General features: G+C 46.2%; 1 long non-coding RNA gene across 1 annotated transcript; it reads right to left on the bottom strand.

The window, feature by feature from the left end:
• Window positions 1-40,142: 40,142 nt before the first annotated feature.
• On the bottom strand, window positions 40,143-68,033 carry LOC139257386 (uncharacterized). The gene is made up of 3 exons (XR_011592284.1): window positions 67,942-68,033; window positions 40,674-40,745; window positions 40,143-40,370 (listed from the first exon to the last, which is right to left on the bottom strand). It is a non-coding gene; the product is annotated as an uncharacterized lncRNA (long non-coding RNA).
• Window positions 68,034-72,089: the final 4,056 nt, after the last annotated feature.

Genomic DNA, 72,089 nt, shown 5'->3' with positions numbered 1-72,089 from the left:
GCAGATGAGCTAAGTCAGGTTTGAGACAGATGATATTACAGAGCTGGAAATAGGTGGTCTTTATAATGTCGACAATAACCCTGAAATTCCGATGTTCCTGGACCCGTACGAAGTTTCTACGGACCCGGGAAGGCAACGGAAAAGCCGATTTTCAGCGCGCAATGCACATGCGCTGAAAACCGGCTTTTCCGATCTGGCAAGTTTCTGGCTTGACAGATCTCGCACATATCGGGAGCAAGGACATTTTCAGGTCAAGATTTGTGATATTTATGCATATCTTGCTCAGCAAATGTCCTCAAAAATCTTGTGCCTGAAAAAGGAGGTGTTTAAAAATACACAAAAACATTTTAAAATAAAGTTATAAAAACACATTTTATTGTTAAAAACCCTCCCCACTACGGTAAGTTTATTTTAAGGCATAATTAAAAAAACTTTTTTAAAAATTGGGAAAAAAATTTTTTATAAGACATTAATAAATTTAATTTAAATGAATCTTAAATATGTAGTGTCTGTTTTTCTATTTTTTATTGGTGTTTTGTGTGTTTGGGGGGGGGTTCTCATTCATAGTAATAGGAGTTTCGGACTTATGAAACTCGTATTACTATGAATGAATGATTGGCTGTCCAGAGCCATGTGACTCCAACTCCAGGCCTGCACAGCAAGAGGAGGCCTGTGCATCGGAAAGTCGAGCAGGCACAGCACCTTCAGGTAGGTGCGTATTTTTTCTCTTAAAAGGAGAAAGCGGAATTTCTGGGCCAATATGCGACAAGTTCAGTTCAGAGTTGAACAAGACAGTGATCTTGTGAACAGCCTAGTTCAACCTGAGACATTGGCCAGGGAGATGGATGGAGTCAATGGTGAGGTTACGTAGAGTTTGTGCCGGGGGCCAAAGACAATAGCTTGGGTCTTCCCAGTGTTTAGCTGCAGGAAATTATGGCTCAGCCAAGACCGAATATCAGACAAGCTGTCTAATAGCATAGAGGACATGGCAGGGTTGAGAGAGGTGGAGAAGTAGAGTTGGCCATCATCATTATACATATGGAAGCTGACCCAAGCTTGCAGATGATATCACCAAGGGGCAACAGGTAGATGAGAAGGGATCAAGATTGGAACATTGGGATCTCCTGAGGTGACAGTGCTGGTGGGAAGAGAAGCCATTTTTTTAGTTGCACTGGCCATGATTAGATCGGCAAAAATGGAACCAAGTGAGGACAATCACACTAAGCTGGACATTGAAGGAGAGGCATTAGAGAGGGTAGTTGACCATGTCAAAGGCTGCAAAGAGGTGGAGGAGTTATAATACAGCATAGTCACAGAGAATATTGTTCATAACTTAGGTTAGGACCATTTGAGGGCTGTGGGAGGGGCAGGAACTGTATTGATGGGATTCAAACAGGAAGTTGCGGGAAAGATGGATACGGATTTGCGAAGTGACAACATATTCAAGGACTTTGAAGAGGAGAGGAAGGTTGGAGATGGGGCAGCATTTAGCCAGGACAGAAGGTTTGGGGTGTTTTTTTTCACTACAGTGCTTTTGAAACGGAGTGGGACACTGCCCGATGACAGGAAACTATTTAGAATGTCAGCCAGCATGGAGACCACAAGGGAAGTTAGGTGGTCAGGAGTTTAGTGGGAATCCATTGAGGGAGCAGAAGGTTCATCACATGATAAGATAAGCTTGGAAAGGGCATGGGGGAGAAACTAGAGAGAGGGAGAGAGATGAAGATTCAGAGCAACAGAGGCAGCTAAATGGATGGTCTCTATTTTGGTGATGAAAAGATTCATCAGCTCCTCACACGTTATTAAAGATGAGGGGGTAAGGGAGGGGTTTAATGAGATGGTTGTCAGAGAAAAGATGCGTAGGGTTATCTTTACACCCCCATACATACACTCTCTATATCTTTCTTATAAAGTCCTTGTGCAAAATAGCAGTTTATGAGGTGTCAATGGTACTAATCCATACAATGCAGCAATGCTTTCCATCTGTGTTTCCGCACTGTCAAGTACATTTTAATGTTTCATATGTTTTTGTAATTGTTTTCTATATTTAGATATGTACTTTTCAATCCAATATAACCAAGTTCAAAGACCAACCATTTGAGTTCATCTAATATCTATTCAGTGCTTCATTGTCAGAGGTGCCGTCTTTCAGATAAGACAATAAACCAAGCCCATCTACCTATTTCGGAGGATGTAAAAGATCCCATTGTTGGAAATAACCTCTTTGTGGCTATCTCTGGTCTCTTTAAATAATCAGGGTTTGAGTCCAAAACAATATGGTGGGTATATTGTGTTTAATCAGAGCTTAAGATGGAATATAACACATTAGTTATACAGCAAAAACATCTGACCGTGACAAGTAGCTGATACCAATCCGATTGGACAGACGGTTGACATACATGAGTAATTCTCTTCCTTTCGTCCAGAACTTCTCCTTCTCTCTCTCTCTTCCTCTCTTCCACTCTTCCACTCTTCCGCTCTTCCATCTGTGAGCTCTTCTCTCTCTCTCTTCTGCCTGTGAACTCTCTCTGTTCCTATTCTCTCGGGTACAATCAATGTCAAGCCTAGTCCTCTATCCTTTGAACTATGAGGCCCAAAGCAGAGCTTTCGTGCTCCAACCGTCCTCTACTGCACCAAAGTGACAGTATTTAGTTTCCTACACCAGTCATCCTGTGAATTCTCTCATGACATTGCTATTTTAATTCCAATAAGTGCCAAATATAGGGCATTTTATATTGTGGACCCATTGGAATGGCCAAGACTGTCACAACGCACTTCACATAGAACCTTTACCACCAACAGGCAAAGAGCCTTTTATTCTATCAATCCAGCTTAGATTTAAATCTAGACCCTACAGGTGAAAGGACTGTGGACCTTTCTCTATCTCACTAAGCCACACTCACAAATTTCTTCCAGCCTCTCACTATATCCAATAGTAGCTAATAGAAGTATGAAAGCTAGTTTCATAGGGAGTGCCCTGTTAGTCTTCCTTTCCTGAGACAAACACCTAGCCTCTGCTTGGCACGTTTACCCAACAGTCTAGACAATTTTGTTTTTAAAGCTGTCAATGTGAGAATTAACAGTTGGAACTTGCATCCTACCACTCTGTAGCACAGATGCATTGGTAGACCAAAGTGTTGCACCACCTGCTTCGGTGGTTAGAAGATATTTTAATAAGTCTGGAAACTCAGATTAATACTTAAGATAGATGAAAGAGTTTGCAGGTGAGATGAACATCCACAAGACACTACAAGAACAGACTCTGGGCTAGAATTTTCTATGGCTTACCGCCCGGTTTCTGACCATTATTGGCCATTGTGGGCGCTAATCAGGTAAGCGGAAAAATCCCTACCCGAGTTATGCCAGCGGTTTCGAGTTACCATTGAGAAACTGACCGCTGACGTGTACCGTCCTGAGATCACCCTGGTGCGATATTTGCGTCAGCAGTGACCCGTAGGTGATTATGAAAAAAAACACCCATGAGGATCTGCGGAGCGGGGAGGTAGGTGAGTAGCTCTACAAGAAAAAAGGTTAGTAATTGCTTTTTTACTAATTATTAAGAAGGGGCAAAATTCGTGGGAAACCCAGTGTTAGGACTCATTGGAAAGGAAATTTAATTTGGAACTATCTACCAGAAAGTTTGAAATCCTAAAGTGCTCATGGAAGAAACTACGAACTTTGAACGAATTTGGGATTTTATAAGACAAATTCAGTCTGTGGGCAGGACTAGAGAATTAAAGAAGCCAGTTTGATTATTGAAACTGCCTGGGGCATTGATACTAAAGTAAATTGTCTGGAAAATGGATACTCAAAAACCCTTCTCCACAAGAGACATTAACATTACAACAATTAACTCAGAGATGGCCAGCCATCAACCTGAACCTGGAGAGCCATTTTCAGCCTATGCATAAAAACAAAAAGCCCACTCCAGCCTGCATGCAAAAACCAAGCACAAAGAACATTGCGATTACCAAGCTAATATTTCCATCAAGAAACAGATTTAGAAAATCAACCCACCCAAGACATATTAACTTTTAACGAGCCTGCCAAAATATTACAAAGAAATTCGAGCCTGCCAAAGTTAAACAAAGAATTCTGGACTGATATGGCATGAAGATTAGGTCGGCTCAAAACGTATAACTGGGCCCTGCGTTAACAAAGGGTATTGCTTTGCTGCTGCTTATGCTACTGCCTCGAGAGACACTGCTTGTGCTAGTGCTAATGCCACACTACGCCTATGCCGTCAAGAAGGGAGAGAAACCAACGCGACAGTTGTAAACTAACTTCTCCAGCCTCGACGTCCTGAAATCGAAAAGGCAGGAAGAACATCACCATCGCAGCAACAACCGACCACAGCAAATGTGGTACCAATAAAACCATCGCGATCCACCAACCTCGAAACAAAACTTCACAAGGAAGAAACCGAAGAATCGAAAGTTTCCACTCTACAATCCAGGCCTGACTCCAACAGGTGAAAACGTTACCTAAAAGGTCTTTGAAATCTAGTTCTAACAAAAGAAAACGGGTACTAACCCCACAAATCCAAAACACGCCCTACCGCATCAGCGGACTCAATCCAACTGAATATTGTGCAGTAAGAAGTCCTCTCCGACATTCGGGATACAGCAAGTAGAACCTACAGAATCCAACGAACCCTGAAATCATGAACTACCGCTAACTGACCAGAAAGGATTGGTAAGCATAGGGGTCTAACCTAGCCAGTATTGGGTATTTGGAAGGTGGGAGGTGTAATTTTCACTGCAACCCCTTTGAATGTGTGATGTGCTATTCTTTATTAGTGTAATTATAAGTGTGACATTGTATTTTCTTATTCTTAATAAAATCAAAGTTCTTTTGCACCAAACCAGTGGTCTTTTGCACTTTATCACATCCCACAAATAAATCTAGAGTCTAGAACCCAAGGGAGTGGGAACAATTCGAACTGCTCAAGTAGGTCAGAGGTGAACCTGATCCCCGGGGCAACCCCTTACAAAATGGTGACTGTGGCAGGACTCTGGTATAAGGGGTGTGATGCAGAGTGCTGGCTTGGGAAAAAGAACCAAGATGGAAGAGAGAATTTCCTGCTATGTGTATAAGAAGGTCAATGTCATTAAAAAATGAGTGCTTGGTCTATTGCACGCTGAGCATCCAGTTTACGCTGCAGCCCAGTGGACAGCAAGCAAGGACCATAAAGAGTCAGTATAGAAGGCAATTTGGTTGGTCTATCTACAGCGACAGGTCCAACTCCCAGACAACACCGTTGAGTCACTACAGGCAGAATTATGGGAATGAGCAGAGACATCACAGGAAAGGGCTATGGCAGAAGAAAGGTTATGGGGAGAACTCCGTAAACTAAAACAGGGAAAGACCCAGCTAATGGGAAAGATTTAAAAACAGTCAGGACTATTTTCAATGTCAGGTTACCGAGGCTAAAAATAATGAAAAGATACTGCGGGAGGAAAGCGCTCGCCTCAGCCTACAAGTAAAAGAGTTGGAGGAAAAATTAAGAGACATGCAGGCAGCATATAAAGTGGCTAGCTCGAATGGGTTTGAGTCAGGAGACCATGGTCACTGCCAGCAACAAATCAAAAGTTTACCCCATGCTCTGTCCAAGGCAAAAGGCATAGTATGCCTCATAAACCCGGGTACGGACCAGGTAAGCCTGGAAGAGAAGGAAGAAACTGTTCAGCCACCACCTGTGGCACCGGTGACTACACTGGTGCAGCAGCAGGAGGGGTGAATGAGCTGTGAGGCAGACAGGGATAGTGAACCACCACCACCTGCGGCGCCGAGTTTCAGCTCGGCTTAGCAGCAGGGAGGAGAGGGAGGCGAGCCAGGACAGGAAGAGCCAGAACCAGGGCCAATGTGCCCGGTCCGGCAACAGAAGTTTGGCCCGCCCACCAGTGCCGGGGGTCAAGGGCCCCTGGAAAGTCAGTTTGTGGTCCCCCACACTCCCCAACAGCTTAGGGCTACGGTAAGCCACCTGGAAAAGCTAACTCTAAAGGGAGACCCCTCGGTTCATTTTATGGAAGTGGAACAGGCAGGGGATATTAATGGGTGCAATGATGCCAAGATAGCAAAGATGCTCCTCCTATCCCTGGACGGCAAGCTGTACCAGTCCCTCTCTACCGAGAGCAAAAGGGGACGGAGAACATTTGCCGTCATCCAGGAAGACATTTTAGAAATAATGGGCTGTAATGACGGGAGTTCCTTCTCCAGAGTAGAGAAAACAGTGCAGCTCACAGGGGAAACCCCACAGATCTTCGCAGACAGACTGTGGCCTGTGTACCAGAGCGCCTGTGCAGGGGACCTCAACCGAAATCACTTAAGCCGGGACGAGAGCGCCCACTGGCTCCGAAGCCTGGTAGCAAACAGCTTACCCTGAATAAGAACCAAGGCTGAGGCCTGGTTTGACCCAAGAGATCCCCAGGCCACCGAACAGTGAGTGGCAACTGACCCTAGCCTACCGGAATGGCCGGGGGACAGAAGAGCACCCACCCAAGGGAAGGGTCCATGAGGTTAGGCCTAGTCAGGATAAGAGGGAATGGCGCCATGAGGGGGGAAACCCCGCCGATACAAAACGTACCTGCTTTGGGTGTGGAATGAGTGGGCACTGGAGAAAGGATTGTAGAAATCCATGGAAAAGTAGCGCAGGGAAGTGTTCTCCAGCCCCTACCCAAAAGACCGAGACCGAGAAGCCAGTCCTGCCCCACTCGTTTGATGCCTTCCTAACTGCGCTCCGTACAATGCTAAATGGCCCTGGGAGGGTAGCCACTGGTATCGAAACTCCATCTGCCCCATCCCAACCAAAACCGTGACTACGGCAGGCACAGCTTGTCCAACTGTGTTCCCTCGAGTATGATGCGTGGGGGAACCGACCATTCAGGTGGAAGTGGAAAAGGTGAACGGGACTTACCTGTTGGACACCGGTGCCTCAAGCACCCTTGTCTATGCAGCTAACCCCGCCGCCTCACCTCTGTCTAGCGGGGTCCCATACAGCCGGGTGGGTTTCACAGGCGCGGAGCAGACTGGCTCATTCTCCTTTCCACTCTCTATTCATTTAGGTACACTCCACACTAAGCGGACTTGTGTCCTGATGAAGTGGTAACAGGGAGAGGGATCCTGGGGACTGACTTCATCCTAGGCCACGGGATCCTAGTGGATTTAAGAAACCACTGTCTTTGGGGGTCAGTCTGCACAGGACAAGAGAGTGAGGCGATGGTTATCCCAGAAAAACGGGTTAAAGGGACGGTGTGCACCATGAAACCAAAGGATGGTTACGACCTTGAATCACTGGTCAGTAAGACTCCGATAGAGTACCAAGAGTATGTGAGGGCAAACCTTGCAGCTTTTGCCACTCACGAACACAACTGTGGAAGAATAAACGTGGTCGAGGTTAGCATAGATGGGGACCCGATGACCTGACCGCAGAAACAGTATAACTTCCCCAGGAATGCGGAGGCAGACATGGAAACAGTCTTGGGTCCTTTGGTTAAACAGGGGGTATTGAGACCAATAGCTACCCATGTGAACTCTCCATTGTGGCCGGTTAAGAAACCGGATAACTCCTGGAGAGCTATGGTGGACTATCGAATATTCAACCGTAACATCCCTGCCTGTGCACCCGCGGTTGCTGCCGTCGCCGACCTCGTTAGAAGTATCCCAGCCTCCGCGACCACCTTCACGGTGCTGGTTATTTCCAACTGGTTCTGGTCCATACCTTTAAGAAGGGAAGATCAGTACAAGTTTGCGTTTACCTTTAAGGGACAGCAATACACTTGAAACTGTCTCTCTCAGGGTTTCCACAACAGCCCCAGTATTTTCCACCAGTGTATGGCCAACTGTTTAAAGAGCTTCAGCAGACCCCAGCAGCTTGTACAGTATGTGGATGACCTGCTCCTGTTCGCTGATGAGGGGGAGGAGCATGGCCAACTGCTGGCTGAGCTGCTGAAAGAAGAAGGGTTAGAAGTAAACCCCAAGAAGGCACAGATCGCCTGAAAATTCCTGGGACTGGCTGTGCACACTGGGGAAAGGGCCATTGACAAAGCTAGAAGGGAAGCAGTGCAGAAGTTGCCAGCCCCCAACACAGTAACAGGAGTAAGAACTTTTCTAGGGGCTAACCGGGTTCTGTAGAGATTTCATTGAAGATTATGCAGCCACCGCAGTCCCTCTGCTCCGATTCTTACACAAGGGAGTGGAGTGGGAATGGACAAAGGTTGCAAGGCAGCATTTATCCAACTCAAGAAAGACCTGCAAACTGCGCCTGTCATGTATGTAACCACAATGTAACACCACTGTATTACTGTTACACTCAACCTAGATGCACACCTTGATCACAAGGGGTGAACTTGTGGGAGACACTCCTTATCTGATTACACAGGTATAAAAAGGGAGGTCCCACGCAGGGACATGGCTTTTGGAGTCCTGTGAATAAAGAGTTCAGGTCACAGAATGACCTTGTTCCCAGAATGTGCCTCGTGTGGTTTCATACCATAGAGTAAGGACTTTACAGCGCCAGCTCTAGGAGCCATCGATGGGGGTAAAGAGTTTTTCCTGGTGGTAGCAGCCAGTGGGGACAGCCTGAGTGCAGTACTGCTCCAAGAGCAGCTCGGCCGGCTGAGACCAGTGTTCTACTCCTCCAGGATACTCATGGTTGTGGAGAAGGGATACTCCAATTGTGAGCGGCACCTCCTAGCCACTCACTGGGCTATGAAAAGATCACTGATCTTCACAGGGGGGTCCTCTATCACATTCCTTACCCACCATACGCCCACCCAAATGCTCGTGGATGAGAAAATCAAGGATGGAATAGTGAGCAGTGTCTGCATTGTTCGTTGAGCCCTGCTCCTCTCTCAAATGGACCTAAGGGTAAAGGGTCTCTGCGAGCCAAGACTCGCAGCCAACATGATCTATCCAGGGACAGCCTACTGCTGTTCCGTAGAAGGGGTATGGGAAATTAACATAGGTTTTCGGGCTGGGTTACACCCCACAGGCCGAGAGATCTATGTGGACGGTTCAAGCACGGTATCTGCGGGTGAACGACTCAGATTGCGGAGTTCATGACCCAGAGGTAGGCATTGCTACAACACCGCAGACAGTACTATGAGCGCCCAGCACGCTGAACTGTCTATGGTGGTGTAGTAGTCACACCCCGAAGAATTCCCTACCCCATACACGATTTGCTTGGACAGTATGTTCACATGCAATTCGTGTACGGAGTACCTGACTATCTGGTCCCGTCGCGGATACACATCCGCAGACGGGAGACCCCTGGCAATTAAGCCCTTACTGGAAAAGATCATGACAGCTGTAGGGGAGGAAGGGAATATTTACATACATAAAGTGAAGGCACATTCCACCATAGAACCCCGTAGCGAGAGAAACCAGCAGGCTGACATGTTGGCCAAGCAAGGTGCTCGCACGGGCAAGCCCTGGGACTGTACAACACGGGCCACATTGCAGCAGTCAGTGGCAGGATTGGGACGACAAGGAGAGCAGGGGTAGCTTTGCCCCCGGACCTAAAAACGGTTCAGACCCAAGACCCCGTCCTCAAAACTGTCCTGAACACGCTAGCTAAAGGGGAAATGGTAGAGGACCCGTACGGCACCGCAGCAATTGCCATTAAAGAAGGCATGCTGTTCAGCGGGGAGCAATGGGTGGTACCGCAACAACACCGGAGAGAATTCCTCCAGCTGGCCCACGAGGGTCCAGAAGTGGACACCTTGGAACTGAGACCACTTGGCAACAGGTGGTACAGGCAGGGTGGTGGCCGGGATTCAGGGAAGATGTCCGCGAGTTCTGCGCTAGCTGCGTGGTGTGCGCTGCCAACAACCACGACCCCCAGAAAAGAAAGGTGTCTATGGGACATATCAGGATGGTAGAGGGACCCTAGCAGTCGATCTAGATCTATTACATTGGGCCCCGACCCACTGCCCAGGGAGGCTACAAGCACTGCCTAGTATTGGTGCACGTATTCACCAAATGGGTGAAAGCCTTCCCATGCTGAACAGCCACTGCCCTGGGAACAGCTAGGATCCTGGTCAGAGAAGTATTCTCTCGATGGGGACTATCACAATATGTGGAGTCCGACCAAGGGAGTCACTTCACCGGGCAGGTGATGCAGGAGACCCTTAAGGTACTCGGCATCAAAGGGAAATGGCATATCGCCCACAACCCGCAATCATCCGGGCCTGTGGAGCGTTTAAACTGCACTATCAAAGAAAGACTGCGCAAAGAGACAGGGGACTCACCCAAGGGATGGGTAGAGGTCCTACCACTGGTCCTCGTGGGGATCAGGGCCAGCCAGTCAAAGAGCACGGGGTACTTCCCGTACGAGCTCATGACCAGCAGATCCATGCAAACCCCCACCCATGTGTTAGCCCCAGTACTCACGGAAGGTCAGCTTAGGGAAGCGAGCCGGGACAGCTTTGTCAGGAATCTGTTTGAAAACCTTAAACAGATTCACTGGCAAGCCGCTAACAAATTGGGAAAACAGCATCGGAGCAACCGACTGCTGCTAGAGACCCGCAAGCACCATGAGTGGGAGATAGGGGACCAGGTCATGGTGAGGAACTATGCTAGAGTAGGGGTCTTTGAGGCACTGTACATGGGGCCATACCACATTGTCAACAAGGCAAGCCCCATGGTCTATGCCATAAAAATACCCCGCCATACAAAGTGGTTCCACATAAACCAGTGCAAACTTTTCAACCCAGGGGCAGCAGCTGAAACGTAAGGGACAGCCAAAAACAGTAAACCATACTAAAGACAAGGACCTCCAGTCCCAATTTAAATGGTTCAGCCCCGGGAAAGGGACCAGCCGCGAAAGGGTACCTAAGGTCGGGGACCAGCCTGCAAGCAGACACCCCCAGCTGGTAGCCTCGGGCAACGAGGGAACCCCAGAAAAGATGGTGGTGGACCAGTCACCAATTGGGAGGCCCCTGCCCACAGCCCTCGACCAGACAGAACCCCCAGGGGACAAGATGAACCTGGCAGCCACCCGCAAAGGAGCGGTGTGTTGCAGCACCGGAGGAAGCGTTCCCCCGATAGTGTGGGACTCCGATCCACGTCCGGTCAGGAAACTCCGGGTCCTGCGGTACAGGCCGACTTACTGCCGGCCCCGCTGGAAATTCAGAGGCCAGAGGAGAAAGGAAAAGGACAGGAATTAACCTGGCCACCCGGAGACGGGTGGCAGATGGACATATATATGTGCTTTTATGAATTTAAGTATGTTTAGTAAGAATCTAGCCTAGTGTAGGATTATCTGTGTAATGATAGGAACATATGTAATAGTTATTGGGGTAAACGTTTAAAAGCCCATCCAAGGGTAAGAGAAAGAATCCACCTGTGCAGCTATTAAAAGAGGCACAGGCCGGGTAACACCCGGGAGTAGGAAGAATATACCGGTATAGCTTTTAAGGAAGCACCAGTAAGATAAGAGTAAAATAGCTGTGAGACAAAAGTTAAAGGCAGACACCAGTTCCATAGGGAAGTGAATAAGACAGCCAGTCAATTAAAGACTGTATTTTGTGTCTGAGAAGAAGTGAGCCCAATTTGGAACTCGGTCACCTTTGTCAAGCCAGAGAGCTTTTCTCAGGGCTGGACAATCTGTTTTTGTGCCCCTACAGGAAAGAGAACATGATGAGAAGGGTCTTGTTCCTGCTCACCCTGATAAGGATGAGCAGCGGCGGCCAATGAGACGTGGAAGAATCCCTCATTTATGGGGGCTCAGGAGAGGGAGCTCCGACCGTGAATGCAGGGGGCGGCACATCGGGTGTGGAAGAACTCGCCGTTTACGCCCACGAGGGAAGGTGGGCAGGGTGGATGGGATCTAATTCTACTCGCTACTCCAGCCAGGAAGGGTTTACCTATGGGGAGGCCTCAGTTCCATGCCCCCGGGTATGGATCGTCGCTACCCGAGTCAGTGTTATGAAGGGAAAACGTGTATGTTTGACTTGCAACAAGACCGGGGTGTCATGATACATCAGTCATTGAAGGGGGGCATGCAGTTACAGCAGGCGGTTAAGATAGCAAATGGCATGTTGGCCTTCATAGCGAGGGGATTTGAGTACAGGGGCAGGGAGGTGTTACGACAGTTGTACAGGGCCTTGGTGAGGCCACACCTGGAGTATTGTGTACAGTTTTAGTCTCCTAACTTGAGGAAGGACATTCTTGCTATTGAGGGAGTGCAGCGAAGGTTCATAAGAGCATAAGAACATAAGCATTAGGAACAGGAGTAGGCCACCTAGCCCCTCGAGCCTGCTCCGCCATTCAAAAAGATCATGGTTGATCTGGCCGTGGACTCAGCTCCACTTACCCGCCCGCTCCCCATAACCCTTAATTCCCTTATTGGTTAAAAATCTATCTATCTGTGATTTGAATACATTCAATGAGCTAGCCTCAACTGCTTCCTTGGGCAGAGAATTCCACAGATTCACAACCCTCTGGGAGAAGAAATTCCTTCTCAACTCGGTTTTAAATTGGCTCCCCCGTATTTTGAGGTTGTGCCCCCTAGTTTTAGTCTTCCCGACCAGTGGAAACAATCTCTCTGCCTCTATCTTGTCTATCCCTTTCATTATTTTAAATGTTTCTATAAGATCAACCCTCATCCTTCTGAACTCCAACGAGTAAAGACCCAATCTACTCAATCTATCATCATAAGGTAACCCCCTCATCTCCGGAATCAGCCTAGTGAATTGTCTCTGTACCCCCTCCAAAGCTAGTATATCCTTCCTTAAGTAAGGTGACCAAAACTGCACGCAGTACTCCAGGTGCGGCCTCACCAATACCCTATACTGTTGCAGCAGGATCTCCCTGCTTTTGTACTCCATCCCTCTCACAATGAAGGCCAACATTCCATTCGCCTTCCTGATTACCTGCTGCACCTGCAAACTAACTTTTTGGGACTGATTCCCGGGATGGCGGGACTGACATATCAAGAAAGACTGGATCAACTGGGCTTGTATTCACTGGAGTTCAGAAGAATGAGAGGGGATCTCATAGAAACGTTTAAAATTCTGACGGCTTTAGACAGGTTAGATGCAGGAAGAATGTTCCCAATGTTGGGGAAGTCCAGAAATAGGGGTCACAGTCTAAGGATAAGGGGTAAGCCATTTAGGACCGAGATGAGGAGAAACTTCTTCACCCAGAGAGTGGTGAACCTGTGGAATCCTCTACCACAGAAAGTTGTTGAGGCCAATTCACTAAATATATTCAAAAAGGAGTTAGATGTAGTCCTTACTACTAGGGGGATCAAGGGGTATGACGAGAAAGCAGGAATGGGGTACTGAAATTGCATGTTCAGCCATGAACTCATTGAATGGCGGTGCAGGCTTGAAGAGCCGAATGGCCTACTCCTGCACCTATTTTCTATGTGTCTATGTGTCTATTCCCCTGAGAAGATGGTGGTGGCTCAGAAAGCTCAGCAAGGACGCGTAGGACCAGGAATCAGACTGGGAAAGACTCGGTAATGATACGTACCACACCATCACGGGGACATGGGGAAGAGTAAAAGTGTGTTGGGACAAGTGATGGGAATCTGAACAGGGAATTTACGCTTGCATGTGGGGATCAGAGAACATTTGCCCTGCAGGCATATCAATCACCTTCGCTAGGCAATGGCAAGATAAAGGGGAAGGGATGGGGTGGGACTCTAGCCTACACGGGTGTGCGGTCCCACACTCCCCACTCCCAATTAACACCACCGAACTAAGAGCACACATTAAGAAACCCCTTCCCACGACCCCGCCAGCACGCTCAATAATAGAAAGGTGTCTTACCACCACCAAGGGACCAGGGAATCGATTAGTATTGGTATCGACCGAAAAGGTGTTATACCAGGGGGTACACTATGCAGTAGCTTCAGTCATTTTAAATCTTACCGAGGTACACTTACCTGCAGGGTGCCCAAAGGAAACAGAGCTGCTATACCAGGCTCTACTTCGAGAAATGTTCAAGAAATTTTACGAGTTAGCCTTTGGGAATGTAGACAAAGCAGACTTATACACCCTAGACGCTAGGGACACCATGGGCATGGGGAGACCTAGAAGGGGCATCATAAACTACATTTTTACTGCCTACAATACAGGATCCTCTGTAATAAATAGCCAGGATGATATAGAACTGCAAACACAGATAAACGGTCTGAAGAACCAATTGAGAAAAATCCTGAAACAAGAAAACACAGGAGTAGGCTCAGAGCTACACAAGGACCAGGCTATGACTGTCCATTTAAAAGAAATTGTGGCTGAGCTGGAAAAACATGCACAGACAGTGAATGCATTCATACGGGAGGATAGAAACACTTTGGACCAGGCTGCACAGAATGAGGTGTGCGTGCTGTATGGGGCATGGTTGTTGGGCGAGGGCCGCAATAACCTGGAGGATTTAAAACAAGGTTCAGTCCCCTCCTGGATCAGTAACAAGCACCTCGCAGCCCTCCACCCGTACAGTAATTCACTAAGCCTGTGCCACCTCCTCTGAAGCCTACCCTGTCCCAGCAGACTGTGGGAAATCTAACCACACCATTATGGGAATAGTACTAAGGATGCCGGTCATGGGTGGGACAGCTCAACCCGCACTGGTATACCGGGTGGAGAACATTGGAGTTATTCAAGGTGGTGTCCACATTCATTTCGCAGCGGTCCCACTCTATCTCATAAAGTGGGTGCATGCTGTAACGGGTACTGACCTCTCCGGGTGCCGGAGCCGGGGTGCACACGTAATACTGTGTCCCCAGTACTTGAGTGCCCATTCTAAGTCACAGTGTGGGTTTAAAGCTGCTGGCACACAACCTATTAACTGTACCATGGAGGGAGTGGCACAAAACCATGTCCCTCCGCAGGTAGCATACATAGGGGATGGGACATATTGTGTCATCACCAATGTGCCCCACTACCAACATGGACACTTCTGGTGTCCGTTGAGTGACAGCAGTTTTTGCTTTAAACCTGAGGCATCAGTTCAAGTGGCCCAGGAACAGATTGTCCCCATTCCTGAACCCTTCACTGTCCACCTCACTGTGAAGGAAAACATTATAAACCTGCAGGATTATGTTGTACATTTTGGCTATGCAATTCCCCCTCTACCCGAACATCTTACCGCTCTGCTAAAAGCTGTAATTATCTCGCAAAAACATTTCTATACTATAGAACAGAAAACAATTGAGATAGGGAGAAAGATTCTCAAGATTACAATTCTGTCTTGGTGGGACATTTTCAGAAATAAAGAAGTCCCAGTCTGGATCAGAATCGCTTCCTACACTTTAGTTATCTGTCAACCCTCGGTTATTCTTTACTTATGGTGTCTCACTTGCCGAGGGAAACACAGAGGCCATCAGGTCAGGCATCAAAGGGTGTTGCACGATCCCTGGCCGAACTTGGGAATCGCGCAGGGAGGGGTGACACCATACTACCATGTTTAATTTGTGTTTAATTTTACCTGCTATGGAATGCAAATATTGAGTGCTGTAAGAGCGTTACTTAAGATTGAGTTTGACGATATATCTTTTATTTTTACAGTACTAAAAGTTGTGTTTGACGATATATCATTAATTTACTGTGAAAACAGAGTAAAGGAGGGGTGTTGGACCCCTCTATGCTGTGGCCGAATTGTAATGACTGTATTCACCTGTAAACTGCATTGCATTTCAAAGGGGGATGCACGTTAATCTTTAGTTAGGTAAATACGGGGAAGGTTGGCCCTCGGGGTCAGGAATTTTGCTCACCTTGCTTGACACTCAAGTATGTAGAGTGTCACAGGGGGGACTGTAAGAAGAGGCAAAATTCATGGGAACCCACCTTCCCCCCGCCCCCCCAGTGTTTGGATTCATTGGAAAGGAAATTTATTTTGGAACTATCTACCAGAAAGTTTGAAATCCTAAAGTGATCATGGAAGAAACTAGGAACTTTAATCGAATTTGGGATTTTACAAGACAAATTCAGTCTGTGGGCAGGACTGGAGAACTAAAGAAACCAGTTTGATTATTGAAACTGCCTGGGGCATTGAGACTAAAGTAAATTGTCTGGAAAATGGATACTCAAAAACCCTTCTCCACAAGAGACTTTAACATTACAACAATTAACTCAGAGATGGCCAGCCATCAACTTGAACCGGGAAAGCTATTTTCAGCCTATGCATAAAAACAAAAGGCCCACTCCAGCCTGCATGTAAAAACCAAGCACAAAGAACATTGCGATTACCAAGCTAATATTTCGATCACGAAACAGATTTAGAAGATCAACCCACCCGAGACATATTAACTTTTAACGAGCCCGCCAAAATATTACAAAGAAATTCGAGCCTGCCAAAGTTAAACAAAGAATTCTGGACTGATTTGGCGTGAAGATTAGGTCGGCTCAAACATATAACAAAGGTTAACAAAGCTTTGCTGCTGCTTATGCTACCGCCTCGAGAGACACTGTTTGTGCTAGTGCTAATGCCATACTACACTTATGCCATCAAGAAGGGAGAGAAACCAAGGCGACAGTTGTAAACTAACTTCTCCAGCCTCGATGTCCTGAATTCAAAAAGGAAGAACATCACGATCGCGGCAACAACCGACCACAGCAAATGTGGTACCAATAAAACCATCGCGATCGACCAACCTCGAAACAAAACTTCACAAGGAAGAAACCGAAGAATCAAAAGTTTCCACTCTACAATCTAGGCCTGATTACCAACAGGTGAAAACATTACCGAAAAGGACTTTGAAACCTAGTTCTAATGAGAGAAAATGGGTACTTACCCGACAAATCCAAAACGCGCCCTACCGCATCAGCGGACTCAACCCAACTGAAGATTGCGCAGTAAGAACATAAGAACAACATAACAATTAGGAACAGGAGTAGGCCATCTAGCCCCTCGAGCCTGCTCCGCTATTCAACAAGATCATGGCTGATCTGGCCGTGGACTTAGCTCCACTTACCCGTCCGCTCCCCGTAACCCTTAATTCCCTTATTGGTTAAAAATCTATCTATCTATGATTTGAATACATTCAATGAGCTAGCCTCAACTGCTTCCTTGGGCAGAGAATGCCACAGATTCACAACCCTCTGGGAGAAGAAATTCCTTCTCAACTCGGTTTTAAATTGGCTCCCCCGTATTTTGAGGCTGTGCCCCCTAGTTCTAGTCTCCCCGACCAGTGGAAACAACCTCTCTGCCTCTATCTTGTCTATGCCTTTCATTATTTTAAATGTTTCTATAAAATCACCCCTCATCCTTCTGAACTCCAACGAGTAAAGACCCAGTCTACTTAATCTATCATCATAAGGTAACCCCCTCATCTCCGGAATCAGCCTCATGAATCGTCTCTGTACCCCCTAATATATCCTTCCTTAAGTAAGGTGACCAAAACTGCACGCAGTACTCCAGGTGCGGCTTCACCAATACCCTATACAGTTGCTTTTGTACTCCATTCCTCTCGCAATGAAGGCCAACATTCCATTCGCCTTCCTGATTACCTGCTGCACCTGCAAACTAACTTTTTGGGATTCATGCACAAGGACCCCCAGGTCCCTCTGCACCGCAGCATGTTGTAATTTCTCCCCATTCAAATAATATTCCCTTTTACTGTTTTTTTTTCAAAGGTGGATGACCTCACATTTTCTGACATTGTATTCCATCTGCCAAACCTTAGCCCATTCGCTTAACCTATCTAAATCTCTTTGCAGCCTCTCTGTGTCCTCTACACAACCTGCTTTCCCACTAATCTTTGTGTCATCTGCAAATTTTGTTACACTACACTCTGTCCCCTCTTCCAGGTCATTTATCTATATTGTAAACAGTTATGGTTCCAGCACCGATCCCTGTGGCACACCACTAACCACCGATTTCTAACCCTAAAAGGACCGATTTATCCCGACTCTCTGCTTTCTGTTCACCAGCCAATTCTCTATCCATGGTAATACATTTCCTCTGACTCCGCGTACCTTTATCTTCTGCAGTAACCTTTTTGTGTGGCACCTTATCGAATGCCTTTTGAAAATCTAAAAACACCTCTATCCACCATGCTCATTATATCCTCAAAGAATTCTAGTAAATTAGTTAAACATGATTTCCCCTTCATGAATCCATGTTGCATCTGCTTGATTGCACTATTCCTATCTAGATGTCCCGCTATTTCTTCCTTAATGATAGCTTCAAGCATTTTCCCCACTACAGATGTTAAACTAACCAGCCTATAGTTACCTGCCTTTTGTCTGCCCCCCTTTTTAAACAGAGGCATTACATTAGCTGCTTTCCAATCCGATGGTACCTCCCCAGAGTCCAGAGAATTTTGGTAGATTGTAACCAATGCATCTGCTTTAACTTCCGCCATCTCTTTTAATACCCTGGGATGCATTTCATCAGGACCAGGGGACTTGCCTACCTTGAGTCCCATTAGCCTGTCCAGCACTACCCCCCTAGTGATAGTGATTGTCTCAAGGTCCTCCCTTCCCACATTCGCGTGACCAGCAATTTTTGGCATGGTTTTTGTGTCTTCCACTGTGAAGACCGAAGCAAAATAATTGTTTAAGGTCTCAGCCATTTCCACATTTCCCATTATTAAATCCCCCTTCTCATCTTCTAAGAGACCAACATTTACTTTAGTCACTCTTTTCTGTTTTATATATCGGTAAAAGCTTTTACTATCTGTTTTTATATTTTGCGCAAATTTACTTTCGTAATCTATCTTTCCTTTCTTTATTGCTTTCTTGGAAGTCCTCTCCGACGTTCGGGGTACGGCAAGCCGAACCTCAAAATCACGAACAACCGCTAGCTGACCAGAAAGAATTGGTAAGCATAGTCCCTGTCTTCCTGGAGTCTAACCTAGCCAGTATTAGGTATTTGGGAGGTCGGAGGTGCAATTTTCACTGCAACCCCTTTGAATGTGTGATGTACTGTTCTTTATTAGTGTAATTATAAGTGTGACATTGCATTTTCTTATCCTTAATAAAATCTAAGTTCTTTTGCACCAAACCAGTGGTCCTTTGCACTTTATCACATCCCCAAATAAATCCAGAGTCTAGAACCTAAAGGAGTGGGAGCTATTCCAACCGTTCAAGTAGGCCAGAGGTGAACCTGACCCCCGGGACACCTCTTACAGTGAGTATGAAAATAAACGCCCATGAGGATCTGCGGAGCTGGGAGGTAAGTGAGTAGCTCTGCAAGAAAAAGGTTAGTAATTGCTTTTTTACTAATTATTTTAAAAATCTGTTGTGGTTATTTAGTTTAAAAGGGTGTTGGGAATGTTTTTTTGATTTTTTTTAGGTGATGTTTTTTGAAAAATTATTTTTATTGTTTTTCTCTTGCTCGGCCCAACCCGTAGCCTCGGGGTAAATTTTTATTGATTTTTTAAATTTATCACTCATTTTGTTTAGGAACTACCCAATCGACCCTAAAATGCATTTTTTCACCCAAAATGGGGATGCAACGCTGATGTTTTTCGCTCGGTGGATATTTTTAATTTTGGGGGGGGGGCGGGGGGGAGTTTCCTCCGTCGATAATCTTCCCAATTTTAGCGGTCTTTTGGGTGGCAATCGGGCGCTGGCAGGCTGATAGGAAAGTCTAACACCGAAACTACTATACAACAGCTGAAATGGTTGAAATACAACACAATGCAATGGCACTAAGTGGTGTAATGGGTTGGCAGCTCAGTCCCTTCTCGCTTGATCCTGAATGCCAACTTAGCTCAGAAAAAATGATGACATTCTGCTTTCACTAATAACCTATGAAGGTTTATCAGTTCAGTTCCCAATAGGCATAAGCAAACAACACTATACTGTTAGCAATTTCTCATTATTGGCACTAATGGGCAGTTTTGCACAGAGTAATCCTTGGGGCACTGGTGGTGCACATTTCCTTTTGGCTGCCATCTATTTGAAAATAGAACTTTTCAATGATAAAATGAGTAAACCCTCCCTTTCGGTTAACTGTATTATTTCTCTGAGACAATCTAGCCCTAACCATAGGCTTTCTTGGATAGTAAACCCAATGACAGACAAAAGTGTACTCAGAACACTATGCAGCAATGTATCTAATTTACTCAGTTTGTGGCTCAGTGAGGTTTCCACTCCAAATAGTGGTGTAGCATATTTGTATGCCAGAGTGGTACTTATCCATGAGCAGCTGCTATTCATGTCATAGAATAATAGGGCCTGAATTTGTTAATGAGCCACCCAATACCGCCCACAGCCACCGAGGTAGCACCGCCCCCAATTTTTCTTTGCCAAGATTCCTCGTGTACCACAGATCCCGCGTGGTGGGAGTTTCTTCGGGGAAGTACCGCCGATGCTCGCCCATGCCGGAGGCTCCAAAAATGTAATTTTGGTGGTCTAGGATCCTCTAAGATGCTGCTCCCACCCACCAGAATGACCACTGGGAAAAAGGTGCTCTGAACTGGCTGTAAATCGGGTGCCAGGTACAATCACGCCGAGTGCTCCAGAGCTGCACATCCCGGGTCACATACACATGCTGCACCATTATCACATCCTCAGAATGATTCATAGATGGAAATTGAACTGCACAGAAAGACTTCACAGATGTAAATGAAAAGTACTCCGTTGAAGGGTTGATGTGGTATAGGAAGTGGAAATGAGCTACGAGATACAGTACGGCTAGATGGAGATGTAATGTATGAAATGATATAATGAACTCCGTACTGTGAGCCAGTGACTAGGTATAACCTGGTCAGTCTTTAATGGCTTCCAGAAGTGAAGAAACAAAGGTGAAGTTCAGGTTATATACTGGGCCCAGCACGAGTGTATCTATGACCCTAGGACCCTCGACTGTAGTGCCCCCTGTTGGTGGGCAGACCTTATGTACATACATTACATCATTCCCTCCCCCCAGTTCTTGGCACAAGTCCATATTACAAGTTCAGACGGTCCGGAGCCCTTGACTCCCTGGTTGACCGTCTTAGTACAATCCCAGTGCTTTCTGAGTCTCTCTTGACTTGGGGCTGGGCATTGACCACAGTGGGTTCTTCTGATGGCTGGATGTGAGTTGGTTGGCCATCTAAGCTTGTGGTGTTTTCTTCCAATTATTCCAGTTCGTCAGTGTGTCTTAGCTTGATTTGAGCAAAGTGTTTCCTGCACATCTGCCCATTCTTGAGCTTAACCATATACACCCGGTTACCCTCCTTATCCGTAACGTTTCCCGGGAGCCACTTGGGCCCTTGACCATGGTTAAGTACATACACTGGGACATTTACAGATATGCCGCATGACACTGCGGCGGGGTCGTGATACCACTGCTGGCGTTGACGTCGGGTTTCGACATGATCATTAAGGTCAGGATGGACTAGAGAGAGCCTGGTTTTGTGGCCTCTCTTCATTGATAGTTCCACAGGCGGGACCCCAGTGAGCATGTGTGGCCTTGTCCTGCAACTGAGCAGTATGCGTGACAGGCACGTCTGCAAGGAACCATGAGTTACGTGTTTCAGGCTCTGCTTGATTGTTTGAACTGCCCACTCCGCTTGACCATTGGACACGGGTTTGAATGGGGCTGACCTCACGTGTTTTATGCCGTTGCGTTTCATGAACTCTTGAAAGTCCAGGCTCGTGAAACACAGTCCGTTGTCGCTGACAATAATGTCTGGCAGACCATGTGTGGCAAGCATGGCTCTCAGGTTCTCAATGGTGGCAATGGAAATGCTGGATGACATGATCACACATTCTATCCATTTGGAGTATGCATCCACCACCACAAAAAACATTTTACCGAGGAAGGGGCCCGCAAAGTCGATGTGGATTCTAGACCACGGTTTGGATGGCCATGACCACAGACTGAGTGGAGCTTCCATTGGGGCATTGCTTAACTGCATGCAAGTGCTGCACTGATGCACACATGACTAAGTCCGAGTCAATGCCAGGTCAGAAACATGGGAACTGGCAATTGCCTTCATCATGACAATATCGGGATCCATACTATGTAACTCCCATACAAATCTCGCCCTGCCTTTCTTGGGCATTACAATACGATTACCCCACAGTAAACAGTCGGACTGGATGGAAAGCACATCTTTGTGACAGCTGTACGGTTTGGTTTCATCACCCATTTCCTTGGGGATAGTCAACCAGTCCCCATTAAGAACACAACGTTTTACAACCGATAGAATCGGATCCTGGCTGGTCCAAGTCTTAACTTGTTGATCAGTGACAGGCGACCCTTCACTCTCAAATGCATCCATAACCATGAGTAGCTCTGCGGGCATTGCCGTTTCCACCTCTGGTGTGGGCAACGGTAACCGGCTCAATGCATCAGCGCAGTTATCGGTGCCTGGTCTATGGCGAATGACATAATCATAGGCAGATAATTTCTGCGCCCACCTCTGGATGCGGGACGACGCATTGATATTGATACCTTTATGTTCCGAGAACAACGATATAAGCGGCTTGTGATCGGTTTCCAGCTCGAAGCAAAGCCCAAACAGGTACTGGTGCATTTTTTTACCCCATAAACAAATGCTAAAGCCTCTTTCTCTACCATGCCGTGGCTCTTTCCACCTTGGACAGGCTTCGAGATGCGTATGCAACTGCTTATAGTTTGCCTGACTCACTGGCTTGCTGGAGTACACAGCTGACCCCATAGGACGACGCATCACAGGTCAAAACTAGACGCTTGCATGGGTCATACAGTACCAGTAGTTTATGGGAACACAACAAATTTCTAGCCTTCTCAAAGGCCCTGTCTTGAAGTTCACCCCACACCCAGTTGTCTCCTTTCCTGAGTAGCTTGTGCAAAGGCTCGAAAACTGTGCTCAATTTTAGTAAGAAGTTACCGAAGTAGTTGAGAAGACATAGGAACGAATGCAGCTCCGTCACATTCTGGGGCCTGGGCGCATTTTTGATGGCCTCTGTTTTCGCATCTGTCGGCCTGATTCCGTCTGCAGCAATCTTTCATCCAAAGAATTCGACCTCTGGTGCCATGAAAATGCACTTCGAACATTTCAGCCTGAGTCCCACTTTGTCCAGACGACGCAGAACCTCTTCCAGATTGTGCAGGTGCTCGGCGGTGTCACGAACTGTGACTAGGATGTCGTCTTGGAATACCATGGTCCTGGGGATGGATTTCAATAGGCTCTCTATGTTTCTCTGAAATATGTCTGCCGCCGGATGAATGTCAAAAGGGCACCTCTTGTAAATAAACAGTCCTTTGTGCGTGTTGATGCATGTAAGTTTCTTTGATGATTCAACCAGTTCCTGTGTCATGTAGGTCGACGTTAGATCCAATTTGGTAAATGATTTTCCCCTGGCTAGCATTGCAAACAGGTCATCAGCTTTCGGTAATGGGTACTGATCTTGTTTCAAAACTCAGTTGATCATGACCTTGTAGTCTCCACAAATCCTGACCATGCCATCACTCTTTAACACCGGAACAATGGGGCTGGCCCATTCATTAAATTCGACCAGTGAGATGACCCTCTCATGTTGTAGCCTGTCCAATTCGAGTTCGACCTTTTCTCTCATCATGTGCAGAATCGCCCTGGCTTTGTGATGGATGGGCCTTGCGTCTGGGCCGAGGTGAATCTGCACCTTGGCTCCCTTGAAGCTGCCAATTCCCAGTTCAAACAGTGAGGGAAATTTGCTCAGCACTTGAGCACACAATTCATCATCCGCTGATGACAAAGCTTTGATATCGTACCATTTCCATTTTATTTTCTCGAGCCAACTCCAGCTCAACAATGATGGACCGTTGCCCGGGATAATCCATAATGATAGATCATGAACCGCTCCCTTGTACGACACTCTTACTGCTGCACTACCAATCAGTGGTATGAGCTCTTTGGTGTAGGTACGCAACTTCGCATTTATTGGACTCAGCTTGGGTCTCTCTGCTAGTCTCCCACAGCTTTTCAAAAGTCCTCTGGCTCATTACCTATTGACTCGCACCCATGTCTAATTCCATGGATACCGGCACATCATTATCGGTTGGCTCTTTGTTAGTAATTTTACCTCCATCATTATCAGTTGGCTCTTTGTTAGGAATGCACGTACGCTATGCACTTCATCCTCGGAGCTGTCAAATGCCTCGGGCCGCATCGCCAGATCCACGCTGAATTGATCATCATCCACGTGTTGTGTCGCAGCTTGCTTGCTCTGCTGTGGACATGTCTGCTAAAGATGCACCATCTTCGCACACCCTCTGCATACATACTGCCTGAAGTGGCACTGATGGGGTCGGTGATTATCCCCGCAACGCCAACACGTTGAGCTCGATTTGCGCCTGATGGCGGGCTTTGAGCGGCTCCCGGTCTTGCAGACGCAGTCGAGTAGGCCCTGCCATGTGCAGCTCTGCCAGCCATCGATACAATTTTGTACACAGTACTTGCCGTGGAGTTTCGGTTTTGTCGTGGTATCTGCTTCGTGCTTTTCTGCGTGGACATGCAAGCCTGGGCAATGGTGATGATCTTGCTGAGGTCTGGCATCTCCGCAGCCAGCAGCTTACTTAAGATCGATCACAAAAAAGTCACATAGCATGTCTTTCAATGCAGGCCCAAATTTGCAAGGCCCTGCAAGACGTCTCAGGTAGGCAACAAATACCACTACGTCCTGGCCTTCTGGACGAACGTACGAATAGAAGCAATATCTGGATGAGGATTCCTTCCGTGGGTTTAAGGTGTTCCCGAACTAGAGCACACAGTTCTTTGTAATCCTTTTCTGTAGGAAGAGTGGGTGAGAGCAGATTTTTGATGAGTGCATAGATCGTGGGGCCACTGACGGTGAGAAGAACTGCCCTGCCCTTCTCTGTATCCTCATCTTTGTTTAGGTCATTTGCCACGAAATACTGGTCAAGATGATCCGTGAAATCTCCCCAATCCTCTCCCTCATTGAATCTCTTGAGAATTCCAACAGTACTCAATCATGCTGTGCTCGTCATACTTTTGCATGGGTTCGTATTTGCCTCATTGCCAGTTGTAGTGTATGAAATGACACAATGAACTCCGTACTGTAATCCAGTGACTAGGTGTAACCTGGTTCATGTTTAATGGCTTCCAGAAGTGAAGATACAAAGGTGAAGTTCAGGTTATATACCGGGCCCAGCATGAGTGTACCTATGACCCTAGGACCTCCGACGGTAGTGCCCCTTGTTGGTGGGCAGACCTTATGTACATGCATTACAGGAGATGTGCTATAAGCGTTTTCACAACATTGCAGGTACAACAGATTTATTAAGACAATGTGAGTGTTCAGATGGTATGAGCTTATGTCAAAGTATATAGGCAATTATGAGATCATGTAAGGTCCTGTCAGGTGGCAGGATGTGAACCTGAAAACAACATGAACTCAATATATAGAATAGACTGCAATGTCACTTAAAAACATGTCTTATCAGGGGTGGGGCTCGGCAATGTTGCACAACCAACATGCGCGTGAACCAAGAGGCCCGAGGATCGATGGAAATTGGTCCTCGGGCCTCATCAGTACACCCTTGCCACCACAGGCAGCTTTCCCAGGTGAAGACATCAATATCAGGTGATCTGCCTTGCCGGCAGCAGCTCTTAGGTAAGTTCCAGGAAGGGAGTTTGGAGCGGACCACAGGAATGGACCGATCGTGACTCCTGTGGAGTTGGGGGAGCGCACAGGAGCGTCTGCCATGCACATCACTGACAATTTTCTTGACGGGGTCCTTTAACAGATGTTAGGCCCCTAATTTAACTATTTAAGGGGTCTAACATATGTTTTAGGGAAGCCTACAAAAAGGGCCCCACGGGTTTAACAGTGGAACCAACCCGGCACCATAATCGTGAACATCTTCCAAAAAGGTGACAAGTCTGATTCCGGTAATTACAGGAGTTTCCCTGCTGTCTGCTGTAGGGAAAATCATCACAAGAATCCTCTTCAACCATCTCCTCCGAGTGGGTGAAGAGCTCCTCCCAGAGTTGTAATGTGGGTTCCGCCCACTAAGGGGCACAACGGACATGATCTTCATCGCGCGACAAATCCAAGAAAGATGTAGGGAGCAGCATCAACCTCTGTACACAGCTTTCTTTGACCTCACAAAGAGTTGATTCTGACATTGAATTGCACTATGCAGACAATCCTTGCGTTTGTGTACATTCGGAGGCCGGACTCCAAACCATCGTCGGCACCTTCACTGAAACGTACGAGTAGCTGGGCCTTACAGTACTGCTCCCTGACTATCAAGATCAATGACAAGACCTTGGACAATGTGAACCACTTCCCATATCTTGGGAGCCTACTATCAGCAAGGACAGTCATCGATGACGAAGTCCAACACCGCCTTCAGTATGCCAGTGCAGCCTTCAGTTGACTGAGGAAAAGAGTGTTCAAAGACCAGGACCTCAAACCCGGCACCAAGCTCATGGTCTACAGAGCAGTGGTGATGCCCACCCTCCTATATGCTTCAGAGACATGGACTATGTACAGTAGACACCTCAAGGCACTGGAGAAGTACCAATCAACGCTGCCTCCACAAAATCCTTCAAATTCACTGACATGATAAGCACACCAACGTCAGTGTTCTCTCTCAGGCCAACATCCCCAGCATTGAGGCATTGACAACACTCAACCAGCTCCACTGGACGAGCCAAATTGTACGCCTGCCCAATACTAGATTCCTGAACAAGCACTCTATTCCAAACTACGTCACGGCAAGTGAGTCCCAGGAGGGTAGAGAAAACGTCTCAAGGACACCCTCAAATCCTCCTTGAAAAAATGTAACATCCCCACCTTCTCTTGGGAATCCCTGGCCCAACACCACCCAAAGTGGAGGAGAAGCCTCCGAGAAGGCGCCGAACACTTCGAGTCTTTTCGCCGGGAGCACGCGGAAGCCAAGTACAAACAGCAGAAGGAGCGTACAACAAATCAAGCACCCCACCCACCCATCCCTCCAACCACCTTCTGCCCCACCCGTGAATGCAGATCCTGCATTGGTCTCAGCAGTCACCTTAGAACTCATTTTTGTGTGGAAGCAAGTCATCCTCAACTCCGGGGAACTGCCTAAGAAAAAGGGTTGGGTGCAGGCCATCCGACTGCTATGTTGGTATGTGTTACGCCTGTTTTACATCAAAAAAGCAGATAGAATATATACCAGGTTCCACATTGAGGAATTTCACGTTCCATCCCACATCCTCATTTATTGCGTACCACTGTGGTTCAAGTAGTAAGCCAACAGAACAGTTAAGTCATGTCAGATGACAAATGTGGCAGAATGGTTTCTACATCCCACAGGCTGTCATTATTAAGATAAATTGCACAAAGGATGAGACTCTAAAAATAAGAGTAATGTCAGGAGACAACTTCACTAACAGGAAAAATAAGGTAGGACTAAACCTGTCACCTCCATGGGGACCTGTACGGTAAGACATTTAATTAGTTTGTTATTGGAAAGAAGGGTGACCCCTGGCCTAATCAATAAATTTCTTGATTTCAACATGTCAACCACCTGGATTAAAGAGAATACTTCCTCAAGTTCCAGTTCAGGCCCCATAATTTTCAACAAATAAACGGTAGGCTATTGAGAACTGTTTAAATTGGTGTTTTATAGACATGTCATTTAGCAAGTTCTGGTTTAGGTTTCACTTGAATATAGTTAACCAGGTGCATGGCCTGGATTTTGCAGTCAGTGGTGAACGAACGGCATTCGCTGTTCATTGCATTTACAGCTGCCCACAGGCATTTTGTGGGCTTTTGTGCAGCAACTTACACTCATCAGGAGTCCAAAACAGCACAGCGTCCTCTACAGGAGATCTGGAACTTGTGTGAATAGGGCAAACAACTGTGTGTCTCCTCAACCAATCAGATTGAAGAATCCTTACTGAGACTTGCAGGGGACAATTTTAACCCCAAAACACGGGTGGGTTGCGGTTGGGTGGGAGGTTAAAAGAAAGAAAGAAGAAAAACTTAAATTTTATATAGCACCTTTCATGATCCCAAAGTGCTCTACAGCTAATGAAGTACTTTTTAAAGTGTAGTCACTGTTGTAAAGAGTTAAAAAAAAAGGAATCCCAACCCACTTCCGGTTTTAATGGGGGCAGGACGGAGGGCGGGCAGCCAACCCACTCCCAGGAGGCGGGTCACCCATTTAAATTTTAAAATGAGGCTGGCATACCTCATGATGATCCACAATGCAAATTTAATTGTGGTGGCTGGATTTCCCAGGCCTCAGAGAACCCTTCAGTTAAAGGGAGGCATTTACACTTACCTGCTGGATCCAGCATCCCTGCCTCACCCACCCCCTGTGATCGGACACTCCCTCAACCCTTCCACTCTCCCCCGACCTCCCTACTGAGGCCTCCAATCTCCCCCCGACCAACCCAGAAGGTCTCCGATCCCCCCTCCGGTCTCCAATCTCCTCCCTCCACCCCCCCACCCCAGATCACCTTCCTGACCTCCCTCCTCTGGCCATGATCCTCTAGCCCTAATCCTCGCCTGGCCCTGGACCAACCTACCCGACGCGCCTCTGGCCCTCATACTCCTGCCCCCATCCTCCTCCGGCCCCTGATCAACTCCTCTTCTCTATGGCCTAGCGCCACAGGCCTAGCTGCTCGCCAGCTAGCCAGCCTCTCCATCTGGCTGGCTGCGGGCGGGAAACAGAACTTTCAAATGCTAATCAGGCCGTGCCATTAAATTCAGCAGGGCCTGCAGGAAACTCATTCTCCCAGGTTTTCCGATCATTTTCTAGCCTCCCACCAACCCCAACCCCCTGCTCCCGACCCACCACAAATTAAAATTCTAGCCGCAGAGTCTAAAGCAGGAATTGTCAGTTAGAATATTTAATTTCAATATAAAATGATGTACAAACAGTTAAATAATGAAAGGGGAAGAAAGATGAGATTAAAAGAGAAAGATAAAAGAGACAGAAAGAAAAAGTAGCAAAAAATATTTTATTTTAATTTTAAATTATTTTTATATCTCGAACAAGAATTAAAATCTGAACGACTGAGTCCACATTCACGAAAGTAAATTTTCAGTGTCAGAGGTTGTTTGGCTGAAATTAAGACGTATCACGCTGTTAAAAATTCACTTAACTTGAATGGACAAGCCATAACTTTTTCTGGTGTGTTTACTGGATATCTAATGGGTAAGTACCGCAATTTCATGCCCTTCATGTGTTTTAATGCCAAGTCTCTCAATGAGGTACCAGTGTAGAGAAGCTGTGGAGGAGCAGGGCAAGTCAGAATACAACTTCCTGATTCCACGTTTAACTACGCATGTGCGCTGTAGGGGAGGACGAAAACCCCCTCATTTTACCCAGAAAGAAAAGGGCTGTGGGATCGGTCTGTGCTGTGAATTGAAACCGAGACGGTTTGACCTTGGCAGAGCAGTGATTGGACGGGGGAGGACACCGGAGAGCCAATGGTGGGACAGAGTCAGCCCGAATCATGGGGCTTTCAAGCCAATGGGAGAGCACTTGCTCGAAAACTGTGGGACTGGCTCATCACCATTATCGGGCTATTGTCTTCCCCATGTTTACACTATGGAGGGAAATTATGCAGACCTTCAGAAAACTAGGGAACCCAAAACAAACCAAGGGCCTACATAATGGCTACAGGAGGCCAATCCAATCAACACCTACTCAAACCTTGAGTCGGTTAGAGAAAACTGAATTGGAGGGAAATTATGCAGACCATCAGAAAACTAGGGAACCCAAAACAACCCAAGGGCCTACACAATGGCTACAGGAGGCCAACGCAATCAACACCTACTCGAATCTTGAGTAGGTTAACATCAGTGGAAAAAACCCGCAATAATCTAAAACTGCTACATTTTTCAAAATCACAAAGGCCACCAATGGGAAGGATCGATTTCAGCACGAGAGGCGGACTGGATTATCTGGCTATAAAAAGGGGTTTCTGACGCAATGTGTGCGCGCTCTGCTCTCGTGATCCAACAACCAGCAAGCCTCTCGATACTGAAGGAAAACCAGTGTCCGAAGACACCGAAGATAGAAGAAACAAACCACCAGACTGCAGAAGGCACAGTAGTGAATATAACCTCTGGTCTCCAGAACTCCCAACTCAGTTAGGCCAGGAAAGGTGGGAGGTTGGGCATTGTACTGCTAAACTTGTGTAAAAATTTTCATTGTGTCCGTTTAGTGGGATTTAGGGGGATTGTTTTGTTGGTGTATTGCTGTTTGTTGAGATACGCCTTGTCAAATAAATTGGAAGCCTAAGTTCCTCTTGGAATCACCTTGTCTCAGTTCTATTGTATTACATCTCCTGATCGTGAGTCTTACGTCAGAACAGTGTAAGGGAAGATAGGAGCGCCTCGAAAACACTCAACTGTGTGTCACAGGCTAGGGAAGAGGGGGTTAGGAGTGTTTGACACTCACAGGTGCCTCACAGGCTAGGCATAAGCTGTGGGGACGCACGAGTCTCAAAACCCGCTTCATAAGCTGTGGACACAGTCTATCCAGGGGTGCTCTTGCAGCACTCAGGGTACCTCACAGGCCAGGCATAAGCTGTGAGAGCAGAAGCCCAGAGAGAGACACCCAAGGCACAACAACACTCCCCAAGAACCCCTTACAGCGGACACCAGAAGTTGCTGTCCGATTTATTCCTTAATAATGGTGAATGCTTATAAATTCATTCCTATTGCCACATCCGGGACTATTACACTCATAATAAAAGATGAGACTGAGTACTGTGTGCAATGAGCAAGTGTGACCTTAGCTCCTTTAATAAGATTCCAGAGTGCAAGTACCTTGTGGGTGACCTGCGTATATACTGTGCTCCCAAGGGATGCTGGGATCCCTTGGGACTCCCACAGGTGGGCCTTCTGGTGGTCAGGTGTCATGCAGGTTACAAAGGTTTAAATACATAACATCACTCACCCATGAAGGCAACAGTACACTTGTTTACAAGGTGAGACGATCTGGGGCTTTACGCTCCCTTGTCGATCGTCTTGGTACAAATGCTTGCTGGTGTGGGTGGGTTGGTCAGTTCTTCACTGGGCTGTTGGGCAGCCGGCCTTGCCGGGCTGCTGGGGATGATGAGTTCGGTTTTGTGGTCAACCATGATGTCAGTTGCCACTTGTGTGTGTGTTGGAGGGTCAAAGTTGGTGGTGTCCTCTTCGGATTGTTCGTAGCTGTTGGTGAACCGCAATTTGATTTGGTCCAAATGTTTTCTGTGCATTTGTGCATTGGCCAATTTGACCTGAAACACCCTACTCCCCTCTTTGGCTGTGACCGTGCCAGCAAGCCATTTGGGACCATGTCCATAATTGAGCACAAACATAGGATCATTGATCTCAATATCGCGTGACAAAGTTGCAAGGTCATGGTACACACTTTGTTGATGCCGCTTGCCCTCTACATGATCATGGAGATCATGGTGGACAAGAGAGAGCCTTGTTTTAAGCGCCCTTTTCATGAGCAGCTCAACTGGGGGAACCCCGGTGAGTGAGTGGGGTCTGGTGCGGTAGCTGAGCAGCACTCGGGACAGCCGGTCTGCAGGAAGCCTTCCGACACTCGTTTCAAGCTTTGCTTGATGATCTGAACTGCCCGTTCTGCCTGGCCGTTGGATGCGGGCTTGAACGGGGCAGATGTGACATGTTTGCTCCCATTGCGGATCATGAATTCCTTGAATTCAGCGCTGGTAAAGCACGGCCCATTGTCGCTGACTAGGACATCAGGCAAGCCGTGCGTGGCAAACATGGCTCTTAGGCTTTCAATGGTGGTCGTGGACATTATTGCACATTCAATCCATTTTGAGTAAGAGTCCACGACAACCAAAAACATTTTGCCTAGAAATGGGCCCATATAATCTACATGGATCCTCAACCACGGTTTGAAGGGCCACAACCACAAACTTAGCGGTGCCTCTCTGGGTGCATTGCTCAGCTGAGGGCAAGTGTTGCACTGACGCACGCATGACTCTAAATTAGAGTTGATGCCGGGCCACCACACATGGGAGCTGGCTATGTCTTTCATCATTACGATGCCTGGGTGGGTGCTGTGTAGTTCACATATGAATGTGTCTCTGCTTTTCTTGGGCAAGACCACGCGATTGCCTCACAATAGACAGTCCGCCTGCAGGGACAACTCAACTTTGCGTCTGTTGCACGGCTGAATCGCCTCCTGCATCTCCGCTGGGGCACCGGACCAGCTCCCATGGAGGACACAGTTTTTTTTACCAAGGACAGTAAAGGATCCTGGCTGGTCCAGGTCCTGATTTGGTGGGCTGTAATGGGGGACTTCTCGTTCTCAAATGCCTGTATGACCAAGAGCAAGTCCGCTGGCTGTGCCAGTTCCACCCTGGTGGTGGGCAATGGCAGCCGACTGAGAGCATCTGCGATGTTCTCTGTGCCCGGTCTGTGGCGGATTACATAGTTGGATGCTGACAGTGTGAGCGCCCATCTTTGGATGCGGGCAGAGGGTATTAATCCCTTTGCTCTCAGAAAACAGCGATATAAGCGGCTTGTGGTCAGTTTCGAGCTCAAACTTGAGGCCAAATGAGTATTAGTACATTTTTTTTACCCCGTAGACACACGCCAGAGCTTCTTTTTCAACCATGCTATAGGTCCTTTCAGCCTTGGACAAACTCCTGGATGCATAGGCAACCGGTTGCAAAATCCCCGATTCATTAGACTTTTGTAACACATACCCGACCCCGTATGACGATGCATCGCAAGCTAGCACTAATCTGTCATGTATTCATCTATCATTGTAACCCATGTATAAGCTGACCTAAGTTGTACACCTTGAGAACTTTGACCACAAGGGGCGAACTTGTGGGAGACACTCCTAACCTGGACTTTCAGGTCTAAAAATGGGAGCTCCACCCACCTTCATCACTTGAGGTCTTGCGAATAAAGGTAACAGGTAATTGGTAACTGCTCTCAAGTATGGACCTCATGTGCATTTATACTGTATAGTAAGAACATATCATTGGCGACGAGAAACTGAGATTTAAACCACGCGAGCATGGCCACTAGCAGCACAGAAGAGAGGTACTGGGATGGTGATGATTGGGACGACTTTATTGAGAGACTACAGTAAAGTTTTGTCACTAAGGAATGGTTGGGACAGGATTCGGCCGACAAACGCAGGGCGCATCTCCTGACGGTTTGTGGATCCAGAACGTACTCCCTGATGAAGGACCTTCTAGTGCCAGAGAAGCCAGCGGACAAGACGTTCGAAGAGCTCAGTAAGTTGATCGGGGAACACCTTAAACCAGCGAGCAGCATGCACAAGGCGAGACACCGGTTTTACATGCACCGGCAGCGAGAAGGGCAAAGCATTCCAGACTTTGTGGCAGATCTCCGGCGACTGGCAAGCCTATGTAAGTTCCCAGATGCATGCAGAGCGGAGGTGCAGCGAGGTTTTTTTATTGAAGGCATCTGGCACGCTGGGGTTTTCAGGAAACTGATTGAGACCAAAGACTTGATTTTGGAAGTGGCGGCTCTGATAGTTCAGACATTTATTTCATGGGAGGAAGAGACCAGAATGATGTATGACAAAAATCTTGGCTCAAATGCGGCAAACGACCAGGGAGTCAACATTGTTAACGCGGCACACAATTCTCTAGGCAGACAAGGGCTATCGGACATGCCCCAGCATGTAGTCGAACCCAAAGGGGGAATTCAACAGAGACAATGGCCAGCTGAACGGCAATTCATGCCATCGCAATGGACAATGCGGCCAGTAATGGGGCCATCAACACCTGTTAATGGTGCGTTTAAGGACAGTTACAGAGACAGAGATGATCAACTGGTAATGGACCTTTTGTTTCCAACAACGGGGCCTCCAGCTCATGCTGGAGGTGTGGAGGCAAATATCTAGCCAGAGCTTGCAGGTATCAGCAATATACCTGCAGAAACTGCAATGTCAGCGGTCACTTGGCATATATGTGCAGGAAGCCTCAGCCAGGTTGATGTACGAGGAGGACGGGCCTGAAGTAAGCCCTACAAGGCCAAATGAATACTGGGGGAAAATCGCTGGAAGCTGAAGTTCAGCGAGTTCATGTGGAGCACATATATAGTTCATATACCAGGACGCCACCGATAATGATGAAAGTGCTCCTCAATGGCATCCCAGTATTAATGCAGCCAGCCAGTCCCTGATGAGTATTAAACAGTTCAACAAGTTGTGGGTGTCCAAGGCCAGGAGGCCAAAATTGCCGATTGACGCACAGCTACGGACATATACAAAGGAGATCATTCCGGTGTCAGGCAGCGCCACGGTAGTCGTGACCCACAAAGATTCGGAGAACAGGTTGCCACTCTGGATTGTCGCAGGGACGGTCCTGCATACTGGGGAGGAGTTGGCTTGCTGTCATGAACTGGAAATGGGGTGATGTCAATGCAATTTCTTCTGTGGAGCGAGTATCATGCTCACAGGTCCTGGACAAATTTGACTCATTAATACAACCTGGAATCGGCACTTTCATGGGGACCAAGGTAGTGATTCATATAAACGCGGACGCCAGGCCAGTACACCACAAGGCCAGAGCGATGCCGTATGTGATGCGGGAAAAGATAGAATGCGAATTGGACCGCCTGCTGAGGGAAGGCATCATCTCGCCAGTCGAATTTAGTGACTGAGCGAGGCCGATCATGCCGGTGCTCAAGGCGGATAGGTCGGTCAGGATATGTGGCGATTACAAGGCCACCATCAATCGGGTGTCACTCCAAGACCGAGAGCGAAGGACCTCTTTGCGACGCTATCTGGTGGCAAACTTTTTTCAAAATTGGACCTGACCTCAGCTTACATGACCCAGGAGCTGACGAGTGAGTCGAAGAAGCTGACCACCATCACGACACACAAGGTGTTGTTTGAGTATAACAGATGTCCGTTCGGGATTCGTTCAGCCGCCGTGAAATTTCAGTGAAATATGGAAAGCCTCCTCAAGTCGATTCCAAGGACGGTGGTTTTTCAAGATGACATCCTCATCACGGGTCACGATAGTGAAGAACACCTCCACAACCTGGAGGAGTTGCTACGCAGACTGGACCGGGTCGGGCTGCGACTGAAAAAGGCGAAGTGCGTCTTCTTAGCACCAGAGTAGAATTCCTGGGGATGAGGGTAGCATAAGACGGGATCAGACCTACTGCGTCCAAAACAGAAGCGATCCAGAGAGCACCCAGACCCCGTAACACAACGGAGCTGCATTTGTCCCTGGGGCTCCTGAACTATTTTGGTAACTTTCTTCCCAAATTGAGCATGCTGTTAGAGCAGCTACACATGTTCCTACGCAAAGGTCGCGATTGGGTCTGGGAGGACAGCCAGGAAAGGGCTTTTGATGGAGCATAACAAATTGCGTGCTCTAACAAACTGTTAACATTATATGACCCGTGTAACAAACTTGTTTTAACGTGCAATGCGTCATCCTATGGGGTCGGGTGTGTGTTGCAGCAAGTGAATGCCAATTTTCAGTTACAGCCAGTAGCTTATGCCTCCAGAACTCTGTCCCAGGCAGAAAGGGGCTACGGGATGGTAGAAAAGGAAGCGCTAGCATGTGTATATGCAGTAAAAAAAAATGCACCATTACTGGTTTGGCAAGAAATTTGAGCTGGAGACAGATCACAAACCCCTAACGTCCCTTTTGGCCGACAACAAGGCCATAAATGCAAATGCATCGGCCCGCATACAGAGGTGGCCGCTCACGTTAGCCGCCTACACAATTCAACACAGACCGGGCACTGAAAACTGCGCCAATGCACTCAGCAGGCTCCCACTAGCCACCACTGAGGGGGCAACTGAACATGATGCTGAGATGGTCATGGCTGTTGAAGCTTTCGAAAGCGAAGGCTCACCTGTGACAGCCCGTCAGATTAAAGTCTGGACAAATAAAGACTCGCTACTCTCTTTAGTTAAGAAATGTGTCCTGAATGGGGACTGGGCAGCCACGTACGGGGCATGCCCTGAGGAATTTAAACCGTTTCATAGGCGCAAGGATGAACTCTCGATTCAGGCCGATTGCCTACTGTGGGGAAACCGAGTAGTCATGCCCCAGATGGGCAGAGAGGTGTTTATCAGAGAACTTCACAATGCACACCCGGGCATTGTCATGATGAAGGCAATTGCCAGGTCACACGTTTGGTGGCCAGGGATAGATGCAGACCTGGAACTTTGTGTTCGCAGGTACAACACGTGTACTCAGCTGGACAACCCCTTAGCCCCTGGTCCTAGCCTGCCAAGCCATGGTCACGCATCCACGTGGACTATGCAGGTCCTTTCATGGGGAAAATGTTTTTGGTTATAGTAGACGCCTACTCCAAATGGATTGAGTGTGCCATTTTAAATTCAAGTACATCCTCTGCCATGATAGAAAGTCTACGGGCAATGTTCGCCGCCCATGGTTTACCAGATGTCTTGGTCAGCGACAATGGCCCGTGCTTCACAAACATTGAATTCCAAGACTTCATGGCAGGCAATGGAATCAACCATGTCAGAACGGCACTGTTCAAGCCGGCCTCAAACGGCCAGGCGGAACGAGCAGTGCAGATAATCAAACAGGGGATGTTCAGAATCCAAGGGGGTTCCCTACAAAGCCGCTTATCACGCCTCCTATTAGCCAATAGATCCTGACCACACTCACTCACAGGCGTTCCACCCAGAGCTGCTAATGAAAAGGACGCTCAAAACCAGGTTATCCCTTATACACCCTTCTATGAAAGAAATTGTTGAGAGCAGGCGTCAGTCACAATGGGACTACCATCACAGGAATGCGAGGGCGCGATGTATTGATGTCAATGGCCCTGTTTTTGTCCTTAATTAAGCTGCAGGGCTCAAATGACTTGCAGGCACTGTGATTGCCAAAGAGGGGAATAGGGTTTTGGTAGTTAAACTTACCAATGGACAAATCTGCCGCAAACACATAGATCAAACTAAAAGGAGGTTCAGCAACCCCATAGAAGAAGCAGAGGAAGAACACGACGTAGAGTTTACTTCACCACAGGTGACCGAACACCGGAACCAAGTGGAGGAGAGCCCAGTCACTGTGGGCAGTCCGGACAGGCCTGAGGCACCGCCAACTGCTGACACTCAGGCCAGCGCCCAACAACCAGAACCCCACTCAAGCGCTCTACAAGGGAGCGTAAGCCACCAGAGAGACTTAAAATGTGATCCCAATAAGACTTTGGCGGGGAAGTGATGTCATTTATTCAACTATCATTGTATCCCATGTATAAGCTGACCTAAGTTGTACACCTTGAGAACATTGACCACAAGGGGTGAACTTGTGGAAGACACTCCCAACCTGGACTTTTAGGTATAAAAGGGGAAGCTCCACCCACCTTCATCACTTGAGGTCTTGGTAATAAAGGTAACTGGTCAGAGTGACCTTCTCTCAAGTATGGGCCTCGTGTGCATTTATACTGTATAGTAAGGACATATCATAATCATTTACAAGGGTTATACAGGACAAGCAGTTTGTTAGAACACAACAGATTTCTGGCTTTCTTAAAGGCAGCCTCTTGTGAATTCCCTCATACCCAGTTGTCTCCCTTGCACAGTAGCGCATGTAGGGGTTCTAGAGGGTGCTTAACCCAGGTAGGAAATTACCAAAATAGATCAGGAGTCCCAGCAATGACCACAGCTCCGTCACGTTCTGTGGTCGCGGCGCGTTCTTGATGGCCTCCATCTTGGCGTCGATGGGTCTGATGCCATCTGCTGCGATTCTCCTTCCCAAGAAAGCGACATATTGCACAAGGAAAACACACTTCGAGCATTTCAACCTGAGCCCCACGCAATCCAACCGACTAAGAACCAGATTCTTCAAGTGCTCCATGGTGTCCCGACATGTAACCAATATGTCATCCTGGAAGACCACTGTACAAGGAACTGACTTTAGCAGGCTCTCCATGTTCCACTGGAAGATCGCCGCAGCCAACCAAATCTCGAACGGGCACCGGTTGTAGATAAACAGACCTTTGAGCGTGTTGATGCAGGTGAGGTCTTTCGAAGACTCCTCCAGCTCCTGTGTCATGTCGGCCGAAGTCAGGTCCAGCTTGATGAACATCTTCCCTCCAGCCAGGGTCGCAAATAGATCTTCTGCCTTGGATAGTGGGTACTGGTCCTGCAGCAAAAAATGGTTAATCGTTACTTTATAGTCCCCACAAATTCTAACCGTGCCGTCCTCCTTGAGTACCAGGACAATCAGACTGGCCCAGTCGTTGAATTCCACCGGCGCAATGATGCCTTCACATTGCAGCCTGTCCAGCTCAATTTCCACTTTTTCATGCATCATGTACGGTACTATCCGAGCCTTGTGGTGGATGGGTCGTGTACCGGGAACCAAATGAATCTGCACTTTCGCCCCCGAGAAGCTTCCAATGCCTGGCTCGAACAATGATGGGAACTTGCTCAGAACCTGGGTACATGAGGCATTGTCGACGGACGAAAGCGCTCGAATGTCCTCCCAGTTCCAGCGGATTTTTCCCAGCCAGCTTCTGCCAAACAACATGGGGCCATCCCCTGGTACAATCCACAGCGGGAGTTCGTGCACTGCTCCGTCGTAGGAGACTTTAACTTCTGCACTGCCAATTACAGGAATTAGTTCCTTGGTATAAGTTCTTAGTTTGGTGTGAATGGGGCTGAGCTTGGGCCTGTGTGTCTTTTTGTCCCACGGCCTGTCGAAGGCCTTTTTACTCATTATGGACTGAATTGCTCCAGTGTCTAGCTCCATAGATATTGGAATGCTGTTCAGTTCAACTTTCAACATTATTGGTGGACATTTCGTAGTGAACGTATGTATCCCATACACTTCTGCCTCCTCAGTACGAGTCTCCAATTCAGCCTGATCCTCTGTAGATCGATCTTCCTCTGCAACGTGGTGGGTTTTCAGGGTTTGCAGGGTTTGCAGCTCACCTGCACATTCGTTGGAGGTGTCCCATTGTTCTGCACCATTGCACGCATAGTGCTTAAAGCGACATTGATGGGGCCGATGATCACCTCCGCAACGCCAACAGGGTGTTAACTGCCTCGCATTAACAGTTGATGGCGGACTATGGGTCAATTGAGATCGGGCCACAGCAGTCGGCGTCCAAGTTCTACCATGTACATTTCTGTTCAAAACCGACGTTACATTATGCACAGTACTGCCCGAAACTTCTTTGTTCTGCGAAATCTGCTTGGTGTTGTCACTGGTGGACATAAATACCTGGGTTATCGTTATGGCTTTACTTAGATTCGGAGTTTCTACAGTCAACAGTTTGTGAAGGATTGTCTCATGTCCAATGCCCAATACAAAAAAGTCTCTGAGCATTTGTTCTAGGAATCCCTCAAATTCACAATGTCCTGCGAGGTGCCTTAGATCGGCGGCGTAGCTCGCCACTTCCTGGCCTTCTGATCATTGACACGTGTAGAACCGATGTCTCGCCATCAAAATGCTTTCCTTAGGATTTAGGTGCTCCCGGATCAGCGTACACAATGCTTCATAGGATTTCTCTGTTGGTTTTGCCGGGGCCAGGAGATATTTCATGAGGCCATAGGTTGTTGCCCCACAGACAGTTAGGAGGATCGTCCTTCGTTTGGCAGCGTTCTCGTTCCCTTCCAGCTCATTGGCCACGAAGTATTGGTCGAGTCTCTCCACGAAGGCCTCCCAATCGTCCCCTTCTGAGAACTTCTCCAGGATGCCGACTGTTCTTTGCATTTTCACGCAGTTGTTCGTTATCTTATCGCCAATTATTACAATAAGGGGGGAGACTGAGTACTGTTTGTAATGAGCAAGTGTGACCTGAGCTCCTTTAATAAGATTCCAGAGTGCAGGTACCTCGTGGGTGGCCTGCTTATATACTGTGCTCCCAAGGGATGCTGGGATCCCTTGGGACTCCCACAGGTGGACCCTCTGGTGGTCCGGTGTCATGCAGGTTACAAAGGGTTAAATACACAACAGGGCCTATGGGCCCGAACTTGGTCAAAGCTGCCCAAAGAACCGGCGAGGACCGCCAAAAGACCAGGCGGTACTTTGCCAGGAAGATTCCTCTAAAAGAGATGGCAATACCGCCCGGCAGCAAAATAATGACTCATGACTAATGACTTAATCTGGGTGGCAGCTCCCAATCTCGACGGAAAATACGATCCTCGCCAAAGTGCCGTCGAGGTTTAAGTCGGGCCCAGGGATGGGGGGGGTGGAAGACCTAAAAATAAAAATCTTCACCAAAAAAAAGGAACTGGAACACCTTCAGGGGACCCCAAACAGATAAATCGCTGGAATAAAAAATTAAAAGTTCACTAACCTTTTTTTGCAAGTCTTCTTACTCACTGTTGGGGTTAGATCTGCCCTCACACAACGGTCTTTCCCCCTGCTGTCGCCGACTCCCGGCTGGAGGAATCTTACGCGACTTGCGCGCCAGCGGCCGTCAAGGGGCGGTTCCCAGCGGTACTTTCCTCCTGCCGGCCTGGAGGAATCTGCCACCGAGGGGAGAGCGGCGAAAAAACTCTGCGGCAGTGGGCGGTAAGGCCACCAATTTCGGCCCCTATGTCTTTTAGGGAGAAGTGAGAATAAATTTGGGGAATTAAGGAAATTGGAGAGACAGAAAAACAATAACCTCCTACAATTGTTATACAATAGATCTAGTCTTGAGGTGCTCAGTGGTTGAATTGCACATATTGATGTTACCCAATTATGGGCTAATGAATTAATCACTTGTCAATTGGAACTAGTACGTTTATTTTTAACTTGGTTTGCATTTTAGTCTGTGGTAGGAGATGTTAGTAGATCCATACCCTGTTGAGAAGATAAGAACATAAGAAAGGCCGGAATGAAAAAGATCTGTTCAGCTCACCAACTCTGCTCCATCGAGAGTCCACATGTAATTACTTATCACATCTTGTCCCCACCATCACCATCTGTTGATCTGAATTTTAAAGAACAGAGAAAATAAAATCAAGCGGTGTTATTAATATCTTTTGAAGACTAAGGAATGCAGAATCCTCCTTACCCCTGAGACAGAACATTTTTAAATAGATTATTCTGCTTCCTCTAAGAAGCCAGATGTAATTAGAGTAAGAAATGACAATGAAGGTGAATGAGGCAGAAAATTGTGGGGGCAGCAATAGCCTTTGATCTCTCCATTACAGCAGATTGGTTCTTACTTCTGAAGATAATTTAACCACAGGGAACCACTTTTCCTACTTTGCTGAAAGTAAAGTAGGAGGTTTCAATATAATGAGCAGTAAAGGAAAAAAGGGCTGCATTTTACCAAGATTTTGGTCCTCCAATGGTGATGGAATTCAGAATTAAGAACAAGTGAGAGCTTCCTTTCCTGGCAAGTGTCATCTGTTCAGAGTACAGCATTAACCCCATATTCAAGTACAGGTATTGAGAAAATTAGGACAGATAGATTGATAGTTAGTTCTAGGTCCTTCAATATGGAATACATTTCTTGACTGTGGAGCAAAATGCTATTACCTATCATAAAATCATAGAATAGTACAGCACAAAAGGAGGCCATTCAGCCCATCGAATCTGCATGTTCGAAGAGCAATCCAGTTGGTCCCACTTCCCTGCTCTTCCCCCATATTCCTGCAATTTGTCCTGCTTCAAGTTATCCAATTCCCTTAAAAAAAGTTACTATTGAATCTGTTTCCACCACCCTATCAGGCAACACATTCCAAATCCCGACCACTCATTACATGAAAAAGTTTTTCCTCATGTCGCCTCTGGTTGTTTTGCTAATCACCTTAAATCTGTGCCCTCTGGTTATCAATCCTTCAGTCATTGGGAACACTTTTTCTTTATTTACTTTATATAAATGCTTTAACACCTATATCAAATCTCCTCTTGGCCTTCTCTGCTCAAAGGAAAACAACCCCAGCTTCTCCAGTCTTTCCATGTAACTGTAATCCCTCGTCCCCGAAACCAGTGTGGTAAATCTCTTCTGTACTCTCTCCAAAGCCTTCACGTCCTTCCTAGACTGCAGTGCCTAGAATTGGACACATTACTCCAGCTGGGGCTGAACTAGTGTTTTATATATATTTAGCATAACTTCCTGGCTATTGAACTCTATGCCTCTATTTATAAAGCCTAGGATCGCATATGCTTTATTAACTGCTTTCTTAACATAAGCCCATCTTTGAAATGCCATTGTTTAATTTGCATTTATATTTTGTAATATATTCTAAATGCTTATAGCAATTGTATTTATTTTATTTATGTGACAGAGTCATAGAATTACATGGAAATTAGATGGAAACAGGACATTCAGCCCAACTAGTCAGTGTTTGTATTTGTCCTTCACATGGGCAGTCCGAATCCGAAGTGCTCATGCTATTCCCATATCACTTTGCCCCCCTTTTCTCCAACCACCTATCGAATCTATTCTCACATGTTGACACGGTCTCTGCTTCAATCCCACTGAAGCAGCCCCCAACAGAAATAAAAACAGAATGTGCTGGAAATCTCAGTGGGCCAGGCAGCATCTTTGGAGAGTAAAAAGGTCGATGACCCTTCATCAGAACTGGCGAATGTTCAAAAAGAACAGATTCTTAAGGAGCACTGAAGGGGGAAGGAATAAAGAACAAAAGGGAAGGTCTGTGATAGGGTGGAAGACAGGAGAGATTAGAGAGAGAAACGAGATGGTGGGCCGAATTGAAATGGAAATGGCAGAAGTTAGAAAAAGGTTAATCTAGATAGGGTGTGAATGGCAGAATAACTACCAGCTGTCATTGGAGACAGAGAGAAAATAAGATCGTTGGGGGTGGGGGGAAGGGGGCAGAGGTTATGGCCTGAAATTGTTAAACTCGATGTTGAGTCCAGAAGGCTGTAAAAGGCCTAAACAAAAGATGAGGTGCTGTTCCTCGAGCTTGTGTGAGTTTCATTGGAACAGTGTAGGAGGTCGAGGACGGAGATGTCAGAGTGGCAGTGGAGCGGGGTAATTAAAGTGACAAGCGACCGGAAGCTCAAGGTCACGTTTACAGACTGAACGGAGGTGTTTCGCAAAGCGGTCACCCAATCTGCATTTGGTCGCCCCATTTTAGAGGAGACCACATCGTGAGCAGCGAATACAGTGTACTAAATTGACAGAATTAATGAATCAATCATAGAATAACCTACAACAGGACATGGATAACTTGAAAACTGGGGCTGACAAATGGTAGGTAATATTTATATCTTATAAGTTCCGGTAAAAACCATCATAAGAACATAAGAATTAGGAACAGGAGTAGGCCATCTAGCTCCTCGAGCCTGCTCCGCCATTCAACAAGATCATGGCTGATCTGGCCGTGGACTCAGCTCCACTTACCCGCCCGCTCCCCGTAACATAGAAACATAGAAACATAGAAAAAAGGTGCAGGAGCAGGCCATTCAGCCCTTCTAGCCTGCACCGCCATTCAATGAGTTCATGGCTGAACATGAAACTTCAGTACCCACTTCCTGCTTTCACGCCATAACCCTTGATCCCCCGAGTAGTAAGGACTTCATCTAACTCCCTTTTAAATATATTTAGTGAATTGGCCTCAACCACTTCCTGTGGTAGAGAATTCCACAGGTTCACCACTCTCTGGCTGAAGAAGTTTCTCCTTATCTCGGTCCTAAATGGCTTACCCCTTATCCTTAGACTGTGACCCCTGGTTCTGGACTTCCCCAACATTGGGAACATTCTTCCTGCATCCAACCTGTCCAAACCCGTCAGAATTTTAAACGTTTCTATGAGGTCCCCTCTCACTCTTCTGAACTCCAGTGAATACAAGCCCAGTTGATCCAGTCTTTCTTGATAGGTCAGTCCCACCATCCCGGGAATCAGTCTGGTGAATCTTCGCTGCACTCCCTCAATAGCAAGAATGTCCTTCCTCAAGTGAGGAGACCAAAACTGTACACAATACTCCAGGTGTGGCCTCACCAAGGCCCTGTACAACTGTAGCAACACCTCCCTGCCCCTGTACTCAAATCCCCTCGCTATGAAGGCCAACATGCCATTTGCTTTCTGAACCGCCTGCTGCACCTGCATGCCAACCTTCAATGACTGATGTACCATGACACCCAGGTCTCGTTGCACCTCCCCTTTTCCTACTCTGTCACCATTCAGATAATAGTCTGTCTCTCTGTTTTTACCACCAAAGTGGATAACCTCACATTTATCCACATTATACTTCATCTGCCATGCATTTGCCCACTCACCTAACCTATCCAAGTCACTCTGTAGCCTCATAGCATCCTCCTCGCAGCTCACACTGCCACCCAACTTAGTGTCATCCGCAAATTTGGAGATACTACATTTAATCCCCTCGTCTAAATCATTAATGTACAATGTAAACAGCTGGGGCCCCAGCACAGAACCCTGCGGTACCCCACTAGTCACTGCCTGCCATTCCGAAAAGTACCCATTTACTCCTACTCTTTGCTTCCTGTCTGACAACCAGTTCTCAATCCACGTCAGCACACTACCCCCAATCCCATGTGCTTTAACTTTGCACATTAATCTCCTGTGTGGGACCTTGTCGAAAGCCTTCTGAAAGTCCAAATATACCACATCAACTGGTACTCCTTTGTCCACTTTATTGGAAACATCCTCAAAAAATTCCAGAAGATTTGTCAAGCATGATCTCCCTTTCACAAATCCATGCTGACTTGGACCTATCATGTCACCATTTTCCAAATGCGCTGCTATGACATCCTTAATAATTGATTCCATCATTTTACCCACTACTGAGGTCAGGCTGACCGGTCTATAATTCCCTGCTTTCTCTCTCCCTCCTTTTTTAAAAAGTGGGGTTACATTGGCTACCCTCCACTCGATAGGAACTGATCCAGAGTCAATGGAATGTTGGAAAATGACTGTCAATGCATCCGCTATTTCCAAGGCCACCTCCTTAAGTACTCTGGGATGCAGGCCATCAGGCCCTGGGGATTTATCGGCCTTCAATCCCATCAATTTCCCCAACACAATTTCCCAACTAATAAAGATTTCCCTCAGTTCCTCCTCCTTAATAGACCCTCTGACCACTTTTATATCCGGAAGGTTGTTTGTGTCCTCCTTAGTGAATACTGAACCAAAGTACTTGTTCAATTGGTCTGCCATTTCTTTGTTCCCCGTTATGACTTCCCCTGATTCTGACTGCAGCGGACCTATGTTCGTCTTTACTAACCTTTTTCTCTTTACATACCTATAGAAACTTTTGCAATCCGCCTTAATGTTCCCTGCAAGCTTCTTCTCGTACTCCATTTTCCCTGCCCTAATCAAACCCTTTGTCCTCCTCTGCTGAGTTCTAAATTTCTCCCAGTCCCCAGGTTCGCTGCTATTTCTGGCCAATTTGTATGCCATTTCCTTGGCTTTAATACTATCCCTGATTTCCCTAGATAGCCACGGTTGAGCCACCTTCCCTTTTTTATTCTTACGCCAGACAGGAATGTACAATTGTTGTAATTCATCCATGCGGTCTCTAAATGTCTGCCATTGCCCATCCACAGTCAACCCCTTAAGTATCATTAGCCAATCTATCTTAGCCAATTCATGCCTCATACCTTCAAAGTTACCCTTCTTTAAGTTCTGGACCATGGTCTCTGAATTAACTGTTTCATTCTCCATCCTAATGCAGAATTCCACCATATTATGGACACTCTTCCCCAAGGGGCCTCGCACAATGAGATTGCTAATTAATCCTCTCTCATTACACAACACCCAGTCTAAGATGGCCTCCCCCCTAGTTGGTTCCTCGACATATTGGTCTAGAAAACCATCCCTTATGCATTCCAGGAAATCCTCCTCCACCGTATTGCTTCCAGTTTGGCTAGCCCAATCTATGTGCATATTAAAGTCACCCATTATAACTGCTGCACCTTTATTGCATGCACTCCTAATTTCCTGTTTGATGCCCTCCCCAACATCACTACTACTGTTTGGAGGTCTGTACACAACTCCCACTAACGATTTTTGCCCTTTAGTGTTCTGCAGCTCTACCCATATAGATTCCACATCATCCAAGCTAATGTCTTTCCTAACTATTGCATTAATCTCCTCTTTAACCAGCAATGCTACCCCACCTCCTTTTCCTTTTATTCTATCCTTCCTGAATGTTGAATACCCCTGGATGTTGAGTTCCCAGCCCTGATCATCCTGGAGCCACGTCTCCGTAATCCCAATCACATCATATTTGTTAACATCTATTTGCACAGTTAATTCATCCACCTTATTGCGGATACTCCTTGCATTAAGACACAAAGCCTTCAGGCTTGCTTTTTTAACACCCTTTGTCCTTCTAGAATTTTGCTGTACAGTGGCCCTTTTTGTTCTTTGCCTTGGGTTTCTCTGCCCTCCACTTTTCCTCATCTCCTTTCTGTCTTTTGCTTTTGCCTCATTTTTGTCTCCCTCTGTCTCCCTGCATAGGTTCCCATCCCCCTGCAATATTAGTTTAACTCCTCCCCAACAGCACTAGCAAACACTCCCCCGAGGACATTGGTTCCGGACCTGCCCAGGTGCAGACCGTCCGGTTTGTACTGGTCCCACCTCCCCCAGAACCGGTTCCAATGCCCCAAGAATTTGAATCCCTCCCTGCTGCACCACTGCTCAAGCCATGTATTCATCTGCGCTATCCTGCGATTCCTACTCTGACTAGCACGTGGCACTGGTAGCAATCCCGAGATTACTACTTTTGAGGTCCTACTTTTTAATTTAGCTCCTAGCTCCTTAAATTCTTTTCGTAGAACCTCATCCCTTTTTTTACCTATGTCATTGGTACCAATGTGCACCACGACAACTGGCTGTTCTCCCTCCCATTTCAGAATGTCCTGCACCCGCTCCGAGACATCCTTGACCCTTGCACCAGGGAGGCAACATACCATCCTGGAGTCTCGGTTGCGTCCGCAGAAACGCCTATCTATTCCCCTCACCATCGAATCCCCTATCACTATCGCGCTCCCACTCTTTTTCCTGCCCTCCTTTGCAGCAGAGCCACCTACGGTGCCATGAACTTGGCTGCTGCTGCCCTCCCCTGATGAGTCATCCTCCCCAACAGTACTCAAAGCAGTGTATCTGTTTTGCAGGGGGATGACCACAGGGGACCCCTGCACTATCTTTCTTGCACTGCTCTTCCTGCTGGTCTTCCATTCCCTATCTGGCTGTGGACCCTTCTCCTGCGGTAAGACCAACTCACTACACGTGATACTCACGTCATTCTCAGCATCGTGGATGCTCCAGAGTGAATCCACCCTCAGCTCCAATTCCGCAACGCGGACCGTCAAGAGCTCGAGGCGGATACACTTCCCACACACGTAGCGCCCAGGGACACCGGAAGTGTCCCCGAGTTCCCACATGGTACAGGAGGAGCATATCACATGGCCGAGCTCTCCTGCCATGCCTTAACCTTAGATACACTTAAATTGGTAATAACAATGTTGCAGTTCACTTACTGATATAAAAAAGAAAAGAAAAGCTACTCACCAATCACCAGCCAATCACTTACCCCATTGGCTGTGACGTCACTTTTTGATTACTTTCTACTTCTATTTTGCTTTCTCTCCCGCTGTAGCTGCACCGGTACGCCTTTTATAGGTCGCTCCGACACTGGTCCCGCCTCTCGCCAACTGCCGCTGACTCTCGAGCTCCCGCTGGGCTTTTGATAGGTCGCTCCCCTCTCACCAACTGCCGCTGGCTCTCGATCTCCCGCTGGGCTTTTGACAGGTCGCTCCCCTCTCACCAACTGCCGCTGGCTCTCGATCTCCCGCTGGGCTTTTGACAGGTCGCTCCCCTCTCACCAACTGCCGCTGGCTCTCGATCTCCCGCTGGGCTTTTGACAGGTCGCTCCCCTCTCACCAACTTTTAATTCCCTTATTGGTTAAAAATCTATCTATCTGTGATTTGAATACATTCAATGAGCTAGCCTCAACTGCTTCCTTGGGCAGAGAATTCCACAGATTCACAACCCTCTGGGAGAAGAAATTCCTTCTCAACTCGGTTTTAAATTGGCTCCCGTATTTTGAGGCTGTGCCCCCTAGGTCTAGTCTCCCCGACCAGTGGAAACAACCTCTCTGCCTCTATCTTGTCTATCCCTTTCATTATTTTAAATGTTTCTATATGATCACCCCTCATCCTTCTGAACTCCAACGAGTGAAGACCCAGTCTACTCAATCTATCATCACAAGGTAACCCCCTCATCTCCGGAATCAGCCTCGTGAATTGTCTCTGTACCCCCTCCAAAGCTAGTATGGTGACCAAAACTGCATGCAGTACTCCAGGTGCGGCCTTACCAATACCCTATACAGTTGCAGAAGGACCTCCTTGCTTTTGTACTCCATCCCTCTCACAATGCAGGCCAGCATTCCATTCGCCTTCCTGATTACCTGCTGCACCTGCAAACTAACTTTTTGGGATTCATGCACAAGGACCCCCAGGTCCCTCTGCACCGCAGCATGTTGTAATTTCTCCCCATTCAAATAATATTCCCTTTTACTGTTTTTTTTCCCCAAGGTGGATGACCTCGCACTTTCCGACATTGTATTCCATCTGCCAAACCTTAGCCCATTCGCTTAACCTATCTAAATCTCTTTGCAGCCTTTTTGTGTTCTCTACACAACCCGCTTTCCCACTAATCTTTGTGTCATCTGCAAATTTTGTTACACTACACTCTGTCCCCTCTTCCAGGTCATTTATGTATATTGTAAACAGTTGTGGTCCCAGCACCGATCCCTGTGGCACACCACTAACCACCGATTTCCAACCCGAAAAGGACCCATTTATCCCGACTCTCTGATTTCTGTTCGCCAGCCAATTCTCTATCCATGCTAATACATTTCCTCTGACTCCACGTACCTTTATCTTCTGCAGTAACCTTTTGTGTGGCACCTTATCGAATGCCTTTTGAAAGTCTAAATACATCACATCCATTGGTATACCTCCATTCACCATACTCGTTATATCCTCAAAGAATTCCAGTAAATTAGTTAAACATGATTTCCCCTTCATGAATCCATGCTGCATCTGCTTGATTGCACTATTCCTATCTAGATGTCCCGCTATTTCTTCCTTAATGATAGTTTCAAGCATTTTCCCCACGACAGATGTTAAACTAACCGGCCTACAGTTACCTGCCTTTTGTCGGCCCCCATTTTTTAAACAGAGGCGTTACATTAACTGCTTTCCAATCCGCTGGTACCTCCCCAGAGTCCAGAGAATTTTGGTAGATTATAACGAATGCATCTGCTATAGCTTCCGCCATTTCTTTTAATACCCTGGGATGCATTTCATCAGGACCAGGGGATTTGTCTACCTTGAGTCCCATTAGCCTTTCCTGCACTACCCCGCTAGTGATAGTGATTGTCTCAAGGTCCTCCCTTCCCACATTCATGTGACCAGCAATTTTTGGCATGGTTTTTGTGTCTTCCACTGTGAAGACCGAAGCAAAATAATTGTGTAAGGTCTCAGCCATTTCCACATTACCCATTATTAAATCCCCCTTCTCAGCTTCTAAGAGACCAACATTTACTTTAGTCACTCTTTTCCGTTTTATATATCTGTAAAAGCTTTTACTATCCGTTTTTATGTTTTGCGCAAGTTTGCCTTCGTAATCTTTCCTTTCTTTATTGCTTTCTTAGTCATTCTTTGCTGTCGTTTAAAATTTTCCCAATTTCTCTCATGAACAAGAGAAATCCCATCTATCTTCCCTTGATCTTCAATGGCAGTCCCTCAGCATCAACATGCTAAGGGTCACTATTGACCAGAAGCTGAACAGGACCGACCATATCAACACTGTGGTTACAAGAATAGGACAGAGGCTGCATATTCTGGGATGAGCAGCTTATCTCCTGACCTCTCAAAGCCTCACTACCAGCTTCAAGGCTGAAATCAGGAGTGTGACAGACTGCTCAGCACTCACTTGGGTGGGTGTGACCATAGCACCACTCAAGAACCTCAATACCATCCAGGACAGAACAGTTTGCAGCTGCAGTTTACACAAAGGATACACTGCAGCAACTCACCGCGGTTGCTTCGACAGCACCTCCCTCTCCTTTGACATCTACCACAAAGAAGAACAAGAGCAGCAATGTTGTGGAAACACCATCACCTCCAAGTTCCCCTCAAAGTCACACATGAACTTAAGTTGGACATACATCACCATTCCATAGAATTACCTAGGATACACGGCACAGAAGCAGGCCATTCGGCCCAACCAGTCTATGCCACCCTTTATGCTTTACTTGAGCCTTCTCCCATCTTTCCTCATCTATCAGCATAACTCTCTAATCCCTTTTGCCTCATACGCTTATCCAGCTTCCCTTTAAATGCATCAATACTATTTGCCTCAACCATTCCCAGTGATAACAAGTTCCACATTCTCCCTGGGTAAAGAAATTCCTTCTGAATTCCTTATTTGATTTCTTGGTGACTATCTTATATTGATGGCCTCTAGTTTTGCTCTTCCATAAAAGTGGAAACATTCTCTGAAGTCCAGTGCAGGTTAAAGATTGTCCAAATGCAGATACACTTATATTTGTAGATCTAAAAAGCAGAGTAGGGTGACTGTAAGACATAGTATGGAAATCTAGCATGTAATAGATCTTAACCACATGTAAATTCTTTACGACAAATTTCAGGTAGCTACAACCTTAGATATTATCTCCGGTTCAGTGACATTGCTCAATCCCATATGCAGACCATAGCCCAAATTTTAGTGGTGGCTTCAACAGCATACGCTCAGCTTACGCCGTCATAGGCCTTCTAAAAGGACCCATAAGTTCTGGGATTTTGCATGTGCAACGCATGCATGAAATCCTGGAACATGCGATCTGTCAAGGTTGACTTTGAAAGATCTACCGAACCGAAAGTAAAATCCCTTTCGCTGGCACATTTGCCCAACTACTGCCCAACAAATGCCCACAAACCTCTTATGGTTCATAAAAGCATTAGGGCCTGCTTTCACCAGTGTAAGGGTTAATATAAATTTTAAATTAAAAAATTAAAAATAATGCACAAACAATTTAAACTACTTTATGCAAATTTTGGCCTGGATTAAAATCTTTAACATTATTTTTCAAAAAATTACATTTTTATTATATTTGATGTATTGAAGGACATTTTAATTACATTTGAAAATGAAAACATTTATTTTTATCAGAATTGTGTAAATTCTTTAATTATTCGGGTATTCCATTACTTGTCATTAGGTGATTCCGTTCAGAAATGACAGCAATGGAATTCTCCTTTGTAATTGGAGGACCCGGCCCACGTGATCCCAGAGACGCTTCCGAACTGGCTGTGTCCTTGGGATCTGTGGACCTTTCCGCAGGCATACATCTGGAGGCTCAGGACTCGAATCCGAGGAGCCTGAAGCTAGGTTTGCATATGTTTAGCGGGTCTGAGGTGTACTCAAGAGATACGCCTCCAACTGCAAATTCCAGGGCCATTTGTATCTTACGTTCAGGGGTTTCTCCACACTGCCAAATATCTAACTATAGGATAGCACAACCTATGGGTGTAACAGTAGAATTCTCTTATGATCTGACGTCGATCTCACGTCCTTCGCATGTGCCCTCATATGTGCTTCTCCAATATTTTGTTAAATGGACTTTAGTGGGACAGGGCCAGATATGAATTGTTGAGCTACTTTATTTTACAGACAGACAGTGAACATAAGACAGCCTCTAACTTAACTTCAGTTCCCTCCTTGTCAACAAGAAAAATAATAAAGCACAATGTCCTCTCTTGGTTAGTGAGCGACATATACATACTTTTATTTAGTCAGAGCATTGAATCAGACCAATGAGTATGCTGGTGATCTTCACGTGAATTTAAAGATTCTCTCCCAAGGAATTAGTTTGTACTGCTGTGCTATGCTATGGCTGGATTAGGAGCAGCACTCCAAAAAGCAGTGTGGAAACTTCTACAGTCTGACTTTCAGGAATCTGGTATGTGGGCAGCACCATTGTGGCCAGCTGTATGTGAAGGAACAGGGAAAACAATTGTGAGTATGAAGAATGATGGTGCTGGAATAGGGAGAAGAGGCTGATTTGACTGTAAAGTTCTAATTTTATTGCAGGCATTGTGGAGCAGATGCAGGATAAAGGGCAAGGACAGATTTCTACTTTGTGGTAAGGAAATAGTGGCTCAGGAGATGCTCAGGCAAATAAGGCCAGCAGCTGTCATGGAAGTTTGGGGTAGTTTTCCCTCATCTCCCGCTAAATAAGTCATATTAAAAGGAGAGGGCTGGCACAGAACGGCACACAGACTCGAGTACTGAGTGTAAAGGACTAACAGCATTTTGCAACTAGTACAGAAGCATCAAAACCATTTATTTTATTCAAAAAGCCAAAAAATAAAGGCCTTTCTTGACAATACCAGCTTGTCACTTGTCACAGATAATACCAAAACCACAGTTCTGGAAGCTAATACCAGGTTTTGCCCATGAACTGCACCTGGCACGAGAAGAGAATCTGAGTGGAAAAGTCTTTGACATTCATTTACTTGTTATTTTCTGTGCTGGGCCCTCTTCAGGCATACTCAGGACAAGCAGCTGAAAAGCCATTCAGGAAATCTGCTGCAGAACAGGGGGAACAGATTAATGCTCATTTTACTTTACAAACAATTTCAGATCATAACCACGACTCCCATTTTTTCGGACAGCAGGTGCTGATAACGATTGTTGTCATTTACATCTCCTCTAGGCTCATCTTTTGTTTCTTTACTTGTTCCATTACCATTTTCTTTTGCCATCCCTTTATCATTTAATCACTCCTGCCTTCCACACTATCACAGACCTTCCCTTTTGTTCATTCTTCCCCTTCACCCCCACCCCCGACCTTCCCCTGATTCTTAAAACCTGTCACATCTGTAACATTTATTCCAGTTCTGAAACGTCACCTCTGTTTCTCTCTCCACAGATGTTTCCTGACCTGCTGAGTTTCGCCAGCATTTTCTGTTAATATTTCAGATTTTCAGCATCCACAGTATTGTGCCTTTGTATTAAAGAATCTTAAGGTTTAGTTCAATATTTTTATGAGGTTCTAGAATCAAGACCAATTGGTGCAGATAGTTGTTAGTCGCAGTTGAATGAATATTGTTATCAGAAACTCAATCACAGAGGTTTGTTGTGCAATGAAAATAAATTGGCTATTATGGGTTGTTGGCAGATCTTCACAGTGTAATGTAACCAATGATTTTTTTTAAACCCGAGTACTTTAGCTGCCTATGATTGCTGAGTTGAGTATGTTTTTAGTTATATCATATATAAAGATTTACACCTGCAAAATCTCTTTTTTTTCCTCTTAAAATCTCAAACTTTGATAATCTGACATTCATGCAGCCTTGATGATGCAGAAGTGAGAGTGGTTTCCATGGCATTCGCAGTAAAACCATGGAACACGTCTGCCTATGGTGTTAAAAGCAAATCCCTTGATAAACAAATGGCCTGAATATGTGAAATGGGCTAGAAGTGAAACTGATTCTGAAGCACTCTCTATTTCTTATGTGGATTGGCACAAAGTGTATTTCACTGCAAATAACATAATCGAAGTTCCAGACAATGCAGTCCAGAACCAGGCTGTGTTGGAATGTAAGAAAACAATCTTCTTATCGGAGGCGTTTCCGGCATTGTCAGAAACCCTTGTAAATCTGCTTGTGCCTGACGAGCCAAAGGACACAATGCTTAGAGACTTTAATGAAGCTGGAGTAGCACTATAATACCAAACCATTAGAAATTGCTGAAAGCTATCGTTTCAGGATTCAGAATCAAAAGGCTGATGAAAGTATCAGCGATTACATCACAGCATTAAAAAAGCTATCGATGCACTGTAATTTTGGAAACTTTCAAAACCGAGCATTATGGGATTGTTTTGTTTGTGGGGTGAAAAATGATGCGATCAGAAGGAAGTTATTGACGACGGATAGCTTGACTTTTGAGATTGCTTGTCAGACAGCGAGGTCGATGGGCATGGCCGAACAATATTCCCGAGAATTAAATAATAATTACGGTCGTCAGTCAACCGAGGTAAATCACCTGCAGGTTCAAAGTAAAAGATGGTGGGGGCCCAAAGTCTCAGAAACTGGAAAGTCTAACAGAGCGTCGAAGTCATGCTATCGGTGCCTGGGACAACACATTGCTCAAAGTTGTCCATATGTGAAGGCAGAGTGTTTCTTCTGCAGGAAGACTGGGCATCTTGTGAAGGCATGCCGACTGAAGGGTAAACCAGCTTTTAAAGCTATGAGTCCAGCGTTCAAAGCTATGAGTAGAAATCCCAAGATACTACATAGCATGGAAGAACAACAACAGGCCGAGGAGATGTTAGAATTACACACCATCAGGAATACGAGGTTAACGGACAGCGATTCAGGAAGCATCAAAATCCACATAGATGTTGCGGGATTCAAGATACCAAAGGAAATTGACACGGGTGCATCCGTGAGTGTAGTACCGGAGTCAATATACCTCGACAAATTGCGTGATTTCCAACTGGAGAAATCCAAGATAGAGCTGCGAGGCTACTCGGGAGAGAAAATTCCTGTGGTAGGTCGTATCATCGTACCGGTGAAATATAAAGATCAATTTCAGAACTTGTCTCTAATAGTAGTGAAAGGAGACAAGTCTGCCTTACGAGGAAGAAATTGGTTGAGCTCACTGAAGCTGGATTGGATTAAGATTTTCTGTGTGGAAGCGAGATTTTCATCAACGGATGAGGTTATCAAGAAGTATCCGAAGGTATTCTGCGAAATGGGCCGTCCGATCCAAGGCTTCAAGGCGAGTGTCAGGGTACAGAAGGACGCTAGATCGGTTTACTGCAAGCTACGTTCCGTACCATATGCACTCAAGGAGAAAGTTGAGCAAGAACTCAAAAGACTAGAGACTGAGAACATTATTTGTAAGATAGATCGATGTAATTGGGCTACACCCATTGTTGCTGTACCTAAGTCCGGTGGTAAGATAAGATTGTGTGGTGATTGTAAAGTAACCGTAAACAAGGTTCTTGAGGGTAATGTCCCCAATACATTGCCGAATATAGAAGATTTGTTCACAACACTGACAGGTGGTCAGATCTTCTCAAAACTGGATCTTACAAATGCCTACTTACAGCTTGAACTAGATGAGGACTCCAAGTCATGTTTGACTATAAATACTGATCTAGGTCTGTTTCAATTTCATAGGCTACCGTTTGGAGTGACTTCCGCCCCTGCCATATTCCAAGGGGTGATGAATAAGGTATTGAAGGGGTAGTATGTTATTTGGATGACATACTAATTTCAGCACCAAATAGGTAAATTCATAATAACATATTGAATGAAGTCCTCAAACGGCTAGAGAAGCACAGAGTACGAGTGTCTGCTCGTAACTGTGAGTTATTTAAAAACTCAATGGAGTACTTAGGGTACAGAGTAGACAAAGATGGTTTACATCCAACCATGGAAAAATTGGATGCAATTAGAAATGCACCCACTCCCAGGAATGTCACTGAACTTCGTTCATTCTTGGGTCTTTTGAACTATTATGGGAAGTTCCTACCAAATTTGGCTACAGTATTACATCCACTGAATGAACTTTTGAAAAAACAGGTCCATTGGAAGTGGTCAAAAGAATGTAATACAGCATTCAAGGAGTGTAAAAGCAAATTGGTAGAGAGCACCATGTTAGTTCACTATGACATATCTAAGGAGATTAAGCTAACATGTGATGCCTCTCCGTATGGAGTTGGGGCAGTGATCTCTCATGTATCACGTAGAGGGGAGGAGAGACCAATTGCTTTTGCTTCACGCACTCTCAGTGCCAGTGAGAGTAATTATGCGTAAATTGAAAGGGAAGCTTTGGCATTAATTTTTGGGGTCAAGAAGTTTCACAAATACTTGTATGGTCATAAGTTTACCATCGATACGGACCATAAGCCCCTAACAGCAATCCTCCATCCAAAGTCCCCAGTTCCAACATTAGCTGCAGCCCGAATGCAGAGATGGGCTTTGATTTTGTCAGCATATACATATGATATTGAATACAGACGATCGGCTGATCACAGTAATGCTGATGCAATGTCTAGATTGCATTCCCCATCACAAGTTACACCCGATAGGGAAGAAGTGTTTTATTTTTCATACATTGATGAACTGCCAGTCACAGCTGAAGAGATTGGTAGAGCAACCAAATGTGACCCAATGATGTCAAAGGTGTATGTGTATATTGCAAATGGATGGCCAAACCAGGTAACAGACAAAGATGCACATCCATTCTTCATTCGTAGGAATGAATTATCCGTCGATAAAGATTGTATCATGTGGGGTGCAAGAGTAGTTGTACAAATAAATTCAGGTCCAAATTATTAGGAGACCTCCATGACCAGCACCTGGGAATGTGCTTGACCAAGAGTTTTGCACACAGTTATTTATGGTGGCCAGGTCTCGATAAAGAAATAGAGTACATCGTGAATCAGTGTACGACATATCAATCGGTAGGCAAGCAACCACCATCAGTACCATTACAGCCATGGAAATGGCCTCCCAGGGTGTTGCAAAGGCTACATATTGATGTTGCTGAGTTAGAAGGACAACAATTGTTCATTGTGATTGATAGCCATTCGAAGTGGGTTGAGGTGTTTCCAATGTGGAAAATAACAACAAGTAAAACATTGGACATTTTACGAAAATTATTTTCTTCATTTGGCCTTCCTGAAGAAATTGTTTTGGATAATGGACCACAATTTCGTTCAGAAGAATTTGCACAATTCACAAACAAAAGTGGTGTGAAACATACCAAGGTTCCACCATACCATCCTGCTTCGAATGGTGCAGCAGAGCGCACTGTGCAAATTATAAAACGTGCCCTCATAAAACAAATGTTAGATCCAAATCCAAGGAAACGACAGTTGTCATTGGATCACAAGTTGGCTAATTTTTTGATTACATATCGAAATGCTCCTCATACAACTACTGGTAGGACACCAGTTGTTTCTCAAACGACAGCCACGAACCAGATTCTCGTTGTTAAAACCAAATTTGGCACAGTCCGTAAAAGAGACACAATTAAGACAGAAAGAGAATCATGATAGAGGTAGAGTAAAAGAGAGAAGTTTGAAATTAAATCAGAAGGTGAGAGTGAAGAACCATCACCATAAATGGTTCAAGGTGAAGATATGTGGTCCTCACACATATTTGGTAAAGATGTTTGATAATGGACAGGTTAGGTTTGTTCATATTGATCATATTTTACCTACAGACATGGAAGGAATTGAAGGTGAGAATGATTCAATTATTTCTGACACATCAGATAGTTTTGATACACCAGTAGCAAATCCTAAATCCAATGTACTGGAAACAAATCCAGGAGAGAATCAGAATGAAAGTCTGAGTCCGAGTCAGGAAAACAAAGAGCCTGAAGTTAGTGAGTTCAAATGAAAATCAAGGAAATTCCGTGGAGGAAAACGTTCCTCGGGATGAGCCTCGAATGAGTGTGAAATCGACACCAGGTTTGGAAAGTTCTGTTCGAGAGCAAAGATATCGTCTTCAAAATGGAAAACAAGTGGTAAAGTTAAATTTGTAAATATGAAAAAAAAATAAGTTTATATCCTGTGTTATGTATAAACATGAAAGTTATGTATGGTGTTTGTTGTAATAACTTCTTCATTAAGGAGGGAGAAATGCAATGTCTGTAAGCTTGTAATGTTTGTAGCTCCACGCTGTGGATGTGGACGTATTGTGTACTGCAACTGCAGAGTTAATAACAAACAGAACCAGACAGATTCCGAGAGAGCTGCCTGCCATGTAGGAAGCTGTGTGTGCTGTCCTCTGTGAATATATCATAGCCATTTAGGACTGAGATGAGGAGAAACTTCTTCACTCAGAGAGTTGTTAACCTGTGGAATTATCTACCGCAGAGACTTGTTGATTCCAGTTCGTTGGATATATTCAAGAGGGAGTTAGATGTGGCCCTATGGCTAAAGGGATCAAGGAGTATGGAGAGAAAGCAGGAAAGGGGTACTGAGGTGAATGATCAGCCATGATCTTATTGAATGGTGGTACAGGCTCGAAGGGCCGAATGGCCTACTCCTGCACCTATTTTCTAAGTTTCTATATTTCTATGCTGAGATGGTACAGTCCAAAGCCAGGCCTTCTAGGCCTAAAGCTGCTTGAGGTTGTCATCCAAGGCCATCTACAGTCTCCTCCACTGAAAGTCCACAGCCTTCCACCAGCCATGCTACAGCCACTGGGGTAGCACTGCTTAGGAGCACTAGGACAGGCAAAGGCACATGGAAGACAAGCACTAAAGGGTTGTTAGTTTACATTGCAATATGGCATGATTTAATTGATAAATTTAGTTTGGAATGTTTATTTTGTGTTGGCTTTTATTTTTGCATTGTGGCCAAATGGACGTTGCGATGGTCGTCAGTGACAGAGGGAAGGTAAGGTGTGGGACTGTTGGTGAATGGGGAATTGCGGTTATGTTTGCTGGTATCATAGCCGGATAAGTCAATCACAGACGGCCCGGCCAATTAGGGGCTGCCTGGATTGCCTCCTCCATTGCTCTTCCTCCTCCTCTTCCTCCTCTTCCTGCTTCTCCTCCTCTTGTTGGCGAGCAGCCTACAAGAGGTCTGTCAGTGAGCAGCGGGAGTTCGTGAGATGCGGGAGTTTGGGAGGCGAGCGGCCTACAAGAGGCCTGTCAGTGAGCAACAGGAGTTCGTGAGAGATGGGGGTTCGGGAGGCGAGCGGCCTACAAGAGGCCTGTCAGTGAGCAACAGGAGTTCGTGAGAGGTGGGGGTTCAGGAGGGGTGCGGCCTACAAGAGGCCCGTCAGTGTCCAGCGGGAGTTCCTGAGAGGCGGGAGTTCGGGAGGCGAGCCGGTGCAGCTGCAGCAGGGAGGCAAAAAAGTAGAAAGAAATCGAAAGGTGACGTCACAGCCAATGGGATAAGTGATTGGCAAATAGTTTTGCTTTTTCTTTTCTTTATCAGGAAGTAACCTTTAGCATTGATGTTGCCAAATTAAGTTAATCTAAGGGTTAAGTCATGGCAGGAGAGCTCGGATGTGTATTATGCTCCTCCTGTACTGTGTGGGAAGTCAGGGAAGCTTCCGGTGTCCCTGACGACTACATATGCAGGAAGTGCATCCGCCTACAGCTCCTGACGGACCGCATTGCGGCACCGGAGCTGCGGGTGGATGAACTCTGGAGCATCCACGATGCTGAGAATGACGTGAATAGCACGTTTAGTGAGTTGGTCTTACCGCAGGTAAAGGGTACACAGCCATTAAGGGGATGGGTGACCAACAGGAAGAACAGTGCAAGGAAGGTAGTTCAGGGGTCCCCTGCGGTCATCCCAATGCAAAACAGATACATTGCTTTGGATACTGTTGGGGGAGATGACTCATCAGGGGAGGCAGCAGCACCCAAGTTCATGGCACCATGGGTGGCTGTGCTGCACAGGAGGGCAGGAAAAAGAGTGGGAGAGCTATAGTGATAGGGGATTCAATTGTAAGGGGAATAGATAGATGTTTCTGCGGCCGCAACCGAGACTCCAGAATGGTATGCTGCCTCCCTGGTGCAAGGGTCAAGGATGTCTCGGAGCGGGTGCAGGGCATTCTGAAAAGGGATGGTGAACAGCCAGTTGTTGTGGTGTATATAGGTACCAACGATATAGGTAAAAAACAGGATGAGGTCCTACAAGACGAACTTAGGGAGCTAGGTGCTAAATTAAAAAGTAGGACCTCAAATCTCAGGATTGCTACCAGTGCCACGTGCTAGTCAGAGTAGGAATCGCAGGATAGCTCAGATGAATACATGGCTTGAGGAGTGGTGCAGAGGGGAGGGATTCAAATTCCTGGGACATTGGAACCGGTTTTGGGGGAGGTGGGACCAGTACAAACCGGACGGTCTGCGCCTGGGCAGGACTAGAACCAATGTCCAAGGGGGAGTGTTTTCCAGTGCAATTGGGGAGGAGTTAAACTAATATGGCAGGGGGGTGGGAACCTATGCAGGGAGACAGAGGGAAGTAGAATGGAGGCAGAAGCAAAAGATAGAAAGAAGAAACGTAAAAGTGGAGGGCAGAGAAACCCAAGGCAAAAAGCAAAAAGGATGACATTACAGCAAAATTCTAAAGGGGCAAAGTGTGTTAGAAAGACAAGCCTGAAGGCTCTGTGCCTCAATGCGAGGAGTATTCGGAATAAGGTGGACGAATTAACTGCGCAGATAGCAGTTAATGCATATGATGTAATTGGCATCCCAGAGACATGGCTCCAGGGTGACCAAGGCTGGGAACTCAACATCCAGGGGTATTCAACATTTAGGAAGGATAGACAGAAAGGAAAAGGAGGTGGGGTGGCATTGCTGGTTAAAGAGGAAATTAATGCAATAGAAAGAAAGGACATTAGCTTAGATGATGTAGAATCGGTATGGGTGGAGCTACGGAATGTCAAGGGGAAGAAAACGCTAGTAGGAGTTGTGTACAGACCACCAAACAGTAGTAATAAGGTTGGGGACAGCACCAAACAAGAAATTAGGGATGCATGCAATAAAGGTACAGCTGTTATCATGGGTGACTTTAATCTACATATTGATTGGGCGAACCAAACTGGTAGCAATGCGGTGGAGGAAGATTTTCTGAGTGTATTAGGGATGGTTTTCTGGACCAATATGTCGAGGAACCAACTAGGGAGCTGGCCATCCGAGACTGCGTGATGTGTAATGAGAAAGGACTAATTAGCAATTTTCTTGTGCGAGACCCCTTGGGGAAGAGTGACCAGAACATGGTAGAATTCTTTATGAAGATGGAGAGTGACACAGTTAATTCGGAAACTAGGGTCCTGAACTTAAGGAAAGGTAACTTCGATGGTTTGAGGCGTGAATTGGCTAGGATAGACTGGCAAATGATACTTAAAGGGTTGACGGTGGATAGGCAATTGCAAACATTTAAAGATCACATGGATGAACGTCAGCAACTGTACATCCCTGTTTGAAGTAAAAATAAAATGGGGAAGGTGGCTCAACCGTGGCAAACAAGGGAAATTAAGGATAGTTAAATCCAAGGACGAGGCATATAAATTGGCCAGAAAAGGCAGCAAACCTGAGGACTGGGAGAAATTTAGAATTCAGCAGAGGAGAACAAAGGGTTTAATTAAGAGGGGGAAAATAGAGTACTAGAAGAAACTTGCCGGGAACATAAAAACTGACTGCAAAAGCTTCTATAGATACGTGAAGAGAAAAAGATTAGTGAAGACAAACGTAGGTCCCTTGCAGTCGGATTCAGGTGAATTTATAATGGGGAGCAAAATGGCAGACCAACTGAACAAATACTTTGGTTCTATCTTCATGAAGAAAGGCACAAATAACCTTCTGGAAGTAAGAGGAGACCGAGGATCTAGTGAGAAGGAGGAACTGAAGGATATCCTTATTAGGTGGGAAATTGTGTTCGGAAAATTGATGGGATTGAAGGCCGATAAATCCCCGGGGCCTGATAGTCTGCATCCCAGAGTACTTAAGGAAGTTGCCATCGAAATAGTGGATGCATTGGTAATCATTTTCCAACAGGCTATCGACTCTGGATCAGTTCCTATGGACTGGAGGGTAGCTAATGTAACACCATTTTTTAAAAAGGGAGGGAGAGAGAAAGCGGGTAATTATAGACCGGTTAACCTGACATCAGTAGTGGGGAAAATGTTGGAATCAATTATTAAGGATGAAATAGCAGCGCATTTGGAAAGCAGTGATAGGATCGGTCCAAGTCAGCATGGATTTATGAAGGGGAAATCATGCTTGACAAATCTTCTGGAATTTTTTCAGGATGTAACTAGTAGAGTGGACAAGGGAGAACCAGTGGATGTGGTGTATTTGGACTTTCAAAAGGCTTTTGACAAGTTCCCACACAAGAGATTGGTGTGCAAAATCAAAGCACATGGTATTGGGGGTAATATACTGACGTGGATAGAGAACTGGTTGGCAGACAGGAAGCAGAGAGTCGGGATAAACGGATCCTTTTCAGAATGGCAGGTAGTGACTGGTGGAGTGCCGCAGGGCTCATTGCTGGGACCCAAGCTCTTTACAATATACATCAATGATTTAGATGAAAGAATTGAGTGCAATATCTCCAAGTTTGCAGATGACACTAAACTGGGTGGTGGTGTGAGCTGTGAGGGGGACGCTAAGAGGCTGCAGGGTGACTTAGACAGGTTAGGTGAGTTGACAAATGCATGGCAGATGCAATATAATGTGGATAAGAACATAAGAACATAAGAATTAGGAACAGGAGTAGGCCATCTAGCCCCTTGAGCCTGCTCCGCCATTCAACAAGATCATGGCTGATCTGGCCATGGACTCAGCTCCACTTACCCACCCGCTCCCCATAACCCTTAATTCCCTTATTAGTTAAAAATCTATCTATCTGTGACTTGAATACATTCAATGAGCTAGCCTCAACTGCTTCCTTGGGCAGATAATTCCACAGATTCACAACCCTCTGGGAGAAGAAATTCCTTCTCAACTTGGTTTTAAATTGGCTCCCCCGTATTTTGAGGCTGTGCCCCCTCGTTCTAGTCTCCCCGACCAGTGGAAACAACCTCTCTGCCTCTATCTTGTCTATCCCTTTCATTATTTTAAATGTTTCTACAAGATCACCCCTCATCCTTCTGAACTCCAACGAGTAAAGACCCAGTCTACTCAACCTATCATCATAAGGTAACCCCCTCATCTCCGGAATCAACCTCGTGAATCGTCTCTGTACCCCCTCCAAAGCCAGTATATCCTTCCTTAAGTAAGGCGACCAAACCTGCACGCAGTACTCCAGGTGCGGGCTCACCAATACCCTATACAGTTGCAGCAGGACCTCCCTGCTTTTGTACTCCATCCCTCTCGCAATGAAGGCCAACATTCCATTCGCCTTCCTGATTACCTGCTGCATCTGCAAAGTAACTTTTTGGGATTCATGCACAAGGACCCCCAGGTCCCTCTGCACCACAGCATGTTGTAATTTCTCCCCATTCAAATAGTATTCCCTTTTTTGGGTTTTTTTCCCAAGGTGGATGACCTCACACTTTCTGACATTGTATTCCATCTGCCAAACCTTAGCCCATTCGCTTAACCTATCTAAATCTCTTTGCAGCATCTCTGTGTCCTCTGCACAACCCGCTTTCCCACTAATCTTTGTGTCATCTGCAAATTTTGTTACACTACACTCTGTCCCCTCTTCCAGGTCATCTACGTATATTCTAAACAGTTGTGGTCCCAGCATCGATCCCTGTGGCACACCACTAACCACCGATTTCCAACCCGAAAAGGACCCATTTATCCCGACTCTCTGCTTTCTGTTAGCCAGCCAATTCTCTATCCATGCTAATACATTTCCTCTAACTCCGCGTACCTCTATCTTCTGCAGTAGCCTTTTGTGTGGCACCTTATCGAATGCCTTTTGGAAATCTAAATACACCACATCCATCGGTACACCTCTATCCACCATGCTCGTTATATCCTCAAAGAATTCCAGTAAATTAGTTAAACATGATTTCCCCTTCGTGAATCCATGCTGCGTCTGCTTGATTGCACTATTCCTATCTAGATGTTCCGCTATTTCTTCCATAATGATAGTTTCAAGCATTTTCCCCACTACAGATGTTAAACTAACCGGCCTATAGTTACCTGCCTTTTGTCTGCCCCCCTTTTTTAAACAGAGGCGTTACATCAGCTGCTTTCCAATCCGCTGGTACCTCCCCAGAGTCCAGAGAATTTTGGTAGATTATAACAAATGCATCTGTTTTCACTTCCGCCATCTCTTTTAATACTCTGGGATGCATTTCATCAGGACCAGGGGACTTGTCTACCTTGAGTCCCATTAGCCTGTCCAGCACTACCCCCCTAGTGATAGTGATTGTCTCAAGGTCCTCCCTTCCCACATTCCTGTGACCAGCAATTTCTGGCTTGGTTTCTGTGTCTTCCACTGTGAAGACCAAAGCAAAATAATTGTTTAAGGTCTCAGCCATTTCCACATTTCCTATTATAAAATCCCCTTCTCATTTACTAAGGGACCAACATTTACTTTAGTCACTCTTTTCCGTTTTATATATCTGTAAAAGCTTTTACTATCCATTTTTATGTTTTGCGCAAGTTTACCTTCGTAATCTATCTTTCCTTTCTTTATTGCTTTCTTAGTCATTCTTTGCTGTCGTTTAAAATTTTCCCAATCTTCTATTTTCCCACTAACCTTGACCACCTTATACGCATTGGTTTTTAATTTGATACTCTCCTTAATTTCCCTGGTTATCCACGGCTGGTTATCCCTTCTCTTACTGCCCTTCTTTTTCATTGGAATATATTTTTGTTGAGCATTATGAAAGAGCTCCTTAAAAGTCATCCACTGTTCCTCAATTGTGCCACCGTTTAGTCTGTGTTTCCAGTCTACTTTAGCCAACTCTGCCCTCATCCCACTGTAGTCCCCTTTGTTTAAGCATAGTATGCTCGTTTGAGACACTACTTCCTCACCCTCAATCTGTATTTCAAATTCAACCATACTGTGATCACTCATTCCGAGAGGATCTTTTACTCGGAGATCGTTTATTATTCCTGTCTCATTACACAGGACCAGATCTAAGATAGCTTGCTCCCTTGTAGGTTCTGTAACATACTGTTCTAAGAAACAATCCCGTATGCATTCTATGAATTCCTCCTCCAGGCTACCCCGTGCAATTTGATTTGACCAATCGATATGTCGGTTAAAATCCCCCATGATTACTGCCGTTCCTTTTTCACATGCCTCCATTATTTCCTTGATTATTGCCCGCCCCACCATGAAGTTATTATTTGGGGGCCTATAAACTACGCCCACCAGTGACTTTTTCCCCTTACTATCTCTAATCTCCACCCACAATTATTCAACATTTTGTTCACAATATCGTCTCTCACAACTGCCCTGATATCATCCTTTATTAACAGAACTACCCTACTTCCTTTCCCTTCTTGTCTATCTTTCCGAATCGTCAGATACCCCTGTATGTTTAATTCCCAGTCTTGGCCACCCTGCAACCACGTTTCTGTAATGGCCACCAAATCATACCCATTTGTAATGATTTGTGCCGTCAACTCATTTACTTTATTTTGAATGCTGCGTGCGTTTCGGTAGAGTGTTTTAATACTAGTTTTTAGTTTTGACCCCTCCTGCAGCCCCTTTACATTCAGTGGCCCTTTTTGTTTTTTGCCTTGGGTTTCTCTGCCCTCCACTTTTACTCATCTCCTTTCTGTCTTTTGGTTTTGTCTCCTTATTGTTTCCTCTGTCTCCCTGCATTGGTTCCCATCCCCCTGCCACATTAGTTTAACTCCTCCCCAACAGCACTGGCAAACACTCCCCCTTGGACATTGGTTCCGGTCCTGCCTAGGTGCAGACCGTCGGGTTTGTACTGGTCCCACCTCCCCCAGAACCGGTTCCAATGCCCCAGGAATTTGAATCCCTCCCTTCTGCACCACTGCTCAAGCCACGTATTCATCTGAGCTATCCTGAGATTCCTACTCTGACTAGCACATGGCACTGGTAGCAATCCTGAGATTACTACTTTTGAGGTCCTACGTTTTAATTTATCTCCTAGCTCCTTAAATTCATCTCGTAGGACCTCATCCCTATATCGTTGGTACCAATGTGCACCACGACAACTGACTGTTCACCCTCCCTTTTCAGAATGTCCTGCACCTGCTCCGAGACATCCTTGACCCTTGCACCAGGGAGGCAACATACCATCCTGGAGTCTCGGTTGCGGCCGCAGAAACGCCTATCTATTCCCCTTACAATCGAATCCCCTATCTCTATCGCTCTCCCACTCTTTTTCCTGCCCTCCTGTACAGCAGAGCCAGCCACGGTGCCATGAACTTGGCGGCTGCTGCTGCCCTCCCCTGATGAGTCATCCCCCTCAACAGTACTCAAAACGGTGTATCTGTTTTGCAGGGGGATGACCGCAGGGGACCCCTGCACTACCTTCCTTGCACTGCTCTTCCTGCTGGTCTTCCATTCCCTAACTGGCTGTGGACCCTTCACCTGCGGTATGAACAACTCACTAAACGTGCTATTCACGTCATTCTCAGCATCGTGGATGCTCGGCTGGAGGCGGATACACTTCCCGCACACGTAGTCGTCAGGGACACTGGAGGCGTCCCTGAGTTCCCACATGGTACAGGAGGAGCATATCACATGACCGAGCTCTCCTGCCATGACTTAACCCTTAGATAGGCAACAACAATGCTAAAGTTTACTCACTGTTTTAGAAGAGAAAAAAGAAAAACTACTCACCAATCACCAGCCAATCACTTACCCCCTTGGCTGTGACGTCACCTTTCTGTTTCTTTCTACTTCTTTTTTGCCTTCTCCCTGTAGCTGCACCGTGAGGTGAGGTTATCCACTTTGGGGGCAAAAACGCGGAGGCAGAATATTATCTGAATGGCGGCAGATTAGGAAAAGGGGAGGTGCAACGAGACCTGGATGTCATGGTTCATCAGTCACTGAAAGATGGCATACAGGTGCAGCAGGCGGTGAAGAAGGCAAATGGTATGTTGGCCTTCATAGCTAGGGGATTTGAGTATAGGAGCAGGGAGGTCTTACTGCAGTTGTACAGGGCCTTGGCAAGGCCTCACCTGGAATATTGTGTTCAGTTTTGGTCTCCTATTCTGACGGGACGGGACAGGTTAGACGCAGGTGGAATGTTCCCGATGTTGGGGAAGTACAGAACATGGGGACACAGTCTTAGGATAAGGGGTAGGCCATTTAGGACTGTGATGATGAGAAACTTCTTCACTCAGAGAGTTGTTAACCTGTGGACTTCCCTGCCGCAGAGAGCTGTTGATGCCAGTTCATTGGATATATTCAAGAGGGAGTTAGATATGGCCCTTATGGCTGAGGGGATCAAGGGATATGGAGAGAAAGCAGGAAAGAGGGTACTGAGGGAATGATCAGCCATGATCTTATTGAATGGTGGTGGAGGCTCGAAAGGCCTACTCCTGCACCTATTTTTTATGTTTCTATGTTTCTATGATCCATATCGGCCTCCTCCTGAGGTCTACATCATCACAAAAGCCAGTCTTCAGCCAATCCAATTCACTCCACATGGTATCAAGAAATGGCTGAGACCACTGGATACAGCAAAGGCTGTGGGCTTCGACAACAACCCAGCTGTCATGCTGAAGACTTGTGCTCCAGAATTAGCCTTGTCTTTAACCAAGCTGTTCCAATACAGCTACAACACTCGCATCTACCAAACAAGGAGGCTCACCACCATCTTCTCAAGGGTAATTAGGGATGGGCAATAAATGCTGGCTTTGCCAGCAACGCCTACATCCTGGAATTAATTTTTTTTAAAGAAAATGCAGATGGGATAGCGGACTGCTGCAGAATGAAGACATCATGACTGCTAGCAGGATACCGGGCATTCACCAGCATGATTCACTGAGTATGGTCACCGACCAGCTCGATATTGAGGGAGTGGAATCCCTTTTGGTTGCGATTTATCTCAGAGTTGGCATGCAGTGCCCGCAAAGCGACGTGCGTGCAGTCATTGACACCCATCACCAAGGGGAAGTCTGCAATCCTCACGAATTTGCGTGCTTGCTCTGCCTGCTGCTTTCTGGCCAAAAAGAATGAAATATGGTCAGCTCTCTTGGAATACAGAGCCTGTGTGATCTCCCTTATGCAACAGTGCATGGAAAACTGGGAGATGTTGCAAATATCTCCTGCTCCAGCCTGGAAAGAGCCCGACACATAAAAGCTCATGCCCATCATGACCATCACAGCCACTGGCAAAGTGGTCCTCACCCTGCTCTGAGGTTGCAGTTGTGGCTGCAGCAAGTGGTAGATTTCAGTGAGGAGGCCCTTGATAACGTGCATACATCTGACACACTGTTCAGTACTGAGGTTCAGGTAGAAAAATTGCTCCCTGACTACCCTGAGTGGATATGGCCTCCTGCTGGCAGCTCTGCTCCTCCTCCCTCTGCCTGCAGCTTGTCCTGCTCTATGTCATCTCTGCTCATTCTCCCTGTCATGCTGTAGGCCAAGTGGAATGTTTACTAGTGAACCCATGTCTTGAAGCAAGCGATCTGTGCAGACTCCTTGAAGTTACACCACTTCAAGTTAGCATCTTGAAATAACTGTACAAACTACCAAACACTTCTACAGTTAGTAGAAATCAATCAGCAACTAACCTGTAACCCTTTAAATAGCGCTAGTGAGGAATACTTCCTGCTGCAGAATGTGTGTTCAGCTGTGCGAGCTTAAGAGCGGATATTGGTGGAGAATTAAGCTCTAAAATGGAGGAGCTGGCGTCAAATCAGCGTCGCACGCTTATTGACGTCACAATCTGCCTACTCTGCATACTTACGGCGGATGTTCCCTGTGCCCATGTTAACGCCCTATTCAAGATGTCACTCAGTGTTGCACGCACCAGCAGTATGCGCATGTGCCGAGGATGCCATTTTAGAACTAAAATGGAACCCAAAGCCAAATTTTGTGGCCGATGTCTGTACAACACTTGCAATGTACCTTTAACCTAATTTATGCAGCACATGTATCTTCTTTTTTGACAAGAGTCAACATTTAAGAAGGTTTAAGAGATTTCGAAATGCATTTTAACCAATTTAATTAAACATAACTTTAAAAGGGTTCAGCAATTGACCTCAATTCAAATGTTTTGTTTCATCATTTAATCTGCATTGCTAAAAGTGATAGTGGATCTCAACCGTGAAAGTGACAATTCCGTTGAGCTTTAGCTTTTTTGTTGGCTCCGTTTGTGTTTGGATTTCTTAAATAATTGAGAATTTCTCCACCTTAAAGAAAATGTCGTTTTGAACCAAGCACAGTTAGGTTTGCCTAATGCCGTCAAACTGGCAAACTTCAGGTATCGAGTCCAGATTTGAACTCATCTCCGGTTGTTTCAATTATCCAGTAAATGAGGAACACACCACAGGATGAGTCGCATCTGTCATGAAAAGTCTTTGGTTTAAATCCTTAGAATGCCAAATCGCATTTACTTGCAGTTCAATGAATATTTAATGAAGCATCTTTGTTGTGTTCAAACAAGGCTGAAAGCAAGGCTGATCTGCATTTCTGTATGAAAAATCAACGAATTTACCCACTGCTGTAAAATCAGAGTTCCCTCCAGCAGACAATCACATGTGTTGCACTCTCTAGCAGAAATTCCCGATTCCATCTATTTCAATCTAGAGTTTTAAAATTAAACAGCAATTAATTGTATTTTTCGTGTACCTTTGGATTGATTGCATTAAGGAATTTAAAAAATGAGAGCAGTTCCAAGCAGTAGACTCCCGCAATGCGTCGAAACAAAAGTGCATCTGTTAATATCCTAAGGCTAATGTTATAATTTCTGGTCAATAGGTCCCCTAACAGAAAGAGATTTAGGTCCCCTAACGTGCAAGGGAAACAACTGATGAGCACACAGAACTGTTAGAGTTTGCTCTGAGCAGCACTGGGATACTTGCTGTTTGTGTAGTTCATTGCGCTCATCAGACCTGAGCTGTCTGTCATAGTTTTTATCACCTCAACAAGCAGGAAACGAGCATCTTGACTCCCATTAAAAGCAAATGGATCAGAAGTTCAAATGTGCCGACTGGAAATGTCATGCCTACAGCTCCGAAATCAACCAGTAAAATCTGTCTCAACAATAATAAGCTGCGAATCACTGTCAAAGACAAACCTGCCTGGGGGGCAGACATATTTCAGACACACCCTCATCCACAAGCTAAAGAAACAAGCCTGAGAAAGCCCCATTAATCGGGTTGATTCCATTGCTACAGCACTGGAATCAACCATTTCAGCAGAATATTACCCTTGAACAACACGAAAACAGAAGCAAAATACTGCGGATGTGGGAATCTGAAACAAAATGCTGCCAACATTCCGCATAGCACGCAGCATCTGTGTTGGAAATCTTTCTCTCTCCACAGATGCTGCCTAACATCCTGCATTTCCAGCATTTTCTGTTTTTAACTCGACTAACACAAGGTGCTGATGGCGGGCCATTAAAACCAGAAGAAACTATGGTGAAAGTGTTTAACGGGGAGGGAGTGGCTGAGGTCAGAAATTGACAGTCCATCATAAATCTGATTAGGATTCTTTGCTCAATGTAAAGTTGGCAACCTCAGATGGATACATTCTTGAAAATGTGATCACATGATATAAATAGCAAACTAATTTCAATAACATCATCATAGGCAGTCCCTCGGAGTCGAAGATGACTTGCTTCCACACTAAAAATGAGTTCTCAGGTGACTGATGAGTCCGAATCTATCCGAGTCTGTCACAGGTGAGGCAGATAGTGGTTGAAGGAACGGAGGGTTGGAGGGCCTCCATTGCTGCACGCTCCTTCCACTGTCAACGCTTGGTTTTAGCTTGCTCTCAACGAAGAGACTCGAGATATTCATCGCCTTCCCGGATGCTTTTCCTCTACGTTGGGCGGACTTGGGCCAGGGATTCCCAAGTGTCGGTGGGGATGTTACATTTCTTCAAGGAGGCTTTTGTTCTGTATCTGTAAAGCATGCACTCCCATGTTCCGCCACCAGGGAGTGCATCCGCTGAAGTCCCAAGGGATCCCAGCATCCCTTGGGAGCACTGTATAGAAACCGACCCTCAGTAAGGCCTGTTCCTCACTCTGGAGTGTCTTAATAAAGACTGAGGTCACTGTTACTTTAGCCTCCCTGTGTGCAGTCTCATCTGTGTTAGGAGCACAACAACTGGCGACGAGTATACAAATCCAACGCAAAGGTGCAGCAAACTGTGGGCATCCTGGAGAAGTTTTCGGAGGGTGAGGACTGGGAAGCCTATGTCGAACGGCTAGACCAGTACTTTGTAGCCAATGAGCTGGACAGAGAAGGAAGCGCTGCAAAAAGGAGAGCGGTCCTCCTCACGGTCTGCGGGGCACCGACTTGCAGCCTCATGAAGAATCTTCTGGCTCCGGTGAAACCCACAGATAAGTCATATGAGGAGCTGCGTACACTGGTTCGGGAGCATCTTAACCCGAGGGAGAGCGTCCTGATGGCGAGGTATCAGTTCTACACGTGCCAGCGATCTGAAGGTCAGGAAGTGGCGAGCTACGTTGCTGAGCTAAGGTGAGTTGCAGGACAATGTGAGTTTGATGGCTACCTGGAGCAAATGCTCAGAGACTTTTTTGTACTGGGCATTGGCCACGAGACCATCCTACGAAAACGTTTGACTGTAGAGACACCGACCCTCAGTAAGGCCATTGCGATAGCACAGGCGTTTATGTTCACCAGTGATAACACCAAACAAAACTCTCAGCACACAAGTGCTAGCAATGTTCATAAACTAACTGGAACTGTGTTTGCGAGAAGAAATGTACAGGGAAGAAACCACGAGCCTGCAACTGCCAGCAGGCCTCAGGTGACCCAGATGACTCAGAGTCCCCAACAAAGGATGAATGCAAGGCAATTCACACCTTGTTGACATTGTGGAGGCTTCCATTCAGCCTATCCATGACACTTCAAAGGGTGTGTTTGCAAGAGCTGTGGAACAATGGGGCACCTCCAACGAGCTGCAAGCTCTGCAAAACCTGCTAACCACCACATGGCAGAGGAAGATCGGTCCATGGTGGATCAAAGCAATTTCGAGCCTCAGAGAGAGGAGGCAGATGCTGAAGTACACGGGGTGCACACATTTTCGACGAAATGTCCACCTATAATGCTAAATGTAAAATTGAATGGCTTACCCGTAGCCATGGAACTGGACACTGGCGCTAGCCAATCCATCATGAGTAAAAAGATGTTTAACAGACTGTGGTGCAACAAGGCATTCAGACCAGTCCTGAGCCCCATCCACACAAAACTGAGAACGTACACCAAAGAGCTCATCACTGTCCTGGGCAGCGCCATGGTCAAGGTCACCTACGAGGGCACAGTTCATGAACTGCACCTCTGGATTGTCTCTCTCTCTCTCTCTCTCTCTCTCTCTCTCGCCTTCTCTCTCTCTCTCGCTCTCACACCTTCTCCCTCTCTCTTGCCTTCTCTCTCTCTCTCGCCTTCTCTTTCTCTTGCCCTCTCTCTCCTTCTCTCTCTCTCGCTCTCTCTCTCTCTATCTCTCTCCTTCTATCTCTCTCTCATGCCTTTTATATCTCTCGCCTTCTCTCTCTCCCTCTCTATCTCGCCTCCTCTCTCTCTCTCTCTCGCCTTCTCTCTCCCTCTCTCTCTCACGCCTTCTCTCTCTCTCATCTTCTCTCTCTCTCTTGCCTTCTCTCTATCTCTCTCTCTCTCTCCTTCTCTCTCTCTCTCTCTCTCTCTCTCTCTCTACCCTTCTCGATCGCTCTATTGCCTTCCCTCTTTCT

The sequence above is a fragment of the Pristiophorus japonicus genome, chromosome 3 (assembly GCF_044704955.1).
Source record: "Pristiophorus japonicus isolate sPriJap1 chromosome 3, sPriJap1.hap1, whole genome shotgun sequence".
Lineage (NCBI taxonomy): Eukaryota > Metazoa > Chordata > Chondrichthyes > Pristiophoridae > Pristiophorus > Pristiophorus japonicus.
The sequence above is the reverse complement of the archived record's forward strand: the minus strand, read 5'-3'. Positions and strand labels throughout refer to the sequence as shown.